At 46.8% G+C, this 72,089-nt stretch overlaps 2 long non-coding RNA genes across 3 annotated transcripts; one reads left to right on the top strand and one right to left on the bottom strand.

The window, feature by feature from the left end:
- Positions 1-18,112: 18,112 nt before the first annotated feature.
- Positions 18,113-21,754, bottom strand: LOC309338086. Its single transcript, XR_014154685.1, has 3 exons — positions 21,058-21,754; positions 19,947-20,079; positions 18,113-18,290 (listed from the first exon to the last, which is right to left on the bottom strand). It is a non-coding gene; the product is annotated as an uncharacterized lncRNA (long non-coding RNA).
- Positions 21,755-36,875: 15,121 nt separating this feature from the next.
- LOC309338076 lies at positions 36,876-51,601 on the top strand. Of its 2 annotated transcripts, none has more exons than XR_014154672.1 (3): positions 36,876-36,936; positions 50,000-50,132; positions 51,426-51,601. It is a non-coding gene; the product is annotated as an uncharacterized lncRNA (long non-coding RNA). The 2 variants fall into 2 exon arrangements; XR_014154673.1 differs by lacking the exon at positions 36,876-36,936 and adding an exon at positions 42,505-43,086.
- The last annotated feature ends 20,488 nt before the right edge of the window (positions 51,602-72,089 follow it).

Genomic DNA, 72,089 nt, shown 5'->3' with positions numbered 1-72,089 from the left:
AAAAGAAATGGGAGTGGGACGAGGGTTTGAGAATGGGATTGACGCAATATATTCAGAACAAAAGGCCAAATTGATAGTTAACAATGTGGTTACAGAAGAGTTCAAAATTGAATGAGGAACACGACAAGGCTGCCCGATTTCCCCTCTGTTATTTATTTCGGTTCTGGAGGTGCTCTTGAACATGATCAGAGGGGACCGGTTGGTGGAAGGGATTCAGGTCGGAGCGAAACAATACAAACTTAAAGCTTTTGCAGATGACCTAGTTTTGACCCTGCAGGAGCCAGAATCTAGTACGAAAAGAGTATTACAATTGATTCAGGACTTTGGTCGGGTGGTGGGATTTAAATTAAACAAACAGAAAACCAAGGTATTGGGAAAAAAATTGACAGATACAGAGTCAGAACGGTTTCAGAGAGAAACAGAACTAACTGTTGTTAAAAAAGTAAAGTACCTAGGGGTAAACATAACAGCAAAAAATCTGAGTCTATTTAAGGATAATTATGAAAAATGTTGGTCTGAAATTAAGAGAGACTTGGACAGTTGGACAAAACTGAAGCTTTCTTTGTTAGGCCGAATTGCTGCTATTAAGATGAATGTATTGCCAAAAATGTTGTTTTTGTTTCAAACACTACAGATTGTGGACAAGACAGAGTGCTTCCGGAAGTGGCAGAAAGATATATCTAAATTTGTCTGGCAGGGCAAAAAGCCCAGAATTAAGTTTAAGATATTAACAGACGCGAAAGAAAGAGGGGGCTTTGCCCTGCCAGACTTAAAGTTGTACTATGAAGCCGCAGCTTTCTGCTGGCTAAAAGACTGGCTACTTCTCGAAGACACTGACGTACTGGACCTGGAAGGTTTTAACAATGCTTTTGGTTGGCATGCATACTTATGGTATGACAAGGTTAAGATCAATAAGGTCTTTAAGAACCATATTGTCAGGAAAGCAGTGTTTAATGTCTGGACAAAATACAAAGACTTATTGGAAAATAAAACTCCAAGGTGGCTCTCACCTCTGGAAGCTAAGGCCCGAAAAAGACCCAATATGGAGGCCAAATGGCCAAAATATTGGGAAATACTAGAAAAAGATGGAGACAATTGGAAATTGCAGAGTTTGGAGAAAATGAAGGACAAAGTGCGAGACTGGTTACATTATGCTCAGATTAAAGAAGTTTTTAAAAATGACAAAAAGTTAGGGTTCCAGGTGGAGAAATCGAAGTTAGAAACAGAATTGTTAGAACCAGAGACTAAGGTGCTATCTAGAATGTATAACTTGCTGTTAAAATGGAACACACAAGACGAAATGGTTAAATCGGCTATGATAAAGTGGGCACAGGACATTGGGCATAACATTATGTTTGAGGACTGGGAAAGGTTGTGGACCACTGGGCTGAACTTCACCGCATGTAATGCTCTGAAGGAAAATATAATGAAAATGATATATAGATGGTACATGACCCCAGTTAAACTTGCCAAAATATATCATTCGTCTGATAATAAATGTTGGAAATGTAAAGAAAATGAAGGAACATTCTTTCACCTCTGGTGGACATGCCCTAAGGTGAAGGCCTTCTGGGAAATGATATATAATGAGCTGAGAGACTTCCGGGTTGGCGCCATCGCCGAATGGCGGACTCCCTCCGAGCTCCGGAGGGAGCCTGTTCGGTAGGGGCTGGGTCCTGCCGCGCCGGCGACGCGGGGACCCTTAAAAACCATGGGCGCTAGAACCCATGGACATGGTGACTCGGCTGGCACCTTTTGAGCCCCCCCGACCCGCGAAGGAGCCTTTTTAAAGGCTGCGGAACGGGTGACAGGGGGGGGTGGTGCTTTGAGTCCTCCGCTTCCCCTGCCGAGCGAAGCCGCATGCCATTCGACGGAGAGCGCTGACTTCTTCCATTGGAAATTTGGACTTAAAAGCATAACCCGTGAGTAATCGGAACTTGGATTAAAAAAGGCGAGAAATTTTTTAAATAATTCGGAACGAGCGGGGGAGGTATAAAAAGGAAGTCAGCCCCCCCCCCTGTTGTAGAGGAGCTAAAGTAAAGGACTTAACATCTAAGATTGAGTGCAACCTTATTTTGATAAAGTTATGAAATTTCGCGATGGAAAATTATAAGATTGAGCTGGAGGAGAAAAGTGGAATTTATTTAAAAAGCAACCCCCCCCCCCCTGGAACCTGGGAGCGTCTTAGTGAGAGCGCCGGGAGAAGACAAGGAGAGGTTTTGACAGCTGTCAAAGAGCTGTCAAAGCAGAAGAACAATAATGAGAACTATGTTACGAGGACTTTGCCGGTTATATTTGTTACAATTTGGATACAAAATGTTTAAAACAAGGAATAATAAAGTTACTTTGACTGGTGGACGTGATCTGGAAGGGAACTGAGTTATTATAATCCACCTAGAGGAGCCGAGGGATATTACAAGTTGTTGACATCGAATTTGACAGAACCTTTTATCTCCTGGGAAACTGCAGAAATGGAACATTATTTTGACTACAGAGGTTTACACACTAAAGTAGACAATAGACTTATCTATTGAAAATGGAAGGGACTTGGCATCATGTTTCGTTCCTGAATAACAGAGCCTCTGCAGCGGAATTTAGAAGCTTTTGGAATTAGAACATTTGTGCAGGAAAACAGGAAAAGAAAGAGGAGAGAGACCAACAAGAACAACAAAAATAATAAGAATTGGACAAAGTTGGAAGTGGGAACATTTGGGAAATCCAGATTTGAAAGGTTTAAGAAATAAAATTGGAGTTTTACTCCCAAGTATATAAAAATCTGGATGGAAAAAATGGGCCTTTTCGAGATAGACTCCTTCCAAGATTGGACATTTAAAATTAAAGAAGACTGGTAAAGGACTATGGCTTAAATAAATGTGGGAACTCCAGGAAGACATCAGATGTTGATCAATACGGGAAACGCAACCAGGAAAAGGGGGAGGGATTTGGAATCCAAAGGCTGTAAAATCAAAATCATATTTTATTTTATTATATTTTAATCTATTATGTATATTAAAGAGGGGAACGCGCAGAAGGGAATAGGTCGATCTTAGGAGATGGGAAAATATTTTTAAATAGGGCTAATGATAACAAGGTTAAAATTTGGGATAATAAATTGCTGAATTTATTTGTAAGAATTGGAATACAAGAGGGGGAGGGGAGGGGAAGTCCTGGAAAGATGTTATGGAAAATAAGATCTTAAATTTGGATGTTTTGTTTTTTTATATTATTGGAAATTCTTAATAAATATTATTTAAAAAAAAAAAAGTTATATAATGAGCTGAAAAAGGTATTTAAGTATACCTTCACTAAGAAACCAGAGGCCTTCCTTTTGGGTATTGTCGGCCAGAAGGTGCTAAAGAAGGACCGAACATTTTTTATGTATGCAACAACGGCAGCAAGGATACTCATTGCAAAAAACTGGAAAACTCAAGATCTACCCACACTGGAAGAGTGGCAGATGCAGCTGATGGACTATATGCAACTGGCCGAGATGACTGGCAGAATCCGAGACCTGGGAGAAGAGAGGATTGAGGAAGACTGGAAGAAATTTAAGATGTATTTACAAAAACATTGTAATATGGTTGAATGTTAAGAAGGATGCTAGATTATAAAAAATTGGCCACCACTAAATTAGATTTTGAATTTGATGATAAGTGAGATTAAAGAAAACATAAATTTTATGGAGAATTGCTAGATTATACTTAAACGAGTGGATATAAGACCGTAAACAAGTTGATAATTTGCTTGGAAAAACCTTTTAACGATGTAAATGGGAGCGGGAGACGTGAGGGAGTCCAAAGAAGTGATGAAACTACGTTGTGATAGAAGTAATATTGTTTATTATTGGTGCATTTGTATTCAAAAACTCTAATAAATATTTATTTTTAAAAAATACAATTATGAAATCTTTTTCTCCCTACCTGCCCTCTCTTGGCAAGCTTTGGGGCTCCATTTAGCTTAAAAGCAGGCATTCGGCTTTGCCACCACAATTCATCCGGAGCCATGAAGATCCTTCACCTGTTCTTGGCAGTTCTCTCTTTGCTGCTCCTGGCTTCCCCAGGTAAGGGATGGAGAGGAAGAAGGCAGAGGGACACCTGCCAGCCTATTATGGGGTGGAAGAGGGAGAGGAGTACAATCGCTGTTCTGTGGCCTTGCAAAGGAAGCTCACTTTTCTTGCTAGAGACGTTTCTTTAGTGGTAAATTTTGCATAAAAATGTATATATGGTACAAAATTGCCTGCAAAAGTGTGTCTATTAGGGAAAACATGCACTGTGTTGCTGAATTTCCCCCATTATGCCCATCATTGCTGTGCAATCTCCCCTAATATAACCTTTATTTTCATTCTGTTTTCATGAAGTTACACTTTTTCATGTGCAGTTGAGTAGACACATTTTTAAAAAAACATTACTTGAAAGGAGAACTGCCTTTCAAAGGATGGCTGTGCTTTGATGTTCACATGTTAACTTTATTATGGTGCAGTAATACATGGAAACATTGCATCACATGTAAAAGTGGTAAGGAAAAACAAAAGTAGCCTCCTCCTTTCTCAGTTTGGTTAGATTTTATGGAATTCTATGCAATTATATGCAATACATTTTAAAAAGTAAAATTTCGATTTGCCTCTTCCACAGGTCTTTCACTAAATTTGGCGTATGTCGTGTCTAATTAGTGGGGAAGTTTTCTTGATGTAATATAGAGCCTTTTATTCAAGGTAGTCCTTGGGGCTCTGATGGCTTCAGTTACAGGCTTTAGTTTCTCTATAACTTATAAGCCATGTGTGCCTCACTTCTTGCTCTCCTGTTTCATAATTTGACATCCTCCACTTACAAGCAAATATTTGTATAACTACATTTACCATTTCTTCTTGTGAATGTAGCAAGGGGGGTGAACAGGAGTGGCCAGTGGCGGGTTGGGGGGTAGGAGTTAGGATGCCGCGGTACCCAGAGAGTCACAGAGCCACTCCTGTTCAAAGAGCTATGGAGTTGTGGCTTTCTTTCTGCCTATTGTGAATTAATCTCCTTCTCCACACTTACGTTTGTTTCTCTCTTTGCACAGGATCTGCACAAGACAATGAACTTAACAATTATGACGAGTGTGAAAGGAGTGCCGGTATTTGCATAAATGGAGGTTGTCCTGATTATTCCCAATACATTGGAATGTGTGATTATGATCTGTTCTGTTGCAGAAGGTAATTTCTTCTTGCCAAAAGAGAATTACACCTTCTGCCCCTCTCCCTTCAGCCCCTGGATTGATCATTTTTTCATTTCATTTCATTATTTCATTTCATTATTTCATTTTATTTTAATGTTTGATGCATTACTGTATTTTATTATTTTGTTGGAAGCCACCCAGAGTGCTGGGGAAGCCCAGCCAGATGGGTGAAGCATAAATAATAAATTATTGCTATTACTAATTATTTTTATTTTTATTTATTTATTTATTTATTTATTATTATTATTATTATTATTATTATTATTATTATTATTATTATTATTATTAGGCGCCTCTGCTTTGGGTGGCTGCCACCCTAAATTGACATCCCTTCTCAGACTGAGGCTAAGGGACCCACAGAACTAAGAAATTAGTTTCATTACGTACAACCTGGCAGACTTTAGGATGGCTTGTCACAATTAACTATTGATTAGTCTGCATGTTTACAATAATCTGTCTTATTCCAGTTTAGCATCCTTTAACGTAGCATTCATCCGCTGTTAAAATCCATTAGACTTTTCCATCACAACCCTCTTATATCCAATTTGTTAATTACATATATTACTTTCATAGGTTAATGTGTACCAGCTACCTGCTCCATTAATTACCCAAAGCATCGTTTACCTAAATAGTTAATTGCTCCATGTACCAAATGCAGAGTCCCCTAAGTTGATCATCCTTTGCCTGCAAGCTCGATTGCTCCATTACAAAACAAAAACAAAAAATCTATGGTGCGAAGTAAGAATTGTTTCTTTGCCATGCTGCTGGCAACGCTCCTGACCTCATCTACCTGCTCCGCCACTGCCACACAATCTATCCTCATTGGCAGAGAAGCAGCACAGCCATTGTTGCAAATTTTAAGCAAGATGGTGCCGTGGTGCTTCACCACTGGCAGAACCAGCGGGGCAGGAGGGGGATCAAGGAGTGTGTGGTCTACAGGGCATCTATCACCTGAAGCACGGTCCTCACCTGCCTCATGGCTGGTCCAGCTCTGCAATCAGCTGTGTCTTTCAGATGTAAAGAATTTGAAAGAAGGAATTTTGTCCTGGGTCATTGCAGAGAAATTTGCAACTGGACTGAACAAACCCCAGGGTGCCAGTTCTCCCGTGTTTCTCAAAACATTGTCACAAAATTGTGAGCAAGCTCCCTGTTAACCCAGAACTCTTCCTCAGGGCCACAAAGACAACAAATCCCTGCCGTGCATAACATCCAGTCTGCAGGAGAATATTGGAGACCTTGAAAGCTCCCTCACTATTCTGTGACATATTTAATTGTACCTAGAAAAGAAAGTCCCCCAGGGGTAAGGATGTGTCAGAGACTGCATTTAATTCTCATCGAAAGGTGAATCTATGTAATTCATAGTTTCTGGAAATGAAAAACTGAAACAGACATATCCCTACCCAATGGTTTATTATCATGAAAACTTTCTTGTGGTCCAACATGCCTTGCTTTGTTTTTCGTGTCTCAAACATGGTCACTTTGCTATGAAACTGAATTAACTCTTGTCTTTTTGTTGCTGTTTTCTATGTTTTAGACGGGAGGAGTGATAGATGCCTTTGAAAAGTGGAAGATGCTCCCTCTCTTTGAGAGCCACTGGATCCCGCTTGATCCCCAGCTAGGGACTTCTTCTCCAAAGCACCCAGATTGAAAAAGCAACAGTTTCAAGGCTTACATGAGTTGTGCCTTGCAATAAAAGCAGATCCAAAAGCCTTTTCCCTCTGTTTTTCATTTCTAAGCATGAGTTTTATTGCTAGTGAAGCCAAAATGGCACCTTACGTCCATGAGAAGGAGGTGTCAGCAGGCATGGTTTGTGGGGAGGCCCAAAACATCGTTAGAAAGGAAGACTAAAAGGGGGTGAGGATCCCCCAAAACCTGAGTGGCACTCTTTTAAAAAGTATGCCAATTGAAATATAGTCATCCTTCAAAATCCACAGGTGTCTGAATTTTTGGATTGTTGTACTGACCAGACGAGGTCTGGAAGCTTCCTCTTAAAGATTCTTGCCCCCTCCCCCCACAGGATTGCAGGTTGGGAAGTGTGGTGATCACACAGGGTCCCCGGACATTTCACCGTCTATTGATCCCTGTTCCACCACTTTATTTCTTGCTACCACCACCCAGGCCCTACCTGGTAAAATACTGAGTCCAGTCAGGGTTAAGTTGGAACATAAACTTCTGTTTATTTATTGCAGTTTAACAAGCGTGTGGTTTCATAAATGGTCTCAGTGAATTATAATCATGGGGTGCCTATCCAGACCTATAACTTCTGCTACCTGCTCTTACTCACTAAACCACCTCTCAGATATTTACTTGTCTTCCTAGCTCCTAACTGTTCCTGACTCAGCGTATTTTGCTACACTAATTCAACCTACCCACAGACTAGCCCAATTCACTCCCACTCCAACCAACTACCCCACTCCCAACAAACTCCTCCCTTCGCCCCTCCCAGAGCTGGTTTTATAGTCCCTCTGACTCCACCCCCTGGGTTCTGATTGGGTAACCTGCTTAACTATTTCACCTCCAGCACTCTCATATGTTAATGTCACAGGAAGTAACCCAGGCTTTTGCAGAAATTAGCTCCATCTAGCCCACTCATTATAATATATTAGGCATAATTGCATGCACATGTGCCCACCAGGAAGAAATCTTCATCTTAGGATCCCATGGCACCCAGTCTGGTGAGATAAGAGAATGCAAACAATAACAATAACAACAACAACAATAACAATAACAATAACAATAACAATAACAATAACAATAACAATAACAATAACAATAACAATAACAATAATTTATTATTTATACCCCGCCCCTCTGGCTGGGTTCCCCCAGCCACTCTGGGCGGCTTCCAACAGAATATTTTGTTGCGTGGCAAGTCCCCTCCCCCATGAGAAATGAAGACACTGGACACATTCTTTAAGGGTAATGGGCATAAAAAGGCCACAACTTTATTGATTACAGAATTGAAAGGTATTGGCCTTAGGCATTGGCTCCTATCGACTACCCGGCATGGAGACCGGGAAGGGTTGTCCACAAGCCGTGGGAGTCCTGTTGAAGTATGCCAACTAGGATCCCACGAGTGTCACCGCTCGGGGGCGTGCCGGGGGCCCTTACCTCCCTAGGTTTCGGACAAGGCAACGCCCCCCGGAGTCCTCTACCGGACTACCCTTTCCATTGGGGAAGGTGATGGCGCTTCCTTCCCCCATTCATTTGCATAACAATTAATCCTTGCCAATGCCTAACCGCCACTTGCTTTATTGATTCCAACCGGGCTCAAACAATCCCTCCATGTCCTCCTCTCAAGCAACGAGGACCACAATATAGTAATGTTTGGGTAAACTGCCATCAGATCAGCCAGATCGTCAAAGATGTTCCATCTCAAGTCAATAGCTTTGCGGTATGCTAGGTCGTTTCCCCCCAACTGGATAACCAAGGCATCCGGAGGGCCCTCAAAGGTGGCTCTCGCTATCACGGCTGGCTTGAATTTGCTCCAGTGCATCCCTCTTCGCGCTATCCACGCCAGCTCAACATTAGCAGGTAAGTTCAAGTTTTGCCCCAACCCGGTAGTCATGGCACGATTCTTGGCCCAATGCACAATGCTGTGGCCCACCAACCAAATGCGCACCTTCCTGCACTCTGAAAAGCAAATAGACAGAAAAACCAAGGTCAGGGGTACAACAGCTAGTCATAGATTCTTTCTTACGTAAGCCCTGTAAGCATTAGATTTCCACCGCCCCAGGTCCTTTATCCTCTCCGCGGAGAGCCTGAGGTGGACAGCAGTGGTAGCGGCCCCGATCCGAAAGGAGTGAGCCGCAAATTCGGCCGCGGGCAGACCGCATGCTGCCAAAGCCATGCGCATCACCCATGTAAACTGGTGTCTAGCCAACAGCGATCCATCCGCGTGGATAAAAAGGGGGCCAGGGCTACTGGGTCTTAAGTATAGGAAACACCTTGTATCCCTCACTGGGCAGGGACCACTACCTTGTGCGGCTGGTAACCGTATGAGGGCCCCCTTACCCTGTTGGTCCGTCTTGGAGCTCTGTACTTCAACGATTAGGTCGTTCCCTGATAGGGTCAGATCACTTAAGAGGATGCCCCTCTGGCAGTGGGCAACCCCTCCCTCACAAACTAGCTCCCCTATGCGCAGAGAACCAAAGAAGGCTATGGAATAAGCGGCAGAGAATAGGCAAGCTTCATATTTTAACCATCATATTTCTCATATTTTTTTGTGTATCTGGGTCAGAATATCATAAGTTATGGGCCTCCTCTTGTCAGAGCTGGGGGGCTGCAGCCGGCGCCAACCCTCTAAAGTCTTACGCACGATAAATTCAGCGCACGGGTCGGTGGCGAAAAAGGCTTTACAAAAATATGAAACCCCCATGGACTGAATATTGAGAGTCTTTGGTGCCCTACCCAGCTCCTTCAGGTGGGCTAAGTAGCGGGGGACCTCCCTCGTTGAGGGAATGGAATTCTGCCTTGTGCTGGGTATTCTGCTGCGGAACTTTAAGAAGTCAGCCCAAGCCTTCTTGTATGATTTCATTGTGGAAGGGGCCACTGCACCGAATACTCCCTTCATCACTTCTTGCTCCCAAGCCTCCAGAGATGCTCCGGGAAAGGCACCGATGATTGTTCTGCATCCGGCGCTAATGAGCGGAAGCGCTCCATCTGAAAACGAGACAGAGCATCCGCGATGTCATTATTCATGCCATTTGGCTGAAAAATATATATTCTGTTCCAGACACAGAAGGACGAAGGACCGTAACAAGTTCCCCACGCTGGTGGAGCGCGCGGACTGTCTAGAAAGAACCGCTACTACTGCCTGGTTATCTGTGTTGAAACAAACCCTATGATTGCGGAACTGCTCTGCCCAAAGATGTACTGCCACTACAATAGGGAAAAATTCCAAGAATGTAAGGTCCCAAGTAATGGGCTGGCCCTGCCAGTCTGCAGGCCACTTTTGGGCACACCACTGGCCCCTGAAATAAACTCCAAAACCCAAGGAACCTGCCGCATCTGACTGGACATGGAAGTCAGCATTGAGTGCCATGGAATCTTGCCATAAGGATATACCGTTGTACTTGTTGAGGAATTGTAGCCAAACTCCCAGATCCACCTTAACTTCTTTGGAGAGGCGCACCCTATGCTGTGGTGCCCTGAGACCTGCCGACAATCTGGCCAGGCAGCCGCAAAAGGGGCAACCTGGCGCCACTACCCTACAAGCGAAATTTAGATGGCCTAGCAGGGGTTGAATTTGCCTTAGGGTAACCTTCCTTAGGGGCAGTAGCTGTTGTATCAGTGCTTTAAGGGTGATCAGTTTTTCCCCGGGCAACCTAGACATTTGGGCCACAGTGTCTAATTCAATGCCCAGATAGACCATGGAAGTGGCTGGACCCTCCGTTTTCTCGGCGGCCAGCGGCACCCCCAGCTCCCCGGCCAGGGCTGTGAAAGCCTCCAAGAGGGCGGAGCATCGTTGCCTGTTATCTGCCACCAAAATCAAGTCGTCCAGGTAATGTGACACGCCCAACGACACTGTCCTGAAGCGTAGGGCCCAATCAAGAAACATACTGAACGACTCGAAGGCTGAGCAAGCCTCGGAGCAGCCCATAGGCATTGCTTTGTCAATGAAATACGCCCCCTCAAATCTAAAGCCCAACCAATGGAAGTCAGCTGGATGGACAGGAAGAAGGCGGAACGCCGACTCAATGTCACATTTGGCTAGAAGTGCCCCTTGCCCAAATCTGCGAATCATTTTAACTGCCTGGTCAAAGGAGGCATATTTCACTGTACAAAGTTCCCGGGGGATCGCGTCATTGACCGAGCCTCTCCTTGGGTAAGAGAGGTTGTGGATCATGCAGAATTCCCCTGGGGTCTTTTTTGGTGCAATGCCCAGAGGGGATAGGTGAAGTCCATCCAAGGGAGGTTCGGCAAAGGGGCCTGCTACCCTACCTGCCCTGATTTCTTTCTCTATCTTTTTTCTGACTATCTCGGGCCTTTCCCTAACTGATTTTTGATTTTGTGGGTCCCCGGTGTTAGGGGGGAAATCCATGGGAATCCTGAACCCCATAGAGAACCCCTCCCAAAGGTATTGTGCGGCTTTTCCCAAAGGTATTGTGCGGTTTTGAGGGGCTGAAGATGGATAGGGGAGGAGGCCAAACCAAGATACAAGTTACTGGCGGTTACTGGGTCCCTGGTGGGAGGATCCGGGGGCACCTCTGGTATTGTTGTGGAAGTACCCCCTGCCCCCTCAAAAGGGCTGCTGTTTATTCTTGAAGCACGCAGAGGCGGGGTGGTTTCCCAAGCACCGCTCACATTCATGAAGATACTTACAGGAGGGTCACGAGCATACACCCCGTTGAACTCCCAGCACTGGCGGCGCCGTTTCGCCTCTGTCTTACCCGCCTTGGCTGATTCCTGGTTTTTCTTTTCGATGTAGGGATTGACGTCCTCGCCCCAGTAGTTGGGATCCCTTAGATCCCATCGGGTGGAAGACAGGAGAGAAGCATTTCTATGGAAATTCTCATCATACGTTAAAGCGGCATTTTCCCCTGCGAGCGTGTGAGCCCGCCTCACATGAGCCAAATAAGCAACCAAATCCATGGAGCGCCGAGGATAAGCCACACAAACAACTCCCATGAAAACCTGGTACCCATCCAACCAATTCTCAAAGGTCCGCTCCGCCCTAGTTGTCCTATACCTCCGCTTACCAAAAGAGCGCCTCTTTTCATCTTTCCCCCTTACTTTAGTAGGAGGGAGAAGGGTAAACATGTCCACATTGTCCCCGTTGAGGATCTTATTCCTCTTCTTCTGGAACAAATGGTTCCCCAGTATAAAATCGGTGGACTGATTGGTGGAAACCTTAACATCCTTGACCAACGCCCCATCCTTCCATTCAAGTACTCCACTGAAGGTCTTACGATGGGAATTGGCCCTCCTTTCGTGCACCCAAAGTGGGATCCCGTGATTACCTTCACCAAAACCCCAGTAACCATCCATGGGGCCCTCACTATCCGTATCAGAGGATGACGTACATGACTCGTCCTTCGTCTCGGACTGCTTACTTCTTTTCTTCTTCGCAGACGTGTGCTTCTTCTTGGATTTTCTTTTACCTCCTTGCACCTCTGCATTGGCCGGGTTCACACTGGCCACTGGCTGAGCAATTTGAGGTTCCATGTGCTCCTCCTCCAAGCCGGAACCTGCACTGTCCTCGGTAGAGCTGTGCTGGGGCTGCTGTTTCTGAAACGCACTAGGAATGTCTACCACCTGTGAAACGGCATTGCTGCTGGTCCCTTTGGCAATAGCCTTCCCCTTGTTGGGACCTTTTGCCGGTGCCTTACCCTTTCCAGCACTTTGTTGGCTTTCTTAGTAATGGCTGCCTGGGCATGGGTATTAGGGCGACTTATATTTGCAGTTTCTGACTGGGCGCTGCCCACTGCAGTGGCTGGGATGCCCTCCTGCCCTTGATTGTTAGGAGGAGTGTCGGGTATTACCTCCTGTGATGGTTCCGGGGCCGGAAGCACCAAAGCCCCAGGCCTACATTGCCTATAAAATGTTTCAAACACCCTGAAAAATTGAGCAAAGGCTTGAGGGTCACAGGGCATGGCCGCTATTTGGGTGCTACCATTACTAAAGTTTTGTAAAGATTGCCAAAGGAGGGGGTAAGGCTGCGCCCTAACCAAAGGCCTGGTGGAACAGCTCTGACTTGCAGGCCCTGCGGAAAGATGTCAAGTCCTGCAGGGCCCTTGTCTCTTGTGACAGAGCGTTCCACCAGGTTGGAGCCGCAGCCGAAAAAGCCCTGGCTCTAGTTGAGGCCAGCCTAACCTCTCTGTGGCCTGGGACCTTCAAGATGTTTTTATTTGAAGACCGTAAGTTCCTCTGTGGGGCATACCAGGAGAGGCGGTCCCGTAGGTACGAGGGTCCTAGGCCGTATAGGGCTTTGAAGGTTAAAACCAGTACCTTAAACCTGATCCTGTACTCCACCGGGAGCCAGTGCAGCTGGTATAGCACCAGATGAATCTGATCTCGCAGCAAAGACCCAGTAAGGAGTCTCACTGCGGCATTCTGCACCCGCTGGAGTTTCTGGGTCAGTCTCAAGGGCAGCCCCACGTAGAACGAGTTACAATAATGCAGTCTGGAGGTGACCGTCACATGGATCACAGTGGCTAGGTCAGGGCGAGAGAGGTAAGGAGCCAACTGCTTAGCTTGGCGGAGATGAAAAAATGCCGCCTTTGTTATAGCTGCAATCTGCGCCTCCATGGAGAGGGAGGTATCAAAGATTACACCCAAACTCTTAACGGACGGTGCTGGCAGTAATTGCACCCCTACAAGAGATGGGAGTTGCCCCCTCAATCCCATATCGTCCCGTCCCAGCCACAGGACCTCTGTCTTCGAAGGATTTAACTTCAACCGGTTCCCACGTAACCATCCAGCCACAGCTTCCAAGCATCTGATCAGTGTGTCTGGGGCTGAGTCAGGATGGCCATCCATCAACAGATAGAGTTGGGTGTCATCAGCATACTGATGGCAGCCCAGCCCTAAACTCCAGACAAGCTGGGCGAGGGGGCGCATAAAGATGTTAAAATGCATTGGGGAGAGAATCGCACCCTGAGGCACTCCACACACCAAGGAGTGGTGCAATGACAATTCCCCCCCAAGCGCCACCCTCTGTCCCCGACCATAGAGAAACGAGTGCAGCCATTGAATGACTGTGCCCTCGATCCCCACGTCGGCAAGGCGGTGGTCCAGGAGTTCGTGATTGACCATGTCAAAAGCTGCTGACAGATCTAGAAGAATCAGCAGCCCCGACCCGCCTCGATCCAGCTGTCTACGAAGATCATCTGTTAGGGCAACAAGAGCCGTCTCGGTCCCATGACCAGCGCAGAAGCCAGACTGGAATGGATCCTGGGAAGAACAATTTCAATGGCGTTTACATTAACATTTTATGCTGAGAGGACAAATACAACAATGAACAAGTGCCGTAAATTATCAAAATGCCAAAATCTCAAGGGCGGAGGCAGAAACATAGAAATGGTCAGGAAGACACCCCCCCCAATTCCCCCATCAACGTTCAATGGAGAGTCTCCCCTGAGTGAGTGCCTAAGGGCCCTGTTCCTGCCACTCACCACCTGGCCCAGGACAGGGCTTGACAGGCCTCATAAGGTTGGCTACCACTGCTGCTGTTGCTGCCCGGGAGGACTCAGAACAGCACAGAGTTCTTTTAAAAAATAATAATAATAAAAAATTAAATTCCCTTTTATTTTATTGGGGGGATGGATGTTTAGTCAGGTTCGGGAATTTGTTTAATTTTGGTATGTTTGTAATTTTTACTGTCTTTGGTTTGAATTGTTTTATCGTATGTGTCTGTATGTTTGTGTGTATGTTTTAAGGTTTTATTTTGTTCTTAAGGGAAGGGGTCAGGGCTGCCTGGGAGTGGGTCCCAGCCAACAAAATGTCTGGGGCAGGTTCTGGGGGGGGGGGGGGATGCACTGGGACAACCGATCTCAGTGATCATGGGCAGGAGGAGGAGTTATGCTAAGACCAGACCATGTCATTACTGAAGAGGCAGGTTTAGTCATTGTTTGAAGACTATTCCTGCCTCCGGGTCTGGTCCTGACCGGACATATATTGGAATCAGCAAGGCATAACCACATCACCTGAGGGGCTGCTATGCAATGCCAGGTCAATGATTTCCTAAGAAACGACTTGATCACTACTTGATCATGGATGGAGGGCTTGACCTGGCATGTGTAACAGAGACTTGGTTGGATGAAGCAGATGGGCCTGTCCTTGCCGCTGCTTGTCCACCAGGTTTCTCTTACCACAGCAAGGGGCCGCTCAGGACTTCGTGGAAAGCATGGCCTCCATGGGGCTGTCCCTGAATAAGTCTGGCCCAACTCATAGCTGCAGACAATCCTTGGACCTGGTGTTCACCTCTATGGATGTTGGTGATCTGACACTAAGTAAAAGCAAAAGTAAAGAAGTGCCATGGTCAGATCACTTCCTGGTGCAACTGGACTTCTCCATAACACTTCCCCTCTGCAGGGAGGTGGGGCCGATTCAGATAGTCTGCCCCCGCTTCTTAATAGATCCAAATGGTTTCCAGAGAGTGGCAGGGGATGCTTTATCTCATGTTGATGGCCTTTCAGCTGATTCCCTGGTGGCCCACTGGAATGTGGAGTTAACCAGGGCTATTGACTGTTTGGCTCCAAAGTCCCCTCTCCGATTGCATGGTTTTCCACAGATCTGAGGGCAATGAAACAATCACTGAACTGCTAGAGCGCCAGTGGCGGATAACTCATTCTGAAGCTGACCGGACACGGGTTAGAGCTCAATGTCGAGCCTACTAAGTGGCGGTAGCGATGGCAAAGAGGACTTTCTTCAACGCCTCTCTTGTATCTGCAGAAAATAGCAGCAGGAGACTCTTTCACGTGGTTTGCAATTTAGCGGAACCACCTGCTACATCAGGGCCCAGTATGGGTCACATGATCTCCTGCAATGATTTTGCAAAGTTTTTTGCAGATAAAGTCACTCGGATTCAGGAAGAGGTAGACTCCACCGTGGGAGCAGGGCCAGGGTGGGAGAGTGCTAGAGTCCTGTCTAGTCAAGTTGCAGGGGATCAATTCCAATCTGTTACCTCCGAGGATGTGGACAGGCTGCTTGGACGAGTGAAACCAACCACCTGTCTCATTGATCCTTGCCCTTCCTGGCTTATAAAAGCTAGCCGGGAAGGGCTGGGCGATCGACTTTGTGGGGTGGTGAATGCTTCCGTCTGTGAGGGAGCCTTCCCAGACCCGCTGAAAGAGGTGGTTAGGAAACTACTTCTTAAAAAACCATCTTTAGATGCTGCCAATATGGCCAACTATCATTCAGTCTGAAATCTTCCATTCTTGGGCAAGGTGATTGAGAGAGTGGTTGCTGAACAACTCCAGGCATGCCATTTGGATCCCTTCCCGTCAGGATTCAGGCCTCATCATGGGACTGAAACTGCCTTGGTCACACTGGTCTATGATCTCCGGCGGGCTAGGGACAAAATTGGGAGCTGTTTCCTATTTCTCCTGGATCTCTCAGCGGCCTTTGACACCATCGACCATAACATACGTCTCGACCATCTCAAGGGGCTGGGAGCTGGGGGCACTGTTATACAGTGGTTCTCCTCCTTCCTCCTGGGCCATGTTCAGAAAGTGGTGGGGGGGAATGAGTGTTCAGACCCCTGAGCTCTCACTTGTGGGGTGCCTCAGGGTTGTGTCCTCTCCCCCATGCTTTTCAACATCTACATGCAGCTGCTGGGAGAGATCATCAGGAGGTTTGGGCTGGGTGTTCATCAGTATGCGGATGATACCCAGCTCTACCTCTCTTTCAAATCAGAACCAGTGAAGGCAGTGAAGGTCCTGTGTGAGTGTCTAGAGGCGGTTGGAGGATGGATGGCAGCTAACAGATTGAGGTTGAATCCTGACAAGACAGAAGTACTGTTTTGGGGGGACAGGAGTCGAGCAGGTCTGGATGACTCCCTGGTCCTGAATGGGGTAACCGTGCCCCTGAAGGACCAGGTGTGCAGCCTGGGAGTCATTCTGGACTCACAGTTGTCCATGGAGGAGAAGGTCAAATCTGTGTCCAAGGCAGCTGTTTATCAGTTCCATCTGGTACGCAGGCTGAGACCCTACCTGCCCATAGACTGTCTCATCAGAGTGGTGCATGCTCTACTTATCTCTTGCTTGGACTACTGCAATGCTCTCTATGTGGGGCTACCTTTGAAGGTGATCTTGAAACTAAAACTAACCCAGAATGCAGCAGCTAGACTGGTGAATGGGAGCGGCCGCAGAAACCATATAACACTGAAAGACCTACACTGGCTCCCAGTACATTTCCAAGCACAATTCAAAGTGTTGGTGTTGACCTTTAAAGCCCTAAATGGCCTCAGTCCATTATACCTAAAGGAGCGTCTCCATCCCCAATGTTCTGCCCGGACACTGAGGTCCAGTGCTGAGGGCCTTCTGGCAGTTCCCTCGCTATGAGAAGCCAAGTTACAGGAAACCAGGTGGAGGTCCTTCTCGGTAGTGGCACCCGCACTGTGGAACGCCCTCCCACCAGGTGTCAAAGAGAAAAACAACTACCAAATTTTTAGAAGACATCTGAAGGAAGCCTTGTTTAGGGAAGTTTTTAATGTTTAATAGGTTATTGTAGTTTAATATTCTGTTGGAAGCCACCCAGAGTAGCTGTGGAAACGCAGTCAGGTGGGTGGGGTATAAATAATAAATTATTGTTATTGTTTTATTGTTATTGTTATTGTTATTGTTATTATTTGTATTCTCTTATCTCACCAGACTGGATGCCATGGAATGCTAGGATGAAGAATTCTTCTTGGTAGGCACATGTGCATGCAATTATGCGTAATAATAATAATAATAATAATAATAATAATAATAATAATAAGTGGGCTTGGTGGAGCTAGTTTCTGTAAAAGCCTGGACTACTACCCATCCTGTAATCCAGTAGCTGGAGGGGCCTAGAATCTATAAGAAGAAGCTTCCAGATCTGGTATGGTCAGTTCAATAATCCCAAAATTCAGACACCTGTGGATTCTGAAGGATGACTATATTTCAATTGGCATACTTTTTAAAAGAGTGCCACTCAGGTTGGTTACCATTTAAATGGAAGCAGAACTGAACTTCCTCTCCTCTCATTCCACCCCCCATATTTTGTCACTCTTCATTTTCCACATTGTGGCCCAGTTCTCCTCACTAGACTGTTTTGGGGGATCCTCACCCCCTCTTAGTCTTCCTTTCTAATGACGTTTTGGGCTTCTCCACAAACCATGCCTGCTGACACCTCCTTCTCATGGACATAAGGTGCCATTTTGGCTTCACTAGCAAGAACACTCATGCTTAGAAATGAAAAACAGAGGAGAAAGGGCTTTTGGATCTGCTTTTATTGCAAGGCACAAGCTCATGTGAGCCTTGAAACTGTTGCTTTTTTCAATCTGGATGCTTTGGAGAAGAAGTCCCTAGCTGGGGATCAAGCGGGATCCAGCGGCTCTCAAAGAGAGGGAGCATCTTCCACTTTTCAAAGGCATCTATCACTCTTCCTTTCTAAAACATAGAAACCAGCAACAGAAAGACAAGAGTTAACTCAGTTTCATAGCAAAGTGACCATGTTTGAGACACGAAAATACAAAGCAAGGCATGTTGGACCACAAGAAAGATTTCATGATAATAAACTGTTGGGTAGGGATAGGTGTGTTTCAGTTTTTCATTTCCAGAAACAATGAATTACATAGATTCCCCTTTCGATGAGAATTAAATGAAGTCTCTCAGACACCCCTACCCCTGGGGCCTTTCTTTTCTAGGTACAATTAAATATGTCACAGAATAGTGAGTGAGCTTGCAAGGTCTCCAATATTCTCCTGCAGACTGGATGTTATGCACGGCAGGGATTTGCTGTCTTTGTGGCCCTGAGAAAGAGTTCTGGGGAAACAGGAAGCTTGCTCACAATTTTGTGACAATGTTTTGAGAAACACGGGAGATACTGGCACTCTGGGGTTCATTCCGTCCAGTTGCTAATTTCTCTGCCAGGACCCAAGACAAAAGTCTACTGCCTCAGGTTCTTTCATTATAAGGTAAAATAAGAATGAATCTGCTTGGAATTTAAAGTGGGAGATTTGCCTGGAATGTAAGGGATGTGAAATTGAGGTAATCTTAAACGGTGGAGGGCAGGACACCACACAGAGTAAGAGCCCAGCATCTGTTAAAGCTGCAGAATAGACATCCCTTAGGCACTGAGATAAACAATGGATGAAGCTGCACAACAAATTTAATGTGCCCATACGGTGTGGTTTAGGGATTTGGCAAAGGAGATCTGGCATAAGCTCACAGGGCAAAGGGGCCAAAGACAGCTGGGCCAGCCATGAGGCAGGTGAGGAGATCAGGCCATGGCAGATCAGGCCACGGCAGGAGGAGCAGGTAGATGGGCTTAGGAGCCGTGCCGGCAGAATGGCAAAGCAGCAATTAGCATTTGCATCAAGCAGCAAAATGGGATGTGCCATGCTTGGCTGATTCTGGCATATGTATTTTTATTTTTATTTTTATTTTTCCAAAGGAGCAATTGTGCTTGCAGGCAAAGGATGATCAATTTAGGGGACTCTGCATTGGGTACTTAAAATTACCAATCCAGAGGGTTGGTAATTTTGCCCTTCTGGTGTGGTTTAGGGATTTGTCAAAGGCGAACTGGCATAAACTCAGAGGGCAAAGGGGGCAAAGACAGCTGGACCAGCCATGAGGCAGGTGAGGACCCTGCTTCTGGTGGCAGAAGCCCCTCAGACAACAAACCCATTGGTGCCCCTCCTGCCCCGCTGGTTCTGCCTGTGGGGAAAGAACTCGGCACCATCTTGCTTAAAATGGGCAAGAATGGTAGTGCCGCTTCTGTGCCTGCAACCAACAGGGTATGGTGTGTGTCAGCGGCAGATCAGGCCATGGCAGGAGGAGCAGGTAGATGGGCTTAGGAGCCGTGCCAGCAGAATGGCCAAGCAGCAATTAGCATTTTGCATCAAGCGGCAAAATGGGATGTGCCACCCTTGGCTGATTCTGGCATAGGTATTTTTATTTTTATTTTTCCAAAGGAGCAATTGTGCTTGCAGGCAAAGGATGATCAGTTTAGGTGACTCTGCATTGGGTACTTAAAATGATCAATCCAGAGGGTAATGGGAGAGGGGCAGGAGGTGTAATTCTCATTTGGTCAGCTGAAATTACCTTTTGCAACAGGGATACTTATGCATACACCTTCCAATCCTTTTATAATTATTGGGACATTCAATTGGGTAGCAAGTACCATTGGCATAATGGCATAGCCTAGCATTCCTAGGTTCCTGGTACTGTGCAGATCCTGTGCAAAGAGAGAAACACACATAAGTGGGGAGAAGGAAGTTAAATCACAACTGGATGAAAGAGATGAACAACTCCAAAGCCCTTTGAACAGGAGTGGCTCTGTGATGCTCTGGGTGCTGTGGCATCCCAACTCCTACCCCCCACCCCCACCCCGCCAGTGGCCACTGGTGTTTACCACCCTTGCTACATTCACAAGAAGAAATGGTCAATCTACTTATCCAGATATTTGCTCATGAGTGGAGGGTGTCAGTCTACGAAACACGACAGCAAGAAGTGAGGCACACATGGCTTATACGTTATAGAGAAACTAAAGCCTGTAACTGAAGCCATCAGAGCCCCAAGGACTACCCAGAATAAAAGGATATATACTACATCAAGAAACATTTCCCACTAATTAGAAACTTTATACCCCAAATTGTGCTTTCGAATTGCTACATTGGCAGGAGCAGGGACAGAGCAATGGGAGCTCACCCCGTCGTGGGGATTCAAACCGCCAACCTTCTGATCGGCAAGCCCAAGAGGCTCAGTGGTTTAAACCACAGGGCCACCCACATCCCTTTTCCCTTATATTACTCTGCCATAATGAAGTCAACATGTGAACATCAAAGCACACCCGTCCTCTGAAAGGCAGCTCTCCCTCCAAGTAACGTGTTTAAAAAATGTACATGAAAAAGTGTAATTTCATGACAATAGCATGAAAATATAGGTTATAACAGGGGAAATTGTATAGCAATTATGAGCGTAATGGGGAAAATTCAGCAACACAGTGCATATATCCCGTAATAGATGCACCTTTGTAGGCAATTTTGTCTGATATATACCTTTTCATGCTAATTTTACCACTAAAGAAATGTCTCTAGCAAGAAAAGTGAGCTTCCTTTGCAAGGCCACAGAACAGCAACTGTACTCCTCTCCCTCTTCTGCCCCACAATCGGCTGGCAGGTGTCCCTCTGCCTTCTTCCTCTCCATCCCTTACCTGGGGAAGCCAGGAGCAGCAAAGAGAGAACAGCCAAGCACAGGTGAAGGATCTTCATGGCTCAGGATGAATTGTGGTGGCAAAGCCAGCTTTTAAGTCAAATGGAGCCCCAAAGCTTGCCAAGAGAGGGCTGGGAGGGAGAAGCAGATTGCATAATTGTACCTAATTTCTTTGGGACGTTGTGACTTAGGCTGACGTGGACGAGAACTTTGCCAAAATCACGTGCCTCTGCAAAATCATTCCTGCATTCTGTCAGTCATAGCAATATCCACAGAAGTAAGATCACATACATTCAGATGTGCTGTATTCATGTTTCAGAGCGAGATAGCTTGAATTAAACGAAAAATTTATGAGGAGCATGCGATGCCCCACATAGGCAGTGCTAGGGGTATGTATCCCTCAGGTAAATGACTCACCCCTCACCTGTCCCCATCGCATTGCTGGACCCTTGCAATTACCTGAAGGAAGGGGACTTCTCACATGCTCACCTCCCACAATGATTATTCTTAATCTGGCCAAACTTAGATTCACAAAATATGTTTAGGGGTATGCGTTACCCCTGCATCCCCCCAGGAAATAGCACTGGTAGTAGTAATAGCTTCAAACAGTTTTTCCAAAAAGAAAAAGAAAAAGAAAGATTCAAGTCCACCGATTGAAGAGGTTGAGTGGGACATGCAGGGCGAGGAGATTTGAAAGGTGAAATGATGGACTCTTTGCTTACTTGAAGGAAGGGCAATATTCACATGCTCTCTTGTCCTTTTTCTCATTCTTGCAACCATCATCATCATCCTTTTTCGCAAACACCTTTTTCTAACTAGAATCAAAGCAACTTACAAAAATATTTTCAAACATGAGGGGCTCTGCTTCTCTGCTTGCTAGACCTGCCATGTCCACTCTGCACCCCAGGCCTGGTGCTTTCATGCGCAAGGTGCTTGAAACTGAATGTGGAACCCTTTGCAAGGAATATATGGAACCTAATCCTCAGCTAACAGATGCGGGTGCGGTGTGGACTAAACCACTGAGCCTTGGGCTTGCCAATCAAAACATCGGCAGTTCGAATCCCCGTTACATGGTGAGCTCCCGTTGTTCGGTCCCAGCTCCTGGCAACCTAGCAGTTTGAAAGCACACCAAAAAATGCAAGTAGATAAATAGGTAATGCTCCTGCGGGAAGGTAAACGGTGTTTCCGTGAGCTGCTCTGGTTTCGCCAGAGGTGGCTCAGTCATGCTGGCCACATGACCCGGAAAAACTGTCTGCGGACAAACGTAGGCTCCCTCAGCCAGTAAAACGAGATGAGCGCCGCAACCCCAGAGTCGTCCACGAGTGGACTTAACTGTCAGGGGTCTTTTACCTTTACCTTTTAATTCTCAACTATTCCAACAAGATGGAGGGGAGAAGGTCACAGTGAGCAAATGCCCAGCAGCTATTGAAGTTTTACGATTGACAGTTATGGTGATCCCATTCCCCTGAGATAAACAATAGATGAAACTTCATATTAATCTAAACATGCAAATACCGTGTGATTTAAGGATTGGACCGTCTGGAACTGGCAAAACCTCACAAAGCAAAGCAGCTAAAGACAGGGCTGATCCCAGAGCCTTGAGGCAGGTGAGGATGCTGCTTCAGGTGGCAGAAGCCCACAACCAGGCACAATGCCCATGGGTGCCCCTCCTGCCCTGCTGCTTCTGCCAGTGGAGGTGAAGCACCAGCATCATCAGCACTGATTTTGGACAAGATCTCTGCCATTTGGGGCAATACGGGAAGTGCCGCCCTAGGCTGATTCTGCCAAAGGTGTCTTTTGCAATGGACAAGGTATGAGAACAATGGACTTTTGCAATGGACAAGGTATGAAACCAATTAAGCTTGCAATCAAAGGACGATGTATTCAGGGACCACTTAAGTAATTGATGCTTTGTGTAACTAATGGAACAGGCAGCTGGTACTCGCTGCTCTATGAAAATGACATTCTGTGAAATAAAAAGGTTGCATTAGAGATGCTTTGTACTGCCAGTGGTTGTTTAATTAATGAAAAACCTAATTAAGACAACTTTAAATCTTGCAGGCTGCATAATCAACCTACATAATAACTATAATGAGTTTTGTTTTGGTTATTTCTGTTTCTGAAGGAATAGAATGGCTCTAAGACATGGGAGGGAGGGAGGAGAGATGCGTTTGTATCAATGCAGTTTTTACATAATGGATGAAATAATAAAAGTTTTAATGGAAAACTCAAATGGATATAGCAGAAAAATGCTATATTAAAGGAGGTTAAACTGGAATCAAATAAATCATAGAATCATAGAATCATAGTATCATAGAGTTGGAAGAGACCACAAGGGCCATCGAGTCCAACCCCCTGCCAAGCAGGAAACACCATCAGAGCACTCCTGACATATGGTTGTCAAGCCTCTGCTTAAAGACCTCCAAAGAAGGAGACTCCACCACACTCCTTGGCAGCAAGGAGTAGAATGGCTCTAAGACATGGAAGAGGGTGGAGAGATGAGTTTGTAGCAATGAAGTTTTTCCATAATGGAGGATATAATAAAGTTTAAATGGAAAACACTAATGGATTGTAACAGCGGATAAATGCTATATTAAAGGAGGTTAAACTGGAATCAGATAAATGATCATCAACTTGTAAAGAAACCTGTTGTTCATGTTAGCAGGCATCATAAAAGTTTTCCAAGTTTTACGTAATGAAACTTTTTTCTCAGTTCACTGGCTCCCTGTGCCTAAATCCGAGAAGGGATGTCCATTTAGGGTGGTAGCCTAAAGCTACTCAGATCAGAGGCTCCTCAAAATGATCGATCCAAAAAATGCTACAAGAGGGGCAGGGCGTGGGGAGAAGAAATGATACTTTCCTCTGGACACTTGTTTGATTCTCCTTTGCTAAGCTGAAGTTCCCTTCTGCAACAATTATACCGTGGAGGACAGCTCCCAATGTCAGTGAAGACAGCAGGACAAACGAACAGGAGGCAGATACAATCGGTTTGTGACAGGCCAAATCCTGTGTAGAGGAAGAACAAATACCATGGTCCACAAGTGAAAGTAAAGTTCATTCAGAAGAGGAAGAAACAGAGGCACAACTTCATAGGCCCCCATCAAATAAATCTTGGCTGCCCCATGCTTTCCATAATTGTAATTTCTTTGGGACGTTTTGACTTAGGCTGACATGGAAGAGAATAAAACAAATTCCTTCCAGTAGCACCTTAAAGACCAACTAAGTCAGTTCTTGGTATGAGCTTTCGTGTGCATGCACACTTCTTCAGATACCAAAGAAGTGTGCATGCACACGAAAGCTCATACCAAGAACTGACTTAGTTGGTCTTTAAGGTGCTACTGGAAGGAATTTGTTTTGTTTTGACTATGGCAGACCAACACGGCTACCTATCTGTAAATGGAAGAGAATGTTGCCAACATCACATGCTTGTGGGAAGATATTGCTGAAATCTGGTAGTTGTAGCAGTTTCCACAGAAGTAAGATCCCAACCACAGATCGCAAACATTCAGATCTGCTGCATTCATGTTTCACAAGGAGATAGCTTGGATCAAGCGAAAAGTTTATGAGGAGGATAGGCAGTGCCAGGGGGATGTATCCCTCAGGTAAAACACTCACCCCTCACCTGTTCCCATCACATTGCTGGACCCTTGTGGTTACCTGACAAAGGGCACCTTTCACAGTAATAATTGGCCAGCCTGTCCATTCCCTTCTCCTTTACACCATAGAGGATGACTAAGCCATTTACTTACTTACTTATTTACTTACTTAAGGTAAAGGGACCCCTGACCATTAGGTCCAATCGTGGCCGACTCTGGGGTTGCGGCGCTCATCTCGCTTTATTGGCTGAGGGAGCTGGCCTGCAGCTTCCGAGTCATGTGGCCAGCATGACTAAGCCGCTTCTGGCGAACCAGAGCAGCGCACGGAAACGCCGTTTACCTTCCTGCCGGAGCGATACCTATTTATCTACTTGTACTTTGACGTGCTTTCGAACTGCTAGGTTGGCAGGAGCAGGGACCGAGCAATGGGAGCTCATCCCGTTGCAGGGATTCGAACCACTGGCCTCCTATCAGCAAGTCCTAGGCTCTGTGGTTTAACCCACAGCACCACCCGCGTCCCTTACAGCGTCACCCGTGTCACTTACTTACTTACTTACTTATTGAATATACCGCTTTATAACTGGGGGTCTCAGGGCAGTTTACAGAATAAAATCAAGATATAATACCACATAACACCTAATAAAAATAAAAAGCAACTCAATACCCCCCAAAAAGTGCCAGGGGGATGTATCCCTCAGGTAAATCACTCACCCCTCACCTGTTCTCATCACATTGCTGGACCCTTGTGGTTACCTGACGAAGGGCACCTTTCACAGTAATAGTTGGCCAACCTGTCCTTTCCCTTCTCCTTTCTATCGCAGAGGATGACTAAGCCATTTTCTTTCTTTCTTTCTTTCTTTCTTTCTTTCTTTCTTTCTTTCTTTCTTTCTTTCTTTCTTTCTTTCTTTCTTTCTTTCTTTATTATACCACTTTATAACTGGGATTTTCAGGGCAGTTCACAGAATAAAATTAAGATATAATACCACAAAATACCTAATAAAAATAAAAAGCAGCTCAATACCCCCCCCCAAAAAAACACATAGTCCAATATAAAATGCAAATAATTAACAGGAGAATACAATATTATTTCAAGCTGGCTGACACGTTGTCATTTAGAAAACAGCCCAGACCCTCCATCTCCCAGAACCCGGAGCGACTTAAAAGTAGGAGAGCAAAGACTTCGAAGACAGAGGACACTTACCGGCACCCGTAGAGGAGATGATGTTGATGATGACAAACGAGGAAGTGGGAGAGACAAGAGGTAGAGATTCATTGGGGACAACATAATTATCCAAGAGGCTGGGTTCTATACCCTCCCTCTGTAAAGTCTGAAATAAAAAAGGATTCCTTGTCTCTATGGATTCCTGGGGAACCAGCAAGGAGCTGATGACAGTGTCCTGACAGATTCTCCGGAGTCAACATTAGTTGCCGGTTAAGTTATAAGTTAATTTTGGCATGTTTGTAATCTTTACTGTCTTTGGTTTGTATTGCTTTATTGTTTTAGTGTGTGTGTGTGTGTGTGTGTGTGTGTGTGTGTTTTAAGGGTTTTATTTTGTTCTTAAGCAAAGGGGTCAGGGCTGCCTGGGAGTGGGTCCCAGCCAACAAAATGGCTATAAGTTGGGTCAGCCTTATTCAGGGACAGCCCCATGGAGGCCATGCTTTCCACGAAGTCCTGAGTGGCCCCTTGTAAGGTTGTGTTGGCATGGATGTTAAAATCCCCTAGGACAACCAAACTAGGTGTTTCCAGGAGAACATCTGCCATGACCTGAAGCAGCTTGGGCAGGGAATCCTTGGTGCAGTGGGGAGGTCGGTACACCAAAAGGAATCCTGTACTGCCCCTATTGCCCAACTTCCAGAACATGAACTCAGAAAACTAGGTCTTCCCAATACAACGCCTGGTGCAAACTAATGACTTCCTAAAAATCACTGCAACCCCCCTCCCTGCCCACAAGGCCTGGGTTGCTGTGTATAAGAATGTTTTCTACTGACAATGTGTCAGCCAGCTTGAAATAATATTGTATTTGTCATGTACCGAAGTTCTCACCCTGGGCCAGCAGGGGGATACTGTAGATAGTTATGCAAATGAAGGATCGAAAGTGATGTTCAGTGATTGGATAGTTTTAGAAAGTTGCTATAGTTACGTTGTTCTGGAGCTCTATATAAGCAGGCTGACTGAGCTCTTCAGCTCAGTTCTGTTCTGGCCTCTGAATAATCAGCTCGTCGGACTAAGTCCGTGGGTCCCTGCGGAGGAAAATGAGCTCAGCTGGAGACAGGAGCAAGCTGCAGAAGATCCAAGTTTATTGCGCAACAGGTTCAAGGCGAGATTGAACAGTGAGAAAGGGGTGACATGAACTTTTAAAACTTCCCTCCATGTCCCAGAATACAGTGCAAAATACATCACAGTTACATCATGAATACATTAAGAAGAGGTTGAGTTACACAGGATTAACATGTGGAGGAGGGAGGGGGGAATATGCATGTATGCATAGTCTGCCACCTGGCATTGCCCGGAGGAAAGGCTTGGCAGAGTGATTTGACAGGATTAGGGTCTTCCTGAGAGTACGTGACACCTCGCTTGAGGGATTATGGAGGACAGGGGAGGTGTCATGGAGTCCTAGAGAAATTGAGCAAATTGGCATGTTGATTTTCTATGAATTTTATAGATTTTAGTCCCTTTTGACATTGACAATTGGACTCGGAAATAAATGGGTATATTGTAGCGAAGAAGAAGGTGAAGAAGGCATGCCCCCCCCCTTCCGTATCATGGGCGAACATATCAGACGACACAGCGATTCTTCAAACAGCTCTTGTTTATTCAGAGGCCAGAACAGAACTGAGCTGAAGAGCTCAGTCAGCCCACTTATATAGAGCTCCAGAACAACGTAACTGTAGCAACTTTCTAAAACTATCAGTACATAACACCCCTCTCCACTGAGATAAGGTGTTAGTTATAATCGTAATGGTTTCCTTATATACAGCACTACACTTAATGGTTCAATTAGGCACAAAAGCATATCGGTTACATTTCACATACTTAGACCAACAGTGATACATGTCCAACAACATAGTCCTTTAAATAAGCTGGGCGCTTGGAAACTCTGCCAGACTGCCGGGGACTGGTAGCCAAGTCCGGGGGGGCCCACCCAATTTTTGCTTAGGCTGTGGTGCGACCCTAGGTGGCATTGAAACCAAGTCCCCTGGATCCGCTGCTGTGGGTGGAACTTCCGCAAGTGGAGTTGGCGGAATGTCAGGCACGGCAGTGGTCTGAGTCTGTGGTAAGTCTGGCAGACCCTCTGAAATGGCTTGGTTCGGCTCCACGCCGGCAGTTTGTGAGAGAGGTGTAGGTGGAGCCTCACCATCTGTAAGCCACAAGTGCAGTTGGGGGCACCACGGTAGTGTCCAAGTCCCCAACCCTGCGCCTAAGCTGGTCTATGTGCCAGCACCACAAGTGTCCGTCTTCTTCTTTTTTTTAATATATTTATTTGCTTTTACAGAAAAAAAGAAACATAGCAACCACAAAAATAAAGTGAAACAAAAACAGTCACAAATACAAATAGAAAAATTAGAAATAAAAATTCCAACTTTTAAATTTATGCTTACAAAAACTTCCTTTCTTGACTTCCTCACGCCTCCCTTTTTTGTGTTCCTCTTTACCCAATCGTGTACAGCAAATCCTTACCTTCTTTCAAAACTCATTTCTAATTATTAAAATCATTCTATTATGTCTCCAAACTTTCCTCCTTATATTTAAACACCTTTAACATATTATTTACTTTTGACATAATATAACTTTAGTCTTTCACCCATTTTCTATTACATTTTTACATATTTTTAAACCTGTATCCCTAATGCCATATTATTTTTATATCCAACATCATTTTAACATTCATAAACTTTGCAATGTTTCTGCAGATAGTCTTTAAACTTCTTCCAGTCCTCTTCCACTGCTTCTTCTCCCAGGTCTCGGATTCTGCCAGTCATTTCTACCATCTCCATATAGTCTATTACTTGCATCTGCCATTCTTCCAAGGTGGGCAAATCTTGTGTCTTCCAATGCTTCGCGATATGTATTCTTGCTGCTGTTGTTGCGTACATAAAAAACGTTCTATCTTTCTTTAGCACCAATTGGCCGACTATGCCCAGGAGAAAGGCCTCTGGTTTCTTAAGGAAGGTATATTTAAATACCTTTTTCAGTTCATTATATATCATCTCCCAGAAAGCCTTAATCTTTGGGCACGTCCACCAGAGGTGAAAGAATGTACCCTCATTTTCTTTACATTTCCAACATTTATTATCAGGCAGGTGATAAATTTTAGCAAGCTTGACTGGAGTCATGTACCACCTATAAATCATTTTCATAATATTCTCTCTTAAGGCATTACATGCCGTAAACTTCATATCGGTGGTCCACAACTTTTCCCAGTCAGCAAACATAATGTTATGACCAATGTCCTATGCCCATTTAATCATAGCTGATTTAACTGTTTCATCCTGTGTATTCCATTTTAACAGCAAGTTATACATTCTTGAAAGAATCTTAGTTTTAGGTTCTAACAATTCTGTTTCCAATTTCGATTTTTCCACCTGGAAGCCCAATTTTTCCACCTGGAAGCCCGGAGGCGGCGCGAATGGCAATGGCGGCCCCCTTCTCTTTGTGAAGGGGAAGCTCCGCAGAAACGGGTCGTCCGCTACGGCGTAGCGGAGACCCTTGTTGGAAAACCACAGGCAGCGATAGCCTGTGGCCGTGGGACTTAGCGGGCACCATTAGCGCCCCCCGAAACTGCAAAGGGACTCTGTAAGGGGCTCCGGAGCGTGACGGGGTTGGCGCGGTGCTGTGAGTCGATCGCTCTTTCTGCGGGGTGAAGCCGCGAAGCTGCTGTCGGTGAGCGCTGACCTTTTTCCTGGGACTATTTGGCTAAAAAACAACTACCCGTGAGTAGGTGAAGTACAATGAACCGGGGATTAAATACAGTTTAATTTGGCACTGAAGCGGGAGGCGCAACCAGGAAGTCCGTCTCCCGGCTCTGTTTAAAGATTTAAAGCAACGACGCTTAATTTACTTATGCACTGGAAACTGTGACTTTAAAAGAACTAAATCTGAACATCAAATAGAAGATTCCACCTCAACTAAATTGAGGTGGAAGAGGGAAAACTTGACTTTTACCTCTTCATTTGTGGATTTACAAAAATACTTTGAACTCCCGGCGATCGGGCTGCCAAACTATCAGAACTGTCAGGCTGCTTGAACTGTCATATTGCAACTCGCACTTTTTGGAGACATTGTAACTTTTCTATGACTAACTCTGCAAAAGTTAAAGGACTTAGAAGGTTTTCTGCTACTGTTGTAAACTTTTAAGAGACACTTTGGGAAAGACTTTACAAATTGTGACTTTTTAAGATAAACATAGTGTCCCTCTAGTGGAGTATTTAAGCTGTACAACTACTGGGAGATTTTTCCATCTTTGGACTTGGGGATTTTCCATGGGAAAAGCAGACCGTGGGACTGACCTTGGCTCATAGACAGAAGTGGGATGAGTGGGAAGACAAGATCAGCTAAAGCCAAAACACAGCAGCCTAGTATAATTTCACAGCTACGCAGATCATCTGTTCCCACTGTTCCTGTGGCACAAGAGGAAGATTTAGATCAAACCAGGCTTGAAGGAATGGCCACAGGAGGGGACTTTACCTCAGTGTTAAATAAAATTTTTGAAAAATTGGATGGCGCAAGTAAGCAAGTGACTGAACAATCAACTAAAATTGACCAAAATACAGTCAGTATTAATAATTTGACTCAGCAAGTCAGTTTAAATGCTCAATCCATTGGGAAATTATTGGAAGACACTACATTAAATCGTAAAACGGCTGAGGAGGCCAAACAGAAAGTAGAGGCTGTGCAAGAAGAAATCAAACCTATGCGTAAACAGATTGGTGAACATCAAGCACTTCTGTCTATGATAGAATTAAAAAATAAGGAAAATAACCTCAGAATTAGGTCAGTACCAGAACTTTAAAAGGAGGACTTAATTGAGTATTTGACACAGGAATTTGCAGAATTTGGGTCTCTGGAAGAGGATAAAGACTTTAAGATCGTAAGTGCATTCAGACTTGGAAAGGGAGGGAGGAAGATCAAGTCGAGAGACTGTCTGATCTCCCTCAGAACGAAGGAAGAAAGAGATAAGATACTGAGTGCGCATTTTCAGAAGACCTTAGAGATCAAAGATTCAAGAGTTGAAATTTATAAGGACATCCCGAAACACTTACTTGAACTCAGATCTAACTACGGAGATTTAGTGACATTATTGAGAAGCAACAGAATCGTCTTTAGATGGGAGTTCCCCCAGGGGCTATCCTTTACCTTTAAAGGGAAAAAAGTTAAAATTAAATCTGCTGAAGACAAGGAAAATTTTTTGAGCGACTACGGAGAAGACCTTCAGAAAGGAACCAAGGAAGAACTAAGAGCCTTAAGATCTGGACCATTAAGTTCTGCACTTACACCCTTGGGACTTGACGAGCCTGGGAAAGCGATACCACCGTCAAAGGAGGAAGAACTTCTGGGAGCAGTAGGAGGAAAATAGAACTACTTCAACATGTCCCTGCAACTATTAAGTTGGAACATTCATGGTCTGAATTCCCCTGAGAAGAGGAGGAAAATTTTTCATTTATTAAAAAAGGAGCAATTGGACTTAATTTGTCTACAGGAAAGACATGTGATTAGGCTCCACAGGAAAGTTTTAATTAACAAAAGACTAGGCCAAGAATTTATTTCATCGGATAAAGTAAAGAAGAGAGGAGTTGTTATCTATGCAAAAGAAAGCCTATCACCAAAATTTCTTTTTAAAGATGAGCAAGGAAGAATTTTGGCAATTGAAATTCAAACCCAAGGAGAAAAATTTTTGATTTTAGGAATTTACGCACCAAATGAGGGAAAATTTTACAAAAAGTTGCATGAGACAATGTTGGACTATATGGACTATAATAACATCATTATGATGGGAGATATGAACGGAGTGGTATCTACGAACATGGATAAAGCACAAAAACAGATTGTAACAAAAGAGGGCAGACTACCGAAAACTTTTTTTGAACTTACTGACAATATGGATTTGATTGACATTGGGAGAACTAAAAATCCCCTAGGTAGAGAAGGGACGTTTTTTCTGAAGCCAAAATGACATGGACTAGAATTGACCAAATATGGATAACTAGAGGACTGGCACCTAAGATAAAAAAGGTGGAAATCTGCCCAAAAACTTGCTCCGACCATAATGCTGTAAAGATGGAAATGAAACTAACACCTATCGGTTCCTTCAGATGGAAGATGAATGACACCTTATTAAGAGATCAAGAGATTGTCAAGAAGGCCCAAAAGACCTTGAGAGACTATTTTGAAGTAAATTTGAAAACCATGGTTGAAAAAAGAGTAATCTGGGACGCAAGCAAAGCGGTCATGAGAGGGTTCCTGATACAACAGAATGCAATAAAAAAGAGATCTCAAAATGAGAAAAAAGATAAAATTTTGGAGAAAATAAAAGGAGAGAAGAAACTAAGATCGAAACCAAAGTCACAAGAGATTCTGAGAGAAATTAAGTTATATCAAGTACAATATATGAAACTGATAAATCAGGAAGTAGAGTGGAAAATTAAACAAATGAGACAAAAGCCTTTTGAGTCAGCTAATAAATGTGGAAAATTATTAGCGTGGCAGTTGAAAAAAAGAGAGAAGTTAAATACGATTACAAATCTTGAGATTGAAGGGAAAAATATTCAGAATCCGGCGGAGATTAGAAAGTGCTTCCAGAGATACTTTAAACAACTTTATACTCAAGGGCCACAGAAAGAGACTGATATAGACCAATTTTTAAGAACTAATGGATTACAAAAAATATCTCAAGAAAATAAGATAATGTTGAACTATAAAATTACAGAACAGGAGATTAAAGGTGCCATTCAGAATATGCAACTGGGCAAGTCTCCAGGGCCGGATGGGCTAACCTCCAAGTATTATAGGACTTTGAAAGACTATTTAATTCAACCACTAAAGGAGGTCTGTAATGAAATTATGGAGGGGAAGAAGGCGCCGGAGTTGTGGAAAGAAGCTTTCATCACACTAATACCGAAAACAGAATCTGAAAAGACACAATTTAAGAACTACCGTCCCATCTCCCTTTTAAATGTGGATTACAAAATCTTTGCAGATATTTTAGCCAATAGATTAAAAAGAGTGTTAACTGAAGTGATACATAAGGATCAAGCAGGCTTTCTACCAGGCAGACATTTGTCTGACAATACAAGGAACATAATTGATATTTTGAAGTTGCTGCAAACGAATATTAATACAAAAGCAGTATTAATTTTTATTGATGCGGAGAAGGCCTTTGATAATATTTCTTGGAACTTTATGAAGAAAAATCTTAAGGGAATGGGAGTGGGACAGGGGTTTGAAAATGGTATAGATGCAATCTATTCAGAACAAAAAGCAAAATTGATAGTTAACAATGTGGTGACAGAAGAACTTAAGATAGAAAAAGGAACACGTCAGGGCTGCCCTATCTCTCCATTATTATTTATTTCGGTCCTGGAGGTGCTGTTGAACATGATTAGAAGGGATCGGTTGATTAAAGGAATTCAGGTCGGAGCTAAACAATATAAATTGAAGGCCTTCGCAGATGACCTGGTTTTGACATTACAGGAGCCAGAATCTAGTACGAAAAGGGTTTTAGAATTGATTCAAGAATTTGGTCATGTGGCAGGATTTAAATTAAACAAGCTTAAAACTAAGGTTTTAGAGAAAAATTTAACATCAATGGAAAAAGAAGGGTTTCAGAATGAGACAGGTTTAATTGTGGTTAAGAAAGTGAAATACCTAGGGATTAATATGACTGCAAAAAACTTGAACTTATTTAAAGATAACTATGAGAAATGTTGGTCAGAAGTTAAAAAAGATTTAAAAATTTGGTCAAAATTGAAGCTTTCCATGTTGGGTCGAATTGCAGCTATAAAGATGAATGTATTGCCAAAAATGTTATTTTTGTTTCAAACTTTGCAGATTGTGGACAAGATGGATTGTTTCAAGAGGTGGCAGAGAGACATCTCTAAATTTGTCTGGCAGGGCAAAAAGCACAGAATAAAATTTAAAATATTAACTGATGTGAAGGAAAGAGAGGGGTTTGCCCTGCCAGACTTTAAACTTTACTATGAATCAGCGGCTTTCTGCTGGTTGAAAGATTGGCTGCTTCTTGAGAACACTGACATTTGGGATTTGGAAGGTTTTAACAATGCTTTTGGATGGCATGCATATTTGTGGTACGACAAGGTTAAAGCGCACAAAGCTTTCAAACACCATATTGTCAGGAAAGCATTATTTAATGCACCCATGGAGGCAAAGGCTCTGAAAAGACTCAATATGGAGGCCAAATGGCCGAAATATTGGGAGATATTAGAACAAGAAGGAGATAAATTGAAACTGCAGAGTTTTGAGAAATTAAAAGATAAAGTGCGAGATTGGCTTCATTATTTTCAAATAAGACACAAGTGTCCGTCTCCGAGTGCCACCTGGTATGAGCGAGGTCCAGTGACTCCCACTACTGTGGCTGGCACCAAAGGAATGTTCCCCACAAAGTTCCAGGCAAAGACCTGGTTTCCTGGAACAAATGACCATGGCGTGTTGGCACAGCCTGGGGGTTTGGCCACGGCAAAGTCTGGGTGCAGCCGGGTGAGCGGGGACCTGAGGCAGAGGTCTATAAGCATTTCGGCAGGACTCTGCCCTGTGGCCGCATGAGGGGTGATGTGTTGTACGAACAAGTATTCGGTGACCAGCTCGTGCCAGTCTCCCCGGTCCAGGCACACCAGTGCCTCTTTTGCCGAGCACACCATTCTCTCTGCTTGCCCGTTGCTGGATGGATGAAATGGTGCCGTTAGGGCATGGCGGATGCCCAGTCACAAAAGATACCGCTCAAAAGTGCCTGACGTGAACTGCGGTCCGTTGTCGGAGACACCCATCAGGACACCCATGCATCGCAAAGAGGCCTCGCAGCACCCGGATGACGGCCTCGGCAGTGGTAGAGGGCATCAGGGCCACCTCCAGCCATTTGGAATAGGCGTCCACCACTGGACCGGCCATGAAAGGGACCGGCCAGATCGATGTGCACCCTCGACCAGGGTGTCTTGGGCGTCTCCCAGGTGTTTCCTTAGCTGCCGGTGGCGCAGGCCTTGATTCTTGGCATGCTTGACAGGCGGAAATCTAGGCAGTGATGGCATCATCCATGTTAGGCCACCAGACGTAACACTGAGCCAACGCCTTCATTTTGATGATTCCCGGGTGGCCAACGTGCAGAGCCTCCAGGACATGTTGACGGAGTCTTTGGGGAATCACGATGTGGTCTCCCCACAGCAGACAGCCACGATGAGCTGAGAATTTATGTTGTCTGGTTGCGAACTGCAGGAACTCTGATGCAAAAGGCCCTTGTGTCCACCCCCTCCACACCCAGTTGAGCACACGGCTGATGGTGCGATCCTGGGCAGATGCGGAGGCCACAGAGGCAGCTGATACAGGCGCTGCTGGAAGATCCTCAATGAGGAGGAGTGATGAAGCAGGAGCCATGTCTTCCACAAAGGCTGGAAGAGGGCAACGGCTGAGGGTGTTGGCATGGCCCATCAATTTCCCCGGGCGATGGACAAGCCAGTAGTGGCAGGCAGCCAGGAAAACAATCCATCGCAGCATGCGCAGCAAGAGGACTGGTGGAGGTGGACGATCACCGGCGAGGAGGCCCAGGAGTGGCTTGTGGTCAGTGATGAGGTCAAAAGTCCTTCCGTAGAGGTATTCATGGAACCTCTTCACTCCAGCCACAAGTGCCAGTGCCTCCTTGTCGAGCTGGCTGTAATTCCATTCAGTCAGAGATAAGCGTCCTGGAAAAGTAGGCGAGCAGGGCTTCTCTTCCGTCTGGAAAACGGTGACTAAGGACAGTGCCGATGTCAAAAGGTGAGGCGGCGAGGGCAAGGACCAGCGGCCTGGCTTCACTGTACTGTACCAGCACACTGTCCGATGAAAGGAGGGCCTTGACTGCGTTGAAGGCCGCCATCTCTCGATGACCCCAGGACCAAGGTGTCTTTGTGCTGAGGAGTCGGTGAAGAGGCTCAGCCACCGTGGCTTTGTGGGGCAGCAAGATGTTATAAAAGTTCAGCAGTCCCAGGAACGCCTGCAACTCCGTCTTGTTCTTTGGGATGGGGGCCTGCTGGATAGCGCAGATCTTGGATGTCATGATATATAACTTAACCGGCAATTAATGTTGACTCGGGACAGTCTGTCAGGATGCTGTCAGCAGCTCCTTGCTGGTTCCCCAGGAATCCATAGAGACAAGGAATCCTTTTTTATTTCAGACTTTACAGAGGGAGGGTATAGAACCCAGCCTCTTGGATAATGATGTTGTCCCCAGTGAATCTCTACCTCTTGTCTCTCCCACTTCCTCGTTTGTCATCATCAACAACATCTCCTCTATGGGTGCCGCTAAGTGTCCTCTGTCTTCGAAGTCTTTGCTTTCCTACTTTTAAGTCCCTCTGGGTTCTGGGAGATGGAGGGTCTGGGCTGTTTTCTAATGACAACGTGTCAGCCAGCTTGAAATAATATTTTACTCTCCTGTTAATTATTTGCATTTTATATTTGACTATGTGGTTTTTTGGTGGGGGTATTGAGTTGCTTTTTATTTTTATTAGGTATTTTGTGGTATTATATCTTAATTTTAGGGACGCGGATGGCGCTGTGGGTAAAACCTCAGTGCCTAGGACTTGCCGATCGTATTGTCGGCGGTTCGAATCCCTGCGGCGGGGTGAGTTCCCGTCTTTCGGTCCCAGCTCCTGCCCACCTAGCGGTTCGAAAGCACCCCTAAGTGCAAGTAGATAAATAGGTACCACTTTATAGTGGGAAGGTAAATGGCGTTTCCGTGTGCTGCGCTGGTGCTGGCTTGCCAGAGCAGCTTCGCCACCCTGGCCATGTGACCTGGAAGTGTCTTTGGATGGTGCTGGCTCCTGACCTCTTAAGTGAGATGAGCGCACAACCCTAGAGTCGGACACGACTGGCCCGTATGGGCAGGGGTACCATTACCTTTTATCTTAATTTTATTCTGTGAACTGCCCTGAGACCCACAGTTATAAAGCGGTATATTAAGTAAGTAAGTAAGTAAGTAAGTAAGTAAGTAAGTAAGTAAATGGCTTAGTCATCCTCTATGGTGTAATGATTGCAAAAGTGAGAAAAAGGACAAGAGAGCATGTGAATATTGCCCTTCCTTCAAGTAAGCAAAGAGTCCATCATTTTGTTGATTTTGCAGAGTCCGGAGCACAGCGGAAGGATGAGGAGTACGTGCCACATGCTTTAGATTATTTTATTTACACTTCAAAGCTGGTAGATTACAGAAAAGCATCTTGCTTCTCTGAGAGCAGAGAAAGATCCTCTCTCCTCTGAAGCACGGAGAGAACTGTGAAAAACAGGAAACCAGTGTACGTCACATCCAGTCTCCTTTCCTGTGGGAAAACCCAACAGCACAGACTGTGGAATGTAAACACCTGTCTCGTGACAAGCACTTCGCTGCACAGTGAAGGAAGCAGAAACCAACATCCTCCCCCTTTCTGTGAACATCACTGGGCAGCGTGTTTGTACAATATCAGTACAAACCCAACTTCTGCACATAGGTACAGTGTTGATCCCTTGATACAATCTTGGACAATACATCAGCAGGAATTTCATTACCTGGCATATAGGACACCGTTACGAGTCCCTTCTGAATACGTTCCCTAGCATGTTGCATCTTCAATTGCAAGTGCTTCGTGCTTTGCTTACAACCTTCAGAATTCAGCAAAGCCAAACATGCTTTGTTGTCCTGGTAAACCTGGATTGGACATTTGACAGGAATTTTCATGTCTTTGCACAATTGTAACAACCATTCACAATCTTTAAGTGAATAAGACAGTGCATTCAGTTCAGCTTCACAAGTACTTAAGCTAACTGTTGTTTGCTTCTTGCATGACCAATCAAATAGACCCTGACTGTACATATAACAAACTCCAGACGTACTTTTCCTGTCTGTAGTGTCACTTCCAAAACTTGCATCTGCAAATATCTCAAGACCACCAGACTTCTGATTGTTAAATCTTAGTCTGTAATGCATAGTGCCTTTCAAATACCGCGCTACGCGTTTCAGAGCTTTCCAATCCTTAACAGTAGGATTGTTTACTTGTCTGCTTAGCAAATTACAGCTAACAGCAATGTCTGGTCTTGAACATCTGGCAATGAAGTTTAGCTTGCCTAGAACACTTCTGTACAGTGTAGTGTCAGAAAATGCTTCTTCAGCGTCATCTACCTGATAACCTGTTGTCATCGGTGTGTCTACAGGGTTAGCATCCATCAGGTTTAGTTTGCCTAACACATCAGCAATTTTCCGTGACTGGTGTACTAGAATGTTACCATCTTGATCTCTCTCTATTTCCAGAGATAGGTAGTTGTTTACCTCACCAAGATCTTTCATGTCAAAGTGCTCTTTCAGTTGAGCTAGGGCGTTATTGTACATTGTGACATCTTTCCAAAAGAATAAAATATCATCAACATAAAACAAACAATACAGTTTCTTTTGCCCCTCCTCTTTGACAAATACACATGGATCAGCTTTCCCTTGCTGAAAACCCAGAGAAAACAATACTTCAGTGAGTTTTGTGTGCCAACACCATGCACTTTGTTTGAGACCATAAAGGGACTTCTTCAGAGCACAAACAAATCCCTGTTTTACCTGTATGCCACCAGGTGGAAGCATATAAAGTGATTCACCTAGAGATCCGTACAGAAAAGCTGTATTCACATCGTGGTGACTAATGTGTAGATTCTCCTCTGCAGCTAGCTTGAGCATAAGCCTGATGCTCTCATACCTCACTGTGGGTGAGTAGGCCTCGTGATAGTCTTCACCTGGTACCTGTGCAAAACCTCTGGCTACCAATCTGGCTTTGTGTCTGACTATCTTGCCATTTTGATCAGTCTTCGCTTTGAAGACCCATTTGCTTCCAAGCAGTTTCATTCCTGGAACTACTGGAATTAGCTCCCATGTTTTGTTCCTTTCTAAGGAATCAAGCTCAGCCTTCATGGCATTTAACCATGGCTCAGCATCCTTTGAATCCAAATCCTGGATTTCTTGGAAACTTGAAGGTTCAAATACCTTCTTGGAGCTTTTAACAGCTGTTACTGCTATTTTAGCAAACTCATCAGCAAATCTCTTTGGAGGTCTGCCTTTTGTGGCTCTTTGTGACCTGCGAATTAGCCGTAGGTCTTCAACACTCTCCTCTTCCTTCTTAGGAGAAAAATGACCTATTGTGAACAATGGTTCCTCCAATTCTTGATCAGAGCTTTCAGAGGGTCGCATAGAGGCTTTCACACTCTTGAAATCCTCTGAATCACCTGATTCAGTTTCAGACTCAGAATCAGAACCTTCATCAGTGGGTGTGGGTTGTTACGGCTGCTTTTGACTATCCTCAGTCTCATCACTGTCATCAGGATAACATTGGAAAATTCCCACATTCTCCCCCCACTTGGCATTGTACTCAACACTTCTTGTGAGCTTAATTGTCTTAGAGTCAGTCATCATTATTCTGTAAGAACCTTTCTGATAACCTAGAAAGATACCATGCAATCCACGCTTGTCTAACTTGGAGCTTTGTGGTGTGTGAACCCACATGTCAGAACCAAAAATTTTCATGTGTTTGATGTATGGCTTTTTGCCAAACATCTTCTCATATGGGGTACAACCAATCGCTGAAGATAACCTGCGATTATAACTGTAAGTGAAACACGAGAGAGCTTCGGCCCAATAACTCTCTGGAAGATTTGCATCATGCAGCAAGGTTTTTAACCCTTGAAGCAATGTCTGACTTGCCCTCTCGCAAAGTCCATTCTGCCATGGCGAGCGAGGACTAGACAAATCGTGTTGAATTCCTTTCTCAGTCAGAAAAGCTTCAAACTGCTGAGAAGTGAATTCCCCCCCCCCCGCGATCACTGAAAAGAATCTTTACCTTCTTACCATGCACATTTTCCAACCAAGCACAGGATTCCTTGAACCTTGGAAAAGCCTCTGATTTCTGCTTAAGATTGTACACATAAATATACCTGGAAAATGCATCAATGAGAACCATGAAGTACCTGTTTCCACCCAAAGAGGGCGCTAGTGGTCCAACCAAATCAGCATGAACAATTTGGTATGGTTCTATAGCTTGCCTACTAGACACCTTACCTTTTGCAGCCATTTTCACCTTGTTTGCTGTGCATGCCTTGCACTTCATGTGGTACCTGCAGGGTTTAATAGTCATACCTTCAACCAAGGCAGGCATTTTAGATACTGCCTCAAAATGCAAATGACCAAATTTCCGGTGAAAATCATGAATACATTCTGCATGCAAACTTTTGTTAGAACCTGCAATGCAACAAGTTTCATCCTACACATCATCATCAAAATACAAAACATACAAACGATCAACATATTCAGCATGCAATACATAATCATTTTTCTTTGTGATGATGCACTTTTTGTTCTTAAAGGAAACGTCAATTTTCCGTTCATTCAGCTGTCCAACGCTGAGTAGATTATGCTTGGCATCTGGTACTGTCAGGTCTGCCTCTAGGTCCCAGCTCACAGAGGACCAACGCCCGGTGGATATAATATACAAAGTCTTTATTGAAGTTTAGTTTCCATTTCAAAGCTCTGGGCGCGCAGACCCACGTCTCGACGCTAGACCGGCTAAGTCCCCTCTGACTCACTGCTCCTCCCACACCAGTTTAAGATCCTAGCCCGGCTCCACCTCCTACGCTGTTCTTTCCTTCGCTGGGTCCTTCTGCCCTCTGGGGTTTCCTCCTTCCTGGACTCCTCTGACGCTGACCCCCCTTGGTCTTCCCCTTCCTTCCGGCGGGCTTTAGGACCTGGCTCCCTACCCGGGCTCGCTGCTGTGCCGCTCGCCTGTACATTTGAACTTGGCGCGCGCGCCCAGCCGGTAACCTTCCTCCTGACCGTTTCCCTGCTTCCTGATGTGGGCGTGACCAAACCTGACTCCTCTCCTCCCGCTGGTGGTGAGAGCACTGGTCCCAATTCCTGGGACTCCCCCTTCTCACTGCGCTCTGGTGGGGAAGCTGGTCCTGATTTCCAACTGCTGCTCAGGGACTCCCCGCTGGCCCCTTCCTCCTGGGGCTTCCCCCCTGGAACCCCCCTCGCTCTGGCCATCGGCGCTCCCTTCTGTGAGTCCTCTGATTCGCTTGTGGAATAACTCTTTCCACTGTCACTGCCTGCGCCCCCCTCGGACTCCTCCTCCTCACTCTCCATTTGCTCCCCCTGTGTCTCTCCTTCTGAACCCCTGACAGGTACGTAAAGCACATCTTTTATCGATAAGTCCAAACTGTGAAGAACAACAGTTCCGTAGCCTTTACTGGGGATTGTGTGGTCATCCGCCTGGTGAATCGCACCTTCCTGCGGTGTAAAAGACACGAACAGTCGCTTATCATTGCACATGTGGTGGGTCGCTGCTGAATCAACCACGAAGAAAGATCTAGACGTTTTCTGGACCTTTGCAACCTCTGGAGTGAAGCGTGAGACCATTGCCTTGTGCTGTGTTTTCCTGGACACCGGACCTTTGCCTTTGCCTCGGCCTTTTCCACGCGATGAGCTTTCGCTGCGCTGCTCTGTCTTGGCTCTGGGATATTTGCATTCCCTCTTCATATGGCCTAGACGTCCACACGAGTAGCATTTCACTGCCTTCAAATCTTTGGCGCCATCTGGTGGTTCCACTGCACTCTGGGATGACGTCTGTGAAGACTCCCCCTTACCCATGCAGCTATCACCCTGGCGGTCTGCTTCATTCTGAATCATGGCAGTATCATAGGCTACTGTGAGCTGAGCAGTATCATGAACAGCAATCTGAGTGCCACAAGCATCAGCCAGCCTTCTGCAGCTAGCCATCATGACTCTGGCATTAGCCTTCTGCATCATCTCTGCTGCTTTAAATCAAGCTGCGTCACTATTTTCTGCAGCTGCTTTATTCCAAAAGCACTTTTAAAAGGTACTTTCGGTTTCCCCCAAGCCTATAAGCTTGTGCCTTTGAGCCTTTGCCTGTGCCCGGCAAACGGCTCCAAAAGTTCAAAGTCCAGCCATAAAGCCATTAATTAGGAGCTGGCAGGCTGTCCGGAGCATGAGCAACATACCTCTCATCAATCAACTTGACGCGCAGAGATATCGTCCGATCCGTCCCTCTGCATTCCTTTGCATTCTTTGCCGGCACTCCGAAGTCCATCCGTCACTTTGACTGCGTTGTTCTGGGCCCATAACCAGAAATGTTGATTTTGCAGAGTCCGGAGCACAGCGGAAGGATGAGGAGTACGTGCCACATGCTCTACATTTCTTATTTACACTTCAAAGCTGGTAGATTACAGAAAAGCATCTTGCTTCTCTGAGAGCAGAGAAAGATCCTCTCTCCTCTGAAGCACAGAGAGAACTGTGAAAAACAGGAAACCAGTGTACGTCACATCCAGTCTCCTTTCCCGTGGGAAAACCCAACAGCACAGACTGTGGAATGTAAACACCTGTCTCGTGACAAGCACTTCGCTGCACAGTGAAGAAAGCAGAAACCAACACATTTCACCTTTGAAATCTCCTTGCCCTGCATGTCCCCTCTCTACCTCTTCAATCGGTGGACTTGAATCTTTCTTTTTCTTTTTCTTTTTGGAAGAACTGTTGAAGCTATTACTACTACCAGTGCTATTTCCTGGGGGGGGGGGATGCAGGGGTCCGCATACCCCTAAACATTTTGTGAATCGAGGTTTGGCCAGATTGAGAAGCAGTATTTCAATATTTGTAGGAAAATGAGAGTAACCCTAAACATTTTTTAGGGGGGCAAAGCACGGGCTACTACTAAGAATAATCATTGTGGGAGGCGAGCATGTGAAAAGTCCCCTTCCTTCAGGTAATTGCAAGGGTCCAGCAATGTGGTGGGGACAGGTGAGGAGTGAGTCATTTACCTGAGGGATACATCCCCCTAGCACTGCCTATGTGGGGCATTGCATGCGCCTCATAAATGTTTTGTTTGATTCAAGCTATCTCCCTCTGAAACATGAATACAGCACATGTGAATGTTTGTCATTTTACTTCTGTGGAAACTGCTATGACTGACAGAATGCAGGAGTGCTTTTCCAGAGGCACGTGATTTTGGCAACGTTCTCATCCACGTCAGCCTAAGTCACAATGTCCCAAAGAAATTACAATTATGAAATCTTCTTCTCCCTACCTGCCCTCTCTTGGCAAGCTTGGGGGCTCCATTTAGCTTAAAAGCCGGCATTAGGTTTTGCCACCACAATTCATCCTGAGCCATGAGGATCCTTCACCTGGGCTTGGCTGTTCTCTCTTTGCTGTTCCTGGCTTCCCCAGGTAAAGGATGGAGAGGAAGAAGACAGAGGGACACCTGCCAGCCTATTATGGGGCGGAAGAGGGAGAGGAGTACAGTCGCTGTTCTGTGGCCTTGCAAAGGAAGCTCCCTTTACTTGCTAGAGATGTTTCTTTAGTGGTAATCTCTTTAGTGGGAATTCCTTGCATAAAAATGTATATATCTGACAAAATTGCCTACCAAAGTGTGTCTACCAGGGGAAATATGCACTGTGTTGCTGAATTTCCCCCATTATGCCCATAACTGCTATGTAATTTCCCCTGTTATAACCTATATTTTCATGCTATTGTCATGAAATTACACTTTTTCAGGTACATTTTTTAAAACACATTACTTGGAGGGAGAGCTGACTTTCAGAGGATAGCTGTGCTTTCATGTTCACATGTTGTCTTCATTATGGCACACTAATATAAGGGAAAAGGGACGTGGGTTGCCCTGTGGTTTAAACCACTGAGCCTCTTGGGCTTGGCGATCAGAAGGTTGGCGGTTTGAATCCCCACAACGGGGTGAGCTCCCATTGCTCGGTCGCAGCTCCTGCCAACCTAGCAATTCGAAAGCACATCAAAGTCAAGTTGATAAATAGGTACCGCTTTGGCGGGAAGGTAAACAGCTTAGTCATGCTGGCCACATGACCCGGAAGCTGTCTCTGGTCAAATGCCGGCTCCCTCAGCCTGTAAAGCGGGATGACCGCACAACCCCAGAGTTGTCTGCAACTGGACTTAACTGTCAAAACAGTCCTTTACCTTTTTTTTTTAATATATGGAAAATGGCATCGCATGTAAAACTGGTAAGGAAAAACAAATGTAGCCTCTTCTTTGCTCCGTTTGGTTAGATTTTATGGAATTCTATGCAGATTTATGGAATATTTTTTACAAAATAAAATTTTGATTTGTCTCTTCCACAGGTCTGCCAATAAATTTGGGGTATATAGTATCTAATTAGTGGGAATATTTTCTTGATATAATATAGAGCCTTTTATTCTGGGTAGTCGTAGGGGCTCTGATGGCTTCAGTTACAGGCTTTAGTTTCTCTATAACTTATAAGCCATGTGTAATCGTTCTAGGGGTTGCTCGTGCATAGACCGGTGCAACACCTGGCTGGGTTGCCTGAGTGAACCTTTTCTGTCCGGACGCCACTCACCCGTGGCTGTCTCAATCGCTGGCAGAATCCGTCAGTGGGCGTTTCTTGAACTTCTTCCAGCAAAGAAGCTCTTTGATGCCTAGTCTCCTCTTACTCTCCCTGCGCGGAAGCCTTCTGCGCAGGGAGGGTGTGGGCAGCGGAGGACCCTTACTCTCCCCGCTGGTCCCTGGCAAGGAGTCATGGGTCCGCCTCGCCGATTCCCCCATCTGCCCCCCTTCTCCACTGGTGCTATGCTGATTCTCTTCCCCAGAATATGGGCTGCCTCTCCCCATCCCGGGACGCTCTCTGGGACCCCTCCGGAGCCCGCTCTCTCCCTCCGGCCCTGATGGCAGTTCCACCTCCTCCCCAGGACCCCCACCTCCGGCCCTGATGACATCCACCTCCTCCCCAGGACCCCCACCCCACCCCCGGCACGATTTTCCGATACCACCTCCTCTCTCTCCTCAGCCGACGATGCGGGGAACCCCCTGAAGGAGCTGTCATCATCTCCTGAGGATTCAAAACCAGCCTCCTATCCGCTCGGATCTCTTCCCGCTGTTTGAACCTCCCAGTCTGATTCCTCTCCCTCGGACACCTCCCCTCCCTCCTCTTTGGAGGCAGGAAAACTCACAAAGTCCCCTTCATTGTCTGTGGGTCCAAATTCTTCCTCCCAGAATCTAGCTAGTGGTTTTGGCTTATTTGGGAACAAACTGTGGAATTCTTCCACCATATACCCATCACTGATTGATTCAGTGGGGACCCACGTGTTTTTCGACCTAGGTTCTCCCTCCCAGGCTACCAAGTACTCTACCTGGCGACCTCGCCACCTTGAATTGAGTATTTTCATGGCCTGGTTACAGTGTTCCCTCTCCTCTACCCGCGGGTGGGTGGTAACCCCTCCCTCCTGTCCCGGGAATTCCCTGTAAGTTGAAAGTAGGGACCTATGGAACACCGGATGTATCTTCATGCTGTCAGGCAACTTGAGTTTAAATGCCACTGGGTTTACCTGCTGTATTACCTCAAAAGGTCCCAGCCGCCTTGGCTGCAACTTCTTGCACCCTCCCTTTAGGGGTAACCCTTGGGATGACAACCACACCCGGTCTCCCACCCGTATGGCCTCCCCCTCCCGATGGTGCCTGTCCACCTGCCTCTTGTAAACTTCCTTGGCCCGCTCCAAGTTCAACCTGAGTTGCTGGTGCAAGGCCTCCATTTCCTCCACAAATTGCTCAGCTGTGGGTACACTCCATCCTTCCTCCCCCCGCCCCGGGAAGGCCCTGGGGTGACACCCATAATTGGCCATGAAAGGGCTCATTCCTGTGGACATGTGTTCAGCATTATTGTACGCAAATTCAGCCAGAGCTAATTTCTCTACCCAGTCGTTCTGTCTCTTGCTGACATAGCAGCGTAGGTATTGCTGGAGTATACCGTTTGCTCTTTCTGCTTGTCAGTTGGTCTCTGGGTGCCTCGCCGTTAAGAAGCTCACCTCGACCTGTAGCAAGCTCATGAGCTTCCTCCAGAACCGGGAGGTAAATTGTTTCCCGCGATCCAAGATAACCCTCAAGGGAGCTCCATGTAGTCTAAAAATGTGATCCACAAACAGCCTGGCTGTCTCCTCTGCCGTTGCTGCATGTGAGCAAGCTACGAAATGGCACATTTTCGTCAGTAGATCGACTACTACCATGACCGCTGTCTTCCCCCTAGACTTGAGCAGATCTGTCATAAAATCAATGGACACCACCTCCCAGGGCTTTCCCGGTGTAGGTAGGGGTTCCAGTAACCCTGTGGGGGCCGCCCTTTCCCCCTTAGCCCTCTGGCATCGGTCGCACCCTAATACATATTCTCATACGTCTTCCCTCACCTTTGGCCACCAGAACTGCCTGGTGACAAGTAGCATGGTCTTGTGCTGTCCAAAGTGCCCAGCTGTTGGGTTGTCGTGGAGTTGCCTAAGTACCTTCCCCCTCAAAGTCTCCCCTGGTACATACAGCGCTCCCTTATAGTACAGTAGCCCTTCCTTTTCCTCAAACCCTCCATTGTCTTCCTTTCCGTCCCTGAGTTCCCTAATCTTGGCCTGAGCAAACTCATAATCTCTGGTGAGCCCTGCCAGTTCTCATTTCCCAACCCACGTTCCTCCACACACACACCGGTCCTCGGGGAACATGTGTCTGGTCTCTGGTGGCCCCTCCCCTTCCATGTACTCCGGTTTCCTGGAGAGAGCACCTGCCCTTACGTTTTCCTCTCCCGGGACGTATCAAATCTCGAAGAAGAACTTGGAGAACTCCTGGGACCATCAGATCTGTCTCTGGTTGAGCACTCGTGCGGTCCGCCAGTATTCCAAGTTCTTGTGGTCCGTTCGGACCTGGATTTTGTGCCGCACCCCTATCAACAGATGTCTCCATTGCCGAAATGCCGCATAGATCGCAAGCAATCCTCGGTCATACACCGTGTAGTTTTGCTCCGACTTGCTCAGCTTCCTAGAGAAAAAGGCACACAGCCTCCAGTTCTGCTTGGCCCCGGGCTGCAAAAGTACTGCCCCAACTGCGCAGTCGGACGCGTCCGTCTCCAGTCTCATGGGCTTCTCTGGATCCACATGCAGGAGCTGCTCCTACGAGGCGAACGCCTTCTTCAGCTTTTCAAAGGATTGCTGCGCATCCTCTGTCCATGCGAACTTCTTTTTGCTACTAAGACAATCCGTTATGAGCGCTGTCAAGTGAGCAAAGTTCTTTATGAACTTCCTGTAGAAGTTGCTGAAGCCTAGGAACCTCTGCACATCCTTTGTGTTTTGGGGGGCTTTCCATTCCAGCACTGCCTTCACCTTGCCCGGATCCATGGCTAGTCCTTTGTCGGACAACCTGTACCCCAGGAACTCGACCTCCCTGGCGTGGAATTGGCATTTTTCCAGCTTGACCCACAACTGATGCTTCTTCAATCTCTGTAGCACCTCCCTGACGTCTCTGATGTGTTGCGTTTCATTGTCCGAATAGATCAAGACGTCATCCCAAAAGACTATGCAATTCTTGTACAGCAGGGGCCCCAACACATGGTGCATGAAGGCTTGAAAGCAGGCAGACCCCGATTGTAATCCAAATGGCATGACTAAGTACTCAAAAGCCCCCAGGGGGGTGAACATGGTCGTTTTCCATTCGTCCCCCTCCCTTATCCTAATCAGATTATATGCTCCCCTGAGGTCCAGCTTGGTAAAAATCTTTCCCCGCCTCACATGTGTCAAAATATCGTCGATCCTGGGCATTGGGAAAGCTACGGGTTCTGACACCAGGTTTACGGCCCTGTAATCCACAACTAATCTGGGCTGATTAGTCTCTTTTTTGTCCACAAAGTACATGGGACTGCCCCCCACCGTCTTGGATTCCCTTATGAAACCCCTCTTCAGGTTCTTGTCAATAAACTGCCGCAACTCCTGCATCTCCCGGTCGGACATGGCATACAGCTTACCCACCGGTAACTGAGCCCCTGGAAGCAGGTTAATTTGGCAGTCAAATGGTCTGGGGGGGGCAGTCTGTCTGCCTCCCTCTCGCTGAAGACCTCCTTCAAATCCGCATATTGCGGTGGCACCTCCCTTTTTTGCTCCAGGGCCGCCCCAGCCACCTTGGCCACAGTCATCCTTGGTTCCTTCCCTCCCAGACAGTGTTCTAAGCAGCAAGCTGACCCAAAGGTGACCAACCGCTGATGCCATGACACTACTGGGTCATGTATTGCCAGCCAGCTCATTCCCAGTATTATTGGGGGTCCTGCCAGCGCGGCCACATGAAAGGCTATGGTTTCCATGTGCCTGGAGACACTCATTCGCATTGGCGGTGTCTGGTGTGTCACTTCCCCTCCCAGGAGTTCCCTGCCATCGATGGTATTCACCTGCAAGGGAAAATCTAGTGGCAACAGGTGGAGCTGATGCTCCAGAGTGAAGTCTCTGCTAAAGAAATTACACGAGCTGCCAGAATCTAGCAGCCCCTCCACTTTGACGGGGTGCCCATTTGGGAGTTCTAGCACCACCTCTATGGCTATAGTTGCCCTGGGTGGGTCAGGCTGGGGCACTTCTATTGGTTGCTGGCCTGGCTGCTGCCCCCACTGGTTGGCAGCCAGGCGTTGTCGTTTCCCTGCACCGGCCCCTCCTCCCCCTTCTCGTCGTAGTCCCCATCATGCCTTGCCAGGCTTTCCGTTGAGGGCAGACCCTTGCAAAATGTTCCGGTTGCTGACAGAGGAAACACTTCTTTGTAGTTTTCCCCTCCTTCCCCTCCCTCTTCCGGCCTTCACCGGCGTTTGGAACTGCGCACAGAAAAAGCGGTTGCCATGGAAACGTTCTCCCCTTATCTCTCGCTTCTCCTGAGACTGCACTTCCTGGCGTACTCCGATCGCCAGCACAGCCTTTGTGAGTTCTTCCATCGACCGCGAGCAGGGCACTCGGGACAGCTCGTCTTTCATTCCAGGGTCCAAACCCACCTCAAACAACATTTGTATTGGTTCAGAGTCCAGATCCCACCCGAGCTTGTGGACTAACATCGCAAAACGCGACCAGTAGTCTCTGACGGACAGGCCCCCCTGCTTGCACCCCATCAGCTCCCTCCGTGTCACGCATTGCTCCACCTCGCTGGAGAACATCGCGTCCATCGCCTGGTAGAATTTCTTAAGATCTTTCAATGCATAATTCTGCATCACCATTCGCGGGCCCCATCCTGCAGATGTCCAACAATGTAAGCCACCCTCTCCCCGTCATCCGCAAAGTCATTTTTCTGCAAATCCAAAGCGTATTGAATTTCCTTTCAGAAGGCATTGTAGTCCTGGGGCTTTAAACCAAACTTATTTACCAGCCCCGGGACCTTCCTCCCTATCGGGGTGGCTCTGACCTGTGCATCCTGAGCCCGTCTCTCCTCCAGCCGCACGGACAGGGTAGCGACATGCGCCTCCAGGTCTCAGTTCCTCTTGACCAGACCTCACACCCTGGCTTCTTGCTCTGTCCCTCCGGCCGGCGCTGTTTGGCTCATCGTGCTGCCTCTCTGGGGCTGTGCACAAGCAACGTCAGGGACTGACGGATTGCTGTAATGCTTCTAGGGGTTGCTCGTGCGTAAACCGGTGCAACACCTGGCTGGGTTGCCTGAGTGAACCTTTTCTGTCCGGACAGCCACTCACCCGTGGCTGTCTCAATCGCTGGCAGAATCTGTCAGTGGGTGTTTCTTGAACTTCTTCCAGCAAAGAAGCTCTTTGACGCCTAGTCTCCTCCTACTCTCCCTGCGCGGAAGCCTTCTGCGCAAGGAGGGTGTAGGCAGCGGAGGACCCTTACTCTCCCCGCTGGTCCCTGGCAAGGAGTCATGGGTCCGCCTCGCCGATTCCTCCATCTGCCCCCCTTCTCCACTGGTGCTACGCTGATTCTCTTCCCCAGAAGATGGGCTGCCTCTCCCCATCCCGGGACATTCTCTGGGACCCCTCCGGAGCCCGCTCTCACCCTCTGGCCCTGATGGCAGTTCCCTGACACCATATGTGCCTCACTTCTTGCTGTCGTGTTTCGTAGACTGACACCCTCCACTCATGAGCAAATATCTGGATAAGCACATTTACCATTTCTTCTTGTGAATGTAGCAAGGGTGGTAAACACCAGTGGCCACTGGCAGGGGTGGGGGTGGGGGTGGGGGGTAGGAGTTGGGATGCCACAGCACCCAGAGCCTCACAGAGCCACTCCTGTTCAAAGGGCTTTGGAGTTGTTTATCTCTTTCATCCAGTTGTGAATTAACTTCCTTCTCCCCACTTATGTTTGTTTCTCTCTTTGCACAGGATCTGCACAGTACCAGGAACCCAAGAATACTAGGCAATGCCATAGGGCCAATGGTATTTGCTACCCTACACCTTGTCCCAATAATTCTAAAAAGATTGGAAGGTGTCTTTATAATTATTTCTGTTGCAAAAGGTAATTTCAGCTTACCAAAAGAGAATTACACCTCCTGCCCCTCTCCCATTACCCTCTGGATTGATCATTTTAAGTACCCATTGCAGCGTCCCGTAAACTGATCATCCTTTGCCTGCAAGCTCAATTGCTCCATTGCAAAAATAAAAATAAAAATACCTATGCCAGAATCAGCCAAGGGTGGAACATCTCATTTTGCCGCTTGATGCAATATGCTAATTGCTGCTTGGCCATTCTGCCGGCACGGCTCCTAAGCCCATCTACCTGCTCCTCCTGCCATGGCCTGATCTGCCGCTGACACACACCATACCCTGTTGGTTGCAGGCACAGAAGCGGCACTACCATTCTTGCCCATTTTAAGCAAGATGGTGCCGAGTTCTTTCCCCACAGGCAGAACCAGCGGGGCAGGAGGGGCACCAATGGGTTTGTTGTCTGAGGGACTTCTGCGACCAGAATCAGGGTCCTCACCTGCCTCATGGCTGGTCTAGCTGTCTTTGGGCTCTATGACCTGTGAGCTTATGCCAGATCTCCTTTGCCAAATCCCTAAACCACACCGGATGGGCACATTTAATTTGTTGTGCAGCTTCATCCATTATTTATCTCAGTGCCTAAGGGATGTCTATTCTGCAGCTTTAACAGATGCTGGGCTCTTACTCTGTGTGGTGTCCTGCCCTCCACCATTTAAGATTACCTCAGTTTCACATGCCATACATTCCATGCAAATCTCCCACTTTCAATTCCAAGCAGCTTCATTATTATTTTAACTTTTAAAGAAAGAACCTGAGGCAGTAGACTTTTGTCTTGGGTCATTGCAGAGAAATTAGCAACTGGACTGAATGAACCCCAGGGTGCCAGTTCTCCGGTGTTTCTCAAAACATTGTCACAAAATTATGAGCAAGCTTTTTGTTAACCCAGAACTCTTCCTCAGGGCCACAAAGACAAGAAATCCCTGCTCTGCATAACATCCAGTCTGCAGGAGAATATTGGAGACCTTGAAAGCTTGCTCACTATTCTGTGACATATTTAATTATAACTAAAAAAAAAAAAAAAGGCCCCCAGGGGTAGGGGTGTCTGAGAGACTGCATTTAATTCTCATCGAAAGGTGAATCTATGTAATTCATAGTTTCTGGAAATGAAAAACTGAAACAGTCCTATCCCTACCCAATGGTTTATTATCATGAAATGTTTCTTGTTGTCCAACATGCCTTGCTTTGTATTTTTGTGTCTCAAACATGGTCACTTTGCTATGAAACTGAGTTAACTCTTGTCTTTTTGTTGCTGGTTTCTATGTTTTAGACGGGAGGAGTGATAGATGCCTTTGAAAAGTGGAAGATGCTTCCTCTCTTTGAGACCCGCTGGATCCCGCTTGATCCCCAGCTAGGGACTTCTTCTCCAAAGCATCCAGATTGAAAAAAGCAACAGTTTCAAGGCTCACATGAGCTTGTGCCTTGCAATAAAAGCAGATCCAAAAACCTTTCCCCTCTGTTTTTCATTTCTAAGCATGACTGTTCTTGCTAGTGAAGCCAAAATGGCACCTAACGTCCATGAGAAGGAGGTGTCAGCAGGCATGGTTTGTGGGGAGGCCCAAAACATCATTAGAAAGGAGGACTAAAAGGGGGTGAGGATCCCCCCAAACAGTCTAGTGAGCAGGACTGGGCCACAATGTGGGAAATGAAGAGTGACAAAATATGGGGGCTGGAATGATAGGGAGAAGAAGTTCAGTTCTGCTTCCATTTAAATGTTAACCAACCTGAGTGGCACTCTTTTAAAAAGTTTGCCAGTTGAAATATAGTTATCCTTCAAAACTCACAGGTGTCTGAATTTTGGGATTATTGAACTGACCAGACCAGATCTGGGAGCTTCTTCTTATAGATTCTAGGCTCCTCCAGCTACAGGATTACAGGATGGGAAGTAGTCCAGGCTTTTACAGAAACTAGCTTCACCAAGCTCACTTATTATTATTATTATTATTATTATTATTATTATTATTATTACACATAATTGCATGCACATGTGCTTACTAAGAAGAATTCTTCATCCGAGCATTCCATGGCATCCAGTCTGGTGAGATAAGAAAATGCAAATAATAACAATAACAATAACATTAAAACAATAACAATAATTTATTATTTATACCCCACCCATCTGACTGGGTTTCCACAGCTACTCTGGGTGGCTTCCAACAGAATATTAAATGACAATAACCTATTAAACATTAAAAACTTCCCTAAACAAGGCTGCCTTCAGATGTCTTCTAAAGTTTGGTAGTTGTTTTTTTCTTTGACATCTGGTGGGAGGGCGTTCCACAGTGCGGGTGCCACTACCGAGAAGGCTCTCCGCCTGGTTTCCTGTAACTTGGCTTCTCATAGCGAGGGAACTGCCAGAAGGCCCTCAGCACTGGACCTCAGTGTCCGGGCAGAATGATGGGGTGGAGATGCTCCTTTAGGATTACTTCACTGAGGCCATTTAGGGCTTTAAAGGTCAACGCCAACACTTTGAATTGGGCTCGGAAACGTACTGGGAGCCAGTGTAGGTCTTTCAAGACCAGTGTTATATGGTTTCGGTGGCCGCTCCCATTCACCAGTCTAATTCTGGATTAGTTGTAGTTTCTGGGTCACCTTCAAAGGCAGCCCCACATAGAGCGCATTGCAGTAGTCCAAGCAAGAGATAATTAGAGCATGCACCACTCTGGTGAGACAGTCTATGGCCATCTAGGGTCTCATCTGCGTACCCGTTGGAGCTGATATACAGCTGCCCTGGACACAGATTTGACCTGTGCCTCCATGGACAGCTGTGAGTCCAAAATGACTCCCAGGCTGCGCACCTGGTCCTTCAGGGGCACAGTTACCCCATTCAGGACCAGGGAGTCATCCACACCTGCTCGCCTCCTGTCCCCCAAAACAGTACTTCTGTCTTGTCAGGATTCAACCTCAATCTGTTAGCTGCCATCCATCCTCCAACCACCTCCAGACACTCACACAGGACCTTCACTGCCCTCACTGGTTCTGATTTAAAAGAGAGGTAGAGCTGGGTATCATCCGCATACTGATGAACACCCAACCCAAACCCCCTGATGATCCCTCCCAGCGGCTGCATGTAGATGTTGAAAAGCATGGGGGAGAGGACAGAACCCTGAGGCACCCCACAAGAGAGAGCCCAGGGGTCTGAACACTCATTCCCCACTACCACTTTCTGAACACTGCCCAGGAGGAAGGAGCAGAACCACTGTATGACAGTGCCCCCAGCTCCCAGCCCCTTGAGATGGTCCAGAAGGATGTTATGGTTGATGGTGTCAAAAGCCACTGAGAGATCCAGCAGAACTAGGAAACAGCTCTCACCTTTGTTCCTAGACCGCCGGAGATCATCAACCAGTGCGACCAAGGCAGTTTCAGTCCCATGATGAGGCCTGAATCCTGACTGGAAGGGATCCAAATGGCATGCCTGGAATTGTTCAGCAACTACTCCCTCAATCACCTTGCCCAAGAATGGAAGATTTCAGACTGAGTGATAGTTGGCCATATTGGCAGCATCTAAAGATGGTTTTTTAAGAAGTAGTTTCCTAACTGCCTCTTTCAGCCTGTCTGGGAAGGTTCCCTCACAGAGAGAAGCATTCACCACCCCACGAAGTCCATCGCCCAGCCCTTCCCCGCTAGCTTTTATAAGCCAGGATGGGCAAGGATCCAGGAGACAGGTGGTTGGTTTCACTCATCCAAGCAGCCTGTCCACATCCTCAAAGGTAACAAATTGGAATTGATCCCATGCAACTTGACTAGACAGGACTCTAGCACTCTCCCGCCCCAGCCCTGCTCCCATGGTGGAGTCTACCTCTTCCTGAATCTGAGTGACTCTATCTGCAAAAAACTTTGCAAAATCATTGCAGGACATCATGTGGCCCGTACTGGGCCCTGATGTAGCAGATGGTTCTGCTGAATTGCAAACCACCTGAAAGAGTTTCCTGCTGCTGTTTTCTGCAGCTACAATAGAGGCGGTGAAGAAAGTCCTCTTTGCCATCGCTACCGCCACTTGGTAGGCTCGACACTGAGCTCTAACCTGAGTCCGGTCCGCTTCAGAATGAGTTATCCGCCAACTGCGCTCTAGCCATCTCAGCGATTGTTTCATTGCCCTCAGATATGTGGAAAACCATGCAATCGGAGAGGCCGCTTCAGAGCCCTGGTTAACGCCACATTCCAGCGGGCCACCAGGGAATCAGCTGAAAGGCCATCAACCGCTCCTTCCTCCTGGGACGTGTTAATAAAGTGGTGGGCGGGATGAGTGTTCAGATCCCTGACCTCTCTCTTGTGGCGTGCCTCAGGGTTCTGTCCTCTCCCCCATGCTTTTCGACATCTACATGCTGCCACTGGGAGAGATCATCAGGGGGTTTGGGCTGGGTGTTCCTCAGTATGCGGATGATACCCAATTCTCTTTCAAATCAGAACCAGTGAAAGTGGTGAAGGTCCTGTGTGAGTGTCTGGAGGCAGTTGGAGGATGGATGGCAGCTAACAGATTGAGGTTGAATCCTGACAAGACAGAAGTACTGTTTTTGGGGGACAGGAGGCGGGCAGGTGTGGAGGACTCCCTGGTCCTGAATGGTGTAACACGTCCCTGAAGGACCAGGTGTGCAGCCTGGGAGTAATTATGGACTCACAGCTCTCCTTGGAGGCGCAGGTCAATTCTGTGTCCAGGGCAGCTGTTTATCAGCTCCATCTGGTACGCAGGCTGAGACCCTACCTGCCCGCAGACTGTCTCACGAGAGTTGTGCATGCTCTGGTTATCTCCCGCTTGGACTACTGCAATGCGCTCTATGTGGGGCTGCCTTTGAAGGTGACCCAGAAACTACAACTAATGTGGAATGTGGCAGCTGGCCTGGTGACTGGGAGTGGCCGCCAAAACCATATAACACCAGTCTTGAATGATCTACATTGGCTCCCAGTACGTTTCCGAGCACAATTCAAAGTGTTGGTGCTGACCTTTAGAGCCCTAAACGGCCTCGGTCCAGTATACCTGAAGGAGCATCTCCACCCCCATCATCTGCCCAGACACTGAGGTCCAGTGCTGAGGGCATTCATGTGGTTCCCTCGTTGTGAGAAGCCAAGTTACAGGGAACCAGGCGGAGAGCCTTCTCGGTAGTGGCATCTGCCCTGTGGAACGCCCTCCCATCAAATATCAAAGAGGAAAACAAATACCAGACTTTTAGAAGGCATCTGAAGGCAGCCTTGTTTAGGGAAGTTTTTAATGTTTAATAGGTTATTGTATTTTAATAATCTGTTGGAAGCCGCCCAGAGTGGCTGGGGAAACCCAGCCAGATTGGCAGGGTATAAATAATAAATAAATAATAATAATAATAATAATAATAATAATAATAATAATAATAATAATTATTATTATTATTATTATTATCATCATTCTCTTATCTCACCAGACTGGGTGCCATGGGATCCTAGGATGAAGAATTATTCCTGGTAGGCACATGTAAGGTAAGGTGGACGTAAGGTGCCATTTTGGCTTCACTTGCAAGAACACTCATGCTTAGAAATGAAAAACAGAGGGAAAAGGGCTTTTAGATCTGCTTTTATTGAAAGGCACAAGCTCACGTGAGCCTTGAATATGTTGCTTTTTCAATCTGGATGCTTTGGAGAAGAAGTCCCTAGCTGGGGATCAAGCGGGATCCAGCGGCTCTCAAAGAGAGGGAGCATCTTCCACTTTTCAAAGGCATCTATCACTCCTCCCGTCTAAAACATAGAAACCAGCAACAAAAAGACAAGAGTTAACTCGGTTTCATAGCAAAGTGACCATGTTTGAGACACGAAAATACAAAGCAAGGCATGTTGGACTACAAGAAACATTTCATGATAATAAACCATTGGGTAGGGATAGGTCTGTTTCAGTTTTTCATTTACAGTAACTATGAATTACATAGATTCACCTTTCGATGAGAATTGAATCCAATCTATTGCCCATACTCACCCCTGAGGGACTTTCTTTTCTAGGTACAATTAAATATGTCACAGAATAGTGAGGGAGCTTTCAAGGACTCCAATATTCTCCTGCAGACTGGATGTTATGCACGGCTGGGATTTGTTTTCTTTGTGGCCCTGAGGAAGAGTTCTGGGGAAACAGGAAGCTTGCACCCCATTTTGTGAGAGTGTTTTGAGAAACACGGGAGAACTGGCACCCTGGGGTTCATTCCGTCCAGTTGCTAATTTCTCTGTATGCACCCAAGACAAAAGTCTACTGCCTCAGGTTCTTTCTTTAAAAGATAAAATAAGAATGAAGCTGCTTGGAATTGAAAGTGGGAGATTTGCATGGAATGTATGGCATGTGAAACTGAGGTAATCATAAATGATGGAGGGCAGGACACCACACAGTGTAAGTGCCCAACATCTGTTAAAGCTGCAGAATAGACATCCCTTAGGCACTGAGATAAACAATGGATGAAGCTGCACAACAAATTAAATGTCCCCATCCGGTGTGGTTTAGGGACTTGGCAAAGGAGATCTGGCATAAGCTCACAGGTCATAGAGCCCAAAGACAGCTAGACCAGCCATGATGCAGGTGAGGACCCTTCATCTGGTGGCAGACGCCCCTCAGACAACAAACGCATTGGTGCCCCTCCTGCCCCGCTGGTTCTGCCTGTGGGGAAAGAACTCGGCACCATCTTGCTTAAAATGGGCAACAATGGTAGTGCCGCTTCTGTGCCTGCAACCAACAGGGTATGGTGTGTGTCAGCGGCAGATCAGGCCATGGCAGGAGGAGCAGGTAGATGGGCTTAGGAGCCGTGCCGGCAGAATGGCAAATCACCAATTAGCATTTTGCATCAAGCGACAAAATGGGATGTTCCACCTTTGGCTGATTCTGGCATAGGTATTTTTATTTTTATTTTTGCAATGGAGCAATTGAGCTTGCAGGCAAAGGATGATCAGTTTAGGGGACGCTGCATTGGGTACTTAAAATGATCAATCCAGAGGGTAATGGGAGAGGGGCAGGAGGTGTAATCCTCTTTTGGTAAGCTGAAATTACCTTTTGCAACAGGGGAGATAACTATAATAACACCTTCCAATCCTTTTATAATCATCGGGACAACGTAAAGGGTAGCAACTACCATTCAGTCTTTGGCATTGCCAAGAAGTCTTAGTTTCCTGGTCCTGTGCAGATCCTGTGCAAAGAGAGAAACACACATAAGTGGGGAGAAGGAAGTTAATTCACAACAGGATGAAAGAGATGAACAACTCCAAAGCCCTTTGAACAGGAGTGGCTCTGTGAGGCTCTGGGTGCTGTGGCATCCCAACTCCTACCCCCCACCCCACCCCCACCCCCTGCCACTGGCCACTGGTGTTTACCCCCCTTGCTACATTCACAAGAAGAAATGGTCAATCTGCTTATCCAGATATTTGCTCATCAAGAAACTTTTCCCACTAATTAGAAACTTTATACCCAAAATTTATTGGCAGACCTGTGGAAGAGACAAATCAAAATTTTATTTTCTAAAATGTATTCCATAAATTTGCATAGAATTCCATAAAATCTAACCAAACTGAGAAAAGAAGAGGGTGCTTTTGTTTTTCCTTACCAGTTTTACATACGATGCCATTTTCCATATATTAATAAAAAAGTAAAGGACTGTTTTGACAGTTAATTCCAGTTGCAGACAACTTTGGGAGCCGGCGTTTGACCACAGACCACACGTGGCCAGCATGACTAAGGTGCTTCTGGTGAAGCAGAGCAGCACACAGAAACACCGTTTACCTTACAACCAGTAGCTATTTATCTACTTGCACTTTGATGTGCTTTTGAACTGCTAGGTTGGCAGGAGCTGGGAGCGAACAACAGGAGCTCTCCCCGTCGCGGGGACTCAAACCGCCAACCTTCTGATCGGCAAGCCCAAGAGGCTCAGTGGTTTAAACCACAAAGCCACCCACGTCCCTTTTCCCTTATATTACTCTGCCATAATGAATTCAACATGTGAACATCAAAGCACAGCCTTCCTTTGAAAGGCAGCTCTCCCTCCAAGTAATGTGTTTAAAAAATGTACCTGAAAAAGTGTATTTTCATGACAATAGCATGAAAATATAGGTTATAACAGGGGAAATTGCATAGCAGTTATTGGCATAATGGGGGAAATTCAGAAACACAGTGCATATATCCCCTAATAGATGCACCTTTGTAGGCAATTTTGTCGGATATATACATTTTTATGCAAAATTTACCACTAAAGAAATGTCTCTAGAAAGAAAAGTGAGCTTCCTTTGCAAGGCCACAGAACAGCCACTGTACTCCTCTCCCTCTTCCACCCCATAATAGGCTGGCAGGCGTCCCTCTGTCTTCTTCCTCTCCATCCCTTACCTGGGGAAGCCAGGAGCAGCAAACAGAGAACTGCGAAGCACAGGTGAAGGATCTTCATGGCTCAGGATGAATTGTGGTGGCAAAGCCAGGCAAAGCCAGCTTTTAAGCCAAATGGAGCCCCAAAGTTTGCCAAGAGAGGGCTGGGCTTCCCATAATTGTAATTTCTTTGGGACATTGTGAGTTAGGCTGACGTGGAAGAGAACGTTGCCAAAATCACGTGCCTCTGGAACGGCATTCCTGCATTCAGTCAGTCATAGCAGTTTTCACAGAAGATCACAAACATTCAGGTCTACTGTATTCATGTTTCAGAGCGAGATAGCTTGAATCAAATGAAACATTTATGAGGAGGATTCAATTCCTCACATAGGCAGTGCCCGGGGGATGTATCTCTCAGGTAAATGACTCACCCGTCACCTGTTCCCACCACATTGCTGGACCCTTGCGGTTAACTGAAGGAAGGGGACTTTCACATGCTCGTCTCCTACAATGATTATTCTTAGTAGTAGCCCATGCTTCCCCCACCCCCTAAAAAATGTTTAGGATTACTCTCATTTTCCTACTCATGTTGAAATACTGCTCCTCAATCTGGCCAAACTTAGATTCACAAAATGTTTAGGGGTATGCGCACACCTGCATCCCCCCAGGAAATAGCACTGGTAGTAGTCATAGCTTCAAACAATTCCCCCCCCCCCAAAAAAAGAGAGATTCAAGTCCACTGATTGAAGAGGTTGAGTGGAACATGCAGGGCAAGGAGATTTCAAAGGTGAAATGATGGACTCTTTGCTTACTTGAAGGAAAGGCGATCTTTACATGCACCCTTGTCCTTCTTTTCATTCTTGAATCATCATCATCCTATTTCTTAAACACCTTTTTCTAACTAGACTCAAAGCAACTTACAAACAGGAGGGGCTCTGCTTCTCTGCTTGCTCCACCTGCCATGTCCTACTCTGCACCCCATAATAATTGGCCAACCTGTCCTTCCCTTTCTCCTTTCCACCCTAGAATATGACTAAGCCCCCTTTCCCCCTTCCCAACCCTGTTTCTGAAGCTGCTTCACTCTTCTGTCCTGCGCTCCATGGAGTCGCTGTTATTTGTGGCTAAAGATCAGGGGTGATGGGATCTCCAGAACAGAAACATCCAAAGGACTATGAGTTAACCTTCTCTGCTTTGAGGTTTGATTTCATTTCATGCTCAGGCCTGGTTCTTTCATGTGCAAGTTGCTTGGAACTGAATGTGGAACCCTTTGCAAGGAATATATGGAACCTAATCCTCAGCTAACGGACGCGGGTGGCGCTGTGGTCTAAACCACTGAGCCTTGGGCTTGCCAATCAAAACGTCAGCAGTTCGAATCCCCATGATAGGGTGAGCACCCCTTGTTCGGTCCCACCTCCTGGCAACCTAGCAGTTCGAAAGCATGTCAAAGTGCAAGTAGATAAATAGGCTTAAAGGTAAACGCCATTTCTGTGTGCTGCTTTGATGTCGCCAGAAGCAGCTTAGTCATGCTGGCCACATGACCCAGAAAAACTGTCTGCGGACAAACGTCGGCTCCCTCGGCCAGTAAAGCGAGATGACCACCACAACCCCAGAGTCGTCCGCGACTGGAGTTAACTGTCAGAGTCCCTTTACCTTTTTACTGGACTTAACTTTCAGGGGTCTTTTACATTTACCTTTTAGTCCTCAGCTAATCAAACAAGATGGAGGGGAGAAGATCACAGTGAGCAAATGCCCAGCAGCTATTGAAGTTTGAGGATGGACAGTTATGGTGATCCCTTTCCACTGAGATAAACAATAGAGGAAACTGCATATTAATCTAAGCATGCAAATAAAGTGTGATTGAAGGATTTGACCAAGAGGAAGATGGAGGGTGGAGAGATGAGTTTGTAGCAATGAAGTTTTTCCATAATGGAGGATATAATAAAATTTTAATGGAAAACGCTAATGGATTTTAACAGTGGATTAATGCTATATTAAAGGTCCTGGCTTAGTCATCCTCTATGGCAGAAAGGAGAAGGGAAAGGACAGGTTGGCCAACTATTATTGTGAAAGGTGCCCTTCCTTCAGGTAACCGCAAGGGTCCAGCAATGTGATGGGAACAGGTGAGGGGTGAGTTATTTACCTGAGGGATACATCCCCCTGGCACTGCCTATCCTCCTCATAAACTTTTTGCTTGATCCAAGCTATCTCCTTGTGAAACATGAATGCAGTAGATCTGAATGTTTGTGATCTGTAATTGGGATCTTAATTCTGTGGAAACAGCTAAGACGACCAGATTTCAGCAATATCTTCCCACAAGCATGTGATTTTGGCAAGTTCTCCTCCATGTCAGCCTAAGTCACAACGTCCCAAAGAAATTACAATTATGGGAAGCATGGGTGTAGCCAAGATTTATTTTAAGGGGCGCCAATAAGTTGTACCTCTGTTTCATCCTTTTCTTAAAGAACTTTCCTTTCACTTGTGGACCATGGTATTTGTTCTTCCTCTACACAGGATTTGGCCTGTCACAAACTGCTTGTATCTGCCTCCTGTTCGTTTGTCCTGCTGTCTTCACTGACATTGGGATCTGTCCACCACTGTATAATTGTTGCAGAGGGAAATTCTGCTTGGCGAATGAGAATCAAACAAGTGTCCAGAGGAAAGTATCATTTCTCCTCCCCACGCCCTGCCCCTCTTGTAGAATTTTTTGGATCGATCATTTTGAGGAGCCTCTGATCTGAGTAGCTTTAGGCTACCACCCTAAATGGACATCCCTTCTCGGATTTAGACAAAGAGAGCCAGTGAACTGAGAAAATAGTTTCATTACGTAAAACTTGGAAAACTTTTATGATGCCTGCTAACATGAAACATGGGAAAGATTGAGGGCACAAGAAGAAGGGGACGGCAGAGGATGAGATGGTTGGACAATGTTCTTGAAGCTATAAACATGAGTCTGACCAAACTGCGGGAGGCAGTGGAAGACAGAAGTGCCTGGCATGCTCTGGTCCATGGGGTCACGAAGAGTCGGACACGACTAAACGACTAAACAACAACATGAACCATAGGTTTCTTTACAAGCTGATGATCATTTATCTGATTCCAGTTTAACCTCCTTTAATATAGCATTTGTCTGCTATATCCATTTGAGTTTTCCATTAAAACTTTATTATTTCATCCATTATGTAAAAACTGCATCGATACAAACACATCTTTCCCCCCTCTTTCTTTCCTCCCTTCCGTGTCTTAAAGGTAAAGGTAAAGGTACCCCTGCCCGTACGGGCCAGTCTTGCCAGACTCTGGGGTTGTGCGCCCATCTCACTCAAGAGGTCAGGGGCCAGCGCTGTCCGAAGACACTTCCGGGTCACGTGGCCAGTGTGACATCGCTGCTCTGGCGAGCCAGAGCTGCACACGGAAACGCCGTTTACCTTCCCGCTAGAAAGCGGTCCCTATTTATCTACTTGCACCCGAGGGTGCTTTCGAACTGCTAGGTTGGCAGGCGCTGGGACCGAGCAACGGGAGCGCACCCCGCCGTGGGGATTCGAACCGCTGATCTTTCGATCGGCAAGCCCTAGGCGCTGAGGCTTTTACCCACAGCGCCACCCCATTCTATTCCTTCAGAAACAGAATTAACCAAAACAAAACTCCTTATAGTCATTATGTATGTTGATTATACAGCCTGCAAGATTTACAGTTGTCTTAATTAGGTTTTTCATTAATTAAACAACCACTGGAAGTACAAAGTATCTCTAATGCAACCTTTTTATTACACAGAATGTCATTTTCATAGAGCAGTGAGTACCATCTACCTGTTTCATTAGTTACACAAAGCATCAGTTACTTAAGTGGTCCCTACAAAAAAAATTCCTTCCAGTAGCACCTTAAAGACCAACTAAGTCAGTTCTTGGTATGAGCTTTCGTGTGCATGCACACTTCTTCAGATACACTGAAACAGAAGTTTCCAGACCCTTCTATATAGTGAGAAGGTGGGGAGGGGTATTACTCAGAAGGGTGGTGGGAATGGGTGATTGGCAGATGGCTGTGATGAGCCTGTTGACGACTCTTAACGACTGCAATAGGTCTTACAGGAGGAAGCAAGGGGTGAAAAGGTGAAAAATGGCTTTGTCATGTATAATGAGATAAGAATCCAAGGTCTTTGTTCAGGCCAGGTTTCTCCATGGTATTAAGTTTGGTGATAAGTTGTAATTCAGCAGCTTCTCTTTCCAGTCTATTTCGGAAATTCCTTTGTAGTAAAACAGCTACTTTGAGATCTTGTATAGAATGTCCTGGGAGATTGAAGTGTTCTCCTACTGGTTTCTCTGTCTTGTGAATCATGCACACGAAAGCTCATACCAAGAACTGACTTAGTTGGTCTTTAAGGTGCTACTGGAAGGAATTTTTTTTGTTTTGACTATGGCAGACCAACACGGCTACCTATCTTTAAGTGGTCCCTGAATACATCGTCCTTTGATTGCAAGCTTAATTGGTTGCGCAGCCAGTTGTTTTCATAATTTGTCCATTGCAAAAGACACCTATGGCAGAATCAGCCTAGGGCGGCACTTCCTGTATTGCCCCAAATGGCAGCCCAAAATCAGTGCTGATGATGCTGGTGCTTCTCCTCCACTGGCTCAAGCAGCAGGGCAGGAGGGACATCCATGGGCATTGTGCCTGGTTAGGGGCTTCTGCCACCTGAAGCAGCATCCTCACCTGCCTCAAGGCTCTGGGATCAGCCCTGTCTTTGATTGCTTTGCTCTGGGAGGTTTTGCCAATTCTTCTTGGTCGAATCCTTCAATCACATGGTATTTGATTGTTTAGATTAATATGCAGTTTCCTCTATTGTTTATCTCAGTGGAAAGGGATCACCATAACAGTCCATCCTAAAACTTCGATAGCTGCTGGAAATTTGCTCACTGTGATCTTCTCCCCTCCATCTTGTTTGAATAGCTGAGGACTAAAAGGTAAATGTAAAAGACCCCTGAAAGTTAAGTCCAGTTAAAAAAGGAAAAAGGATGAGGATGATGATTGCAAGAATGAGAAAAAGGACAAGAGAGCATGTGAAGATTGCCCTTCCTTCAAGTAAGCAAAGAGTCCTTCGTTTCACCTTTGAAATCTCCTTGACCTGCATGTCCCACTCAACCTCTTCAATCAGTGGACTTGAATTCTTTTTTTTGGGGGGGGGGAGAACTGTTTGAAGCTATGACAACTACAAGTGCTATTTCCTGGGCGGATGAAGGGGTAACACATACCCCTAAACATTTTGTGAATCTAAGTTTGGCCAGTTTGAGGAGCAGTATTTCAATATAAGTAGGAAAATGAGAGTAACCCTAAATATTTTTTAGGGGGGGAGCACGGGCTACTACTAAGAATAATCATTGTGGGAGGCGAGCATGTGAAAAGTGCCCTTCCTTCAGGTAATTGCAAGGGTCCAGCAATGTGGTGGGGACAGGTGAGGCGTGAGTCATTTACTTGATGGATACATCCCCCTAGCACTGCCTATGTGGGGCATCGCATCCTCCTCATAAATGTTTTGTTTGATTCAAGCTATCTCGCTCTGAAACATGAATACAGCACATGTGAATGTTTGTGATTTTACTTCTGTGGAAACTGCTATGACTGACCGAATGCAGGAATGCCTTTGCAGAGGCACGTGATTTTGGCAACGTTCTCATCCACGTCAGCCTAAGTCACAACGTCCCAAAGAAATTACAATTATGAAATCTTCTTCTCCCTACCTGCCCTCTCTTGGCAAGCTTTGGGGCTCCATTTGGCTTAAAAGCCGGAATTGGGCTTTGTCACCACAATTCATCCTGAGCCATGAAGATCCTTCACCTGGGCTTGGCTGAAACAAAATAAAAAAATTCCTTCCAGTAGCACCTTAAAGACCAACTGAGTTAGTTCTAGGTATGAGCTTTCGTGTGCATGCACACTTCTTCAGATACTTCTTCAGGTATCTGAAGAAGTGTGCATGCACACGAAAGCTCATACCTAGAACTAACTCAGTTGGTCTTTAAGGTGCTACTGGAAGGAATTTTTTTATTTTGTTTTGACCATGGCAGACCAACACGGCTACCTATCTGTAACTGGGCTTGGCTGTTCTCTCTTTGCTGCTCCTGACTTCCCCAGGTAAGGGATGGAGAGGAAGACGACAGAGGGACACCTGCCAGCCTATTATGGGGTGGAAGAGGGAGAGGAGTACAGTTGCTCTTCTGTGGCCTTGCAAAGGAAGCTCCCTTTACTTGCTAGAGATGTTTCTTTAGTGGTAATCTCTTTAGTGGGAATTCTTTGCATAAAAATGTATATACAGTATCTGACAAAATTGCCTACCAAAGTGTGTCTACTAGGGAAAATATGCACTGTGTTGCTGAATTTTCCCCATTATGCCCATAACTGCTATGTAATTTCCCCTGTTATAACCTATATTTTCATGCTATTGTCATGAAATTACACTTTTTCAGGTACATTTTTTAAACACATTACTTGGAGGGAGAGCTGACTTTCAGAGGATAGCTGTGCTTTCATGTTCACATGTTGTCTTCATTATGGCACACTAATATAAGGGCAAAGGGATGTGGGTGGCCCTGTGGTTTAAACCACTGAGCCTCTTGGGCTTGGCGATCAGAAGGTTGGCGGTTTGAAATCCCACAACGGGGTGAGCTCCCATTGCTCGGTCGCAGCTCCTGCCAACCTAGCAATTCGAAAGCACATCAAAGTCAAGTTGATAAATAGGTACCGCTCTGGTGGGAAGGTAAACAGCTTAGTCATGCTGGCCACATGACCTGGAAGCTGTCTCTGGTCAAACGCCGGCTCCCTCAGCCTGTAAAGCAGGATGAGCGCACAACCCCAGAGTTGTCTGCAACTGGACTTAACTGTCAAAACAGTCCTTTACATTTTTTTTTAATATATGGAAAATGGCATCCCATGTAAAACTGGTAAGGAAAAACTGGTAAGAAAATGGCATCCCATGTAAAACTGGTAAGGAAAAACTGGTAAGAAAAAAGCCTCTTCTTTGCTCAGTTTGGTTAGATTTTATGGAATTCTATGCAGATTTATGGAATATTTTTTACAACATAAAATTTTGATTTGTCTCTTCCACAGGTCTGCCAATAAATTTGGGGTATATAGTATCTAATTAGTGGGAAAATTTTCTTGATGTACTATAGAGCCTTTTATTCTGGGTAGTCCTAGGGGCTCTGAAGGCTTCAGTTACAGGCTTTAGTTTCTCTATAACTTATAAGCCATGTGTAATCGTTCTAGGGGTTGCTCGTGCGTAAACCGGTGCAACACCTGGCTGGGTTGCCTGAGTGAACCTTTTCTGTCCGGACAGCCACTCACCCGTGGCTGTCTCAGTCGCTGGCAGAATCCGTCAGTGGGCGTTTCTTGAACTTCTTCCAGCAAAGAAGCTCTTTGATGCCTAGTCTCCTCTTACTCTCCCTGCGCGGAAGCCTTCTGCGCAAGAAGGGTGTAGGCAGTAGAGGACCCTTACTCTCCCCGCTGGTTCCTGACAAGGAGTCATGGTACTGCCTCGCCGATTCCCCCATCTGCCCCCTTTCTCAACTGGTGCTACGCTGATTCTCTTCCCCAGAAAATGGGCTGCCTCTCCCCATCCCGGGACGCTCTCTGGGACCCCTCCGGAGTCCGCTCTCTCCCTCCGGCCCTGATGGCAGTTCCCTGACATCCACCTTCTCCCCAGGACCCCACCCCGGCACGATTTTCCGATACCACCTCCTCTATCTCCTCGGCCGACGATGCGGGGAACCCCCTGAAGGAGCTGTCATCATCTCCTGAGGATTCAAAACCAGCCTCCCATCCGCTCGGATCTCTTCCCGCTGTTTGAACCTCCCAGTCGGATTCCTCTCCCTCGGACCCCTCCCCTCCCTCCTCTTCGGAGGCAGGAAAACTCACAAAGTCCCCTTCATCGTCTGTGGGTCTAAATTCTTCCTCCCAGAATCTAGCTAGTGGCTTTGGCTTATTTGGGAACAAACTGTGGAATTCTTCCACCATATACCCGTCACTGATTGATTCAGCGGGGACCCACGTGTTTTTCGACCTAGGTTCTCCCTCCGAGGCTACCAAGTACTCTACCTGGCGACCTCGCCACCTTGAATCGAATATTTCCGTGGCCTGGTTACAGTGTTCCCTCTCCTCTACCTTCGGGTGGGTGGTAACCCCTCCCTCCTGTCCCGGGAATTCCCGCCCCTCCCTGTAAGTTGAAAGTAGGAACCTATGGAACACCAGATGTATCTTCTTGCTGTCAGGCAACTTGAGTTTAAATGCCAGTGGGTTTACCTGCTGTATTACCTCAAAAGGTCCCAGCTGCCTTGGCTGCAACTTCTTGCACCCTCCCTTTAGGGGTAACCCTTGGGATGACAACCACACCCGGTCTCCCACCCGTATGGCCTCCTCCTCCCGATGGTGCCTGTCCACCTGCCTCTTGTAAACTTCCTTGGCCCGCTCCAAGTTCAACCTGAGTTGCTGGTGCAAGGCCTCCATTTCCTCCACAAATTGCTCAGCCACGGGTACACTCCATCCTCCCTCCCCCCACCCCGGGAAGGCCCTGGGGTGACACCCATAATTGGCCATGAAAGGGCTCATTCCCGTGGACATGTGTTCAGCATTATTGTACGCAAATTCAGCCAGAGCTAATTTCTCTACCCAGTCGTTCTATCTCCCGCTGACATAGCAGCGTAGGTATTGCTGGAGTATACCGTTTGCTCTTTCTGCTTGTCTGTTGGTCTCTGGGTGCCTCGCCGTTAAGAAGCTCACCTCGACCTGTAGCAAGCTCATGAGCTTCCTCCAGAACCGGGAGGTAAATTGTTTCCCGCGATCCGAGATAACCCTCAAGGGAGCTCCATGTAGTCTAAAAATGTGATCCACAAACAGCCTGGCTGTCTCCTCTGCCGTTGCTGCATGTGAGCAAGCTACGAAATGGCACATTTTCGTCAGTAGATCGACTACTACCATGACCACTGTCTTCCCCCTAGACTTGGGCAGATCTGTCATAAAATCAATGGACACCACCTCCCAGGGCTTTCCCGGTGTAGGTAGGGGTTCCAGTAACCCTGTGGGGGCCGCCGTTTCCCCCTTAGCCCTCTGGCATCGGTCGCACCCTCGTACATATTCTTGTACGTCTTCCCTCACCTTTGGCCACCAGAACTGCCTGGTGACAAGTAGCATGGTCTTGTGCTGTCCAAAGTGCCCAGCTGTTGGGTTGTCGTGGAGTTGCCTAAGTACCTTCCCCCTCAAAGTCTCCCCTGGTACATACAGCGCTCCCTTATAGTACAGTAGCCCTTCCTTTTCCTCAAACCCTCCATTGTCTTCCTTTCCGTCCCTGAGTTCCCTGATCTTGGCCTGAGCAAACTCATCGTCTCTGGTGAGCCCTGCCAGTTCTCGTTTCCCAACCCACGTTCCTCCACACACACACCGCTCTTCGGGGAACACGTGCCTGGTCTCTGCTGGCCCCTCCACTTCCATGTACTCCGGTTTCCTGGAGAGAGCACCAGCCCTTAAGTTTTCCTCTCCCAGGATGTATCGAATCTCGAAGAACTTGGCGAACTCCTGGGACCATCTGATCTGTCTCTGGTTGAGCACTCATGCGGTCCGCCAGTATTCCAAGTTCTTGTGGTCCGTTCGGACCTGGATTTTGTGCCGCACCCCTATCAACAGATGTCTCCATTGCCGAAATGCCGCATAGATCGCAAGCAATTCTCGGTCATACACCGTGTAGTTTTGCTCTGACTTGTTCAGCTTCCTAGAGAAAAAAGCACACAGCCTCCAGTTCTGCTTGGCCCCAGGCTGCCCCAACCGCGTAGTCGGACGCATCCCTCTCCAGTCTCATGGGCTTCTCTGGATCCATGTGCAGGAGCTGCTCCTACGAGGCGAACGCCTTCTTCAGCTTTTCAAAGGATTGCTTCGCATCCTCTGTCCATGTGAACTTCTTTTTGCTACTAAGACAATCCGTTATGGGCACTGTCAAGTGAGCAAAGTTCTTTATGAACTTCCTGTAGAAGTTGCTGAAGCCTAGGAACCTCTGCACATCCTTTCTGTTTTGGGGGGCTTTCCATTCCAGCACTGCCTTCACCTTGCTTGGATCCATGGCTAGTCCTTTGTCGGACAACCTGTACCCCAGGAACTTGACCTCCCTGGCGTGGAATTGGCATTTTTCCAGCTTGACCCACAACTGATGCTTCTTCAATCTCTGTAGCACCTCCCTGACGTCTCTGATGTGTTGCATTTCATTGTCCGAATAGATCAAGACGTCATCCAAAAAGGCTACGCAATTCTTGTACAGCAGGGGCCCCAACACATGGTGCATGAAGGCTTGAAAGCAGGCGGACCCCGATTGTAATCCAAATGGCATGACTAAGTACTCAAAAGCCCCCAGGGGGGTGAACATGGTCGTTTTCCATTCGTCCCCCTCCCTTATCCTAATCAGATTATATGCTCCCCTGAGGTCCAGCTTGGTAAAAATCTTTTCCCGCCTCACACGTGTCAAAATATCGTCGATCCTAGGCATTGGGAAAGTCACGGGTTCTGACACCAGGTTTACAGCCCTGTAATCCACAACTAATCTGGGCTGGTTAGTCTCTTTTTTGTCCACAAAGAACACGGGACTGCCCCCCACCGTCTTGGATTCCCTTATGAAACCCCTCTTCAGGTTCTTGTCAATAAACCGCCGCAACTCCTGCATCTCCCGGTCGGACATGGCATACAGCTTACCCACCGGTAACTGAGCCCCTGGAAGCAGGTTGATTTGGCAGTCAAATGGTCTGGGGGGGGGCAGTCTGTCTGCCTCCTTCAAATCCGCATATTGCGGTGGCACCTCCCTTTTTTGCTCCAGGGCCGCCCCAGCCACCTTGGCTACAGTCATCCTTGGTTCCTTCCCTCCCAGACAGTGTTCTAAGCATTAAGCTGACCCAAAGGTGACCGACCGCTGATGCCATGACACTACTGGGTCATGTATTGCCAGCCAGCTCATTCCCAGTATTATTGGGGGTCCTGCCAGCGTGGCCACATGAAAGGCTATGGTTTCCGTGTGCCTGGAGACACTCATTTGCATTGGTGGTGTCTGGTGTGTCACTTCCCCTCCCAGGAGTTCCCTGCCATCGATGGTGTTCACCTGCAAGGGAAAATCTAGTGGCAACAGGTGGAGCTGATGCTCCAGAGCGAAGTCTCTGCTGAAGAAATTACACGAGCTGCCAGAATCTAGCAGCCCCTCCACTTTGACGGGGTGCCCATTTGGGAGTTCTAGCACCACCTCTATGGCTATAGCTGCCCTGGGTGGGTCAGGCTGGGGCACTTCTATTGGTTCCTGGCCTGGCTGTTGCCCCCGCTGGTTGGCAGCCAGGCGTTGTTGTTTCCCTGCACCGGCCCCTTCTCCCCCTTCTCGTCGTGGCCTGTAGTCCCCATCATGCCTTGCCAGGCTTTCCGTTGAGGGCAGACCCTTGCAAAATGTCCCGGTTGCTGACAGAGGAAACACTTCTTGGTAGTTTTCCACTCCTTCCTCTCCCTCTTCCAGCCTTCACCGGCGTTTGGAACTTCGCACGCGCACGGGCCATCAATTTCCATCGGCTCCGCCATCTGGGAAGGCTCCCTCGGCATCTCCGGAATGATGTTGCCATGGAAACGTTCTCCCCTTATCTCCCGCTTCTCCTGAGACCACGCTTCCTGGCGTACTCCGATCGCCAGCACAGCCTTTGTGAGTTCATCCATCGACCGTGGGCGAGGCACTCAGGACAGCTCGTCTTTCACTCCAGGGTCCAAACCCACCTCAAACAACATTTGTATTGGTTCAGAGTCCAGATCCCACCCGAGCTTGTGGACTAACATTGCAAAACGCGACCAGTAGTCTCTGACGGACAGGCCCCCCTGCTTGCACCCCATAAGCTCCCTCCATGTCACGCATTACTCCACCTCGCTGGAGAACATCGCATCCATCGCCTGGTAGAATTTCTTAAGATCTTTCAATGCATCTGTCAGAGCTGCCTCTAGGTCCCAGCTCACAGAGGACCAACGCTCGGTTGATGTAATGTACAAAAGTCTCTATTGAAGTTTAGTTTCCATTTCAAAACCCCGAGCATGCAGCCCTACGTCTTGGCCCTAGACCGGAGAAGTCCCCTCTGAGTCACTACCCCTTCCGCACGAGTTTAAGATCCTAGCCCGGCTCCACCTCCTGCGCTGTTCCTTCCTCCTCTGGGTCCTTCTGCCCCCTGGGGTTTCCTCCCTCCTGGACTCTTCTGACGCTGACCCCCCTGAGTCTTGCCCTTCCTTCCGGCGGGCTTTAGGACCTGGCTCCCTATCTGGGCTACCTGCTGTGCCGCTCGCCTGTACATTTGAACTTGGTGCACGCGCCCAGCCGGTGACTTTCCTCTTGACCGTTTCCCCGCTCTCCGATGGAGGCGTGGCCAGTCCTGAGCCATCTCCTCCCTCTGGTGGTGAGAAGACTGGTCCCGATGCCTGGGACTCCTCCCCCCCACTACGCTCTGGTGGGGACGCTGGTCCTGATTTCCAACTGCTGCTCAGGGAGTCCCCGCTGGCCCCTCCTTCTGGGGTTTCCCCCTTGGCACCCCCCTTGCCCTGGCCATCGGCGCTCCTCTCTGTGAATCTTCCGATTCGCTGGAGAGACTCGTGGAATCTCTCTGACCACTGTCACTGCCTACACCCCCCTCGGATTCCTCCTCCTCACTCTCCATTTGCTCCTTCACCTGTGTCTCTGCTCCTGAACCCCTGACAGCATCATTCTGTGTCGCCATTAGGGGCCTGATCCATTCGCGGGCCCCATCCTGCAGATGTCCTACAATGTAAGCCACCCTCTCCCCATCGTCCGCAAAGTCATTTTTCTGCAAATCCAAAGCGTATTGAATTTCCGTTTGGAAAGCATTGTAGTCCTGGGGCTTTACACGAAACTTATGTACCAGCCCCGGGACCTTCCTCCCTCTCGGGGTGGCTCTGACCTGTGCATCCTGAGCCCGTCTCTCCTCCAGCTGCGCTGACAGGGTATTGACATGCGCCTCCAGGGCTCGGTTCCTCTCGACCAGACCTCGCACCCTGGCTTCTTGCTCTGTCCCTCCGGCTGGCGCTGTTTGGCTCATCGTGCTGCCTCTCCAGGGCTGCGCACAAGCAATGTCAGGGACTGACGGATTGCTGTAATGGTTCTAGGGGTTGCTTGTGCGTAAACCGGTGCAACACCTGGCTGGGTTGCCTGAGTGAACCTTTTCTGTCTGGACAGCCACTCACCTGTGGCTGTCTCAATCGCTGGCAGAATCCATCAGTGGGCATTTCTTGAACTTCTTCCAGCAAAGAAGCTCTTTGACGCCTAGTCTCCTCCTACTCTCCCTGCGCGGAAGCCTTCTGTGCAAGGAGGGTGTAGGCAGCGGAGGACCCTTACTCTCCCCGCTGGTCCCTGGCAAGGAGTCATGGGACCGCCTCGCCGATTCCCCCATCTGCCCCCCTTCTCCACTGGTGCTACGCTGATTCTCTTCCCCAGAATATGGGCTGCCTCTCCCCATCCCGGGACATTCTCTGGGACCCCTCCGGAGCCCGCTCTCTCCCTCTGGCCCTGATGGCAGTTCCCTGACACCATATGTGCCTCACTTCTTGCTGTCGTGTTTCGTAGACTGACACCCTCCACTCATGAGCAAATATCTGGATAGG

The sequence above is a fragment of the Podarcis erhardii genome (genome assembly GCF_964252035.2).
Source record: "Podarcis erhardii genome assembly, chromosome: 3".
Lineage (NCBI taxonomy): Eukaryota > Metazoa > Chordata > Lepidosauria > Squamata > Lacertidae > Podarcis > Podarcis erhardii.
Note: the sequence above shows the minus strand (reverse complement) of the source record. Positions and strands in the feature narration are given on the sequence as shown.